The sequence below is a fragment of the Dipodomys merriami genome, unplaced genomic scaffold (genome assembly GCF_024711535.1).
Source record: "Dipodomys merriami isolate MVZ:Mamm:240054 unplaced genomic scaffold, mDipMer1.0.p SCAF_444, whole genome shotgun sequence".
Lineage (NCBI taxonomy): Eukaryota > Metazoa > Chordata > Mammalia > Rodentia > Heteromyidae > Dipodomys > Dipodomys merriami.
The window spans coordinates 432,385-504,473 of NW_027206007.1; positions in this window are offsets into that span (position 1 = coordinate 432,385).

Consider the following 72,089-nt stretch of genomic DNA (forward strand, 5'->3'; position numbering starts at 1 on the left):
GAATGTGGCTAAGAGTTCCCTTATCTGGAGGTATCCCACTGGTGCTGTCCATTTTCCTGTCAGGCCCCATTTTTTCAGTGGTAGCCTGGTGTCCTAAGTGAAGAGACTCTCTATGTGTTGGGAACTCTATGGCAAAGAACCTTTCTCGAATGAGGCAAACCACTAATACTGTACTAATTTGAATTTCTCGGTGCAGTAATCCCATTTTTTCATGAAATATGTTGGTAATAATAAAATGTAAAATGTAGAAACTAATACTAAATGAAGATAAAATAAAGTAGCAACAATGTAACAAGAGAGCAAATAAATATTTAAAAATTGCTATACAAATAAACCCATGCAAAACTGAATCCCCAGTGACTGCTTTTCACCCTGAAAGGAGTTGGAGCTCAGAATAACAATAAAAAACAACACTTAAAGCAGTGGGCACTGTTGTTTTACCAGTAATCCTTGCTACTCAGCAGGCTGAGTTCTGAGGATAATGCATAGCCAGGACGAACACAAAAATCCAAGCGACTCTTATATCCAATTAACCACCAAAGTGGAGCTGTGGTCACGTGGTAGAAGAAAAAAATCCCACAAGAACAGGGCTCATGCCCTAAGTTCAAGCCCCAGGAACAGCTAGAACAAAAAAGCAGTTCTAGTTTCAGTGACACAAATTTCTAGAGCAGCCTTTTTATTAATAGGTCCTGTTATCCATCCTGGGAGGAAAAAAAAGCAAACACCTCTCTCCTAGAGCATAAGGGTGTTTACACTTTCTATTAGATTGGATTCTTTAACTTTCAGTATCATTTCCTAAACAAGGGGGAAAAAACCTATACTCAGAGAAAGAGCTGTTAATAATGGAGAAGACTGAAAATGCATGGTTGAACACTGAAGGCATGTCTTTAAATAGAAGAAGTAAGTCATCTTTTGGGGATCTACAAATGAACAGAATACTATGGTAAGCTAAGAGATTCACAATAATAACTATGGCAAAGCTTAATTTATATATTAGGCATACTGAGAAGTTAACAAGAGCTACCAATTGTAACAATATAACAGGATGCTGTGCAGCTGTGATGGCTCTTTTTGGATACTTAATTGTAGTTCTTTCATCCCCTGTGAAATTATCATATGGAGTTAAAATATGCTTACTTTTGGTGCTGGGAAGGTGGCTTAGTGTTAGAGCATTCCCTTGCATGCATGAGGCCCTGGGTTTGATTCCTCAGCACCACATAAGCAGAAAAAAAGCCATAAGTGGTGCTATGGCTCAAGTGGTAGGTACTAGCCTTGAGCTGAAGAACTGAGGAACAGCACCCAGGCTCAGAGTTCAGGCCCCACGACCGGACCCCCCTCCAAAAAAAAAAGCTTACTTTTTTGTTTCCCTTTCATTCTAGATACTTAATTGTTGTGTGTTCATCCCTTCTGTAATTATCTTATTGATTATTAAAAAAAAAACTATTACCTTGAGATTCAATGATATGTATGTAGTGTTAGACTGCTACTTCCCTGTTGGCAATTCAGATATAGGAGAGTTTGCTTTCAAAGCTCATGGTTCAACAAATAAGAACAGAATATGTTCAAGATCCTGGAATGTGGAAGCTTATGTCATCGATTCTACAGAACTTACTACCCTAAAAATAACATCCTATATAATTTTCTAATGTTTATAGTGAATAGAGTGTTAACAGTGTGCTCTTATAAAACACACACACACACACACACACACACACACACACACACACGAGCATTAGTAGGTTCTCTTATCAGTTTATCATATATATATTAATTTACCATTTCATTTTAATACAAGCTTAGTCATATATGGTGTTTATTAGCCTTTTGATCCAACATAAAACTCAGTTTAAGCCCTTAGTTTAAGCCCCTGGACTATTTCAGGAAAAAAATTAAAATGGGTAAGTCACAATAGAAAATAGACTTGGAGGAAGTAATCTCAGACCCAAGGATCCTTTTCTGACACACAGTTAGGTGATGGACATTCAGGTGATTACTGGGTTCAGACTGGTGAAGGAGATGGGCGTAGGGGGTAGGTTCCCTGTAGACTTAACAATGATCACATCTCATCCAATAGCTAGTCAAGTTGGCATCTGTCTGTCATCTCAGCTATGTACAAAGCTTTGATAGGAAGATCTAAATCCAGGAAAGCTTAAGCATAAACACAAGATCATATTCCAAAAATAAGGTAAAAAATGGTATGTTGTATACAGTTCTGGTACTGTACTGTTGAATTCATACCATTTGCTTAAACTCTGCAAACCAATTTATTTAACACTAAATTAATCTATAACAATGCAATGATGTTGGTCCACTTTTTCAATTTAGCAAACCATAGGCAGGTGTTAATAAACATAAGGTGGTGCTGAGTTTATTAAAATAATGTTTGTGTGGTCATGTTCAGTGCAGTCTTGGTTTATCTTCCCACACGTGATTTTTAGGGTGACTTCACCTTCCTATTATAGGATTAAAATTAGTATTTGTGACTTTGACCACTTTTGGTAGTTTTTGACTGTTGTACTGTGCACTGTTGCTTTTATTTTTCTCTCATTTCCAGAAAAAAAAAAGACAAATCACTTGCTGTAATCATGTTGTAATACCCTGGCTTATACATTTAAATTTCTATTGTTTATTTCTGTGATATCTATGTTACATTCAGACATCATTCTGACATTTTATCTAATCATACAAACATATATTATTCCATCTTTCTTTGCATTATCTTTCTTTGCATCTATCTTTGCATTAGTAATTAGTAATATCCTAGATACTGTGTTGCTCATTTCAGAACTTCATGATTATTTTTACTACTGGCATAATTAATGCCATTGACAAAAGAACTCAATAAATTAGATGTAGTCAAAATTTTCTACCTTATATATCTAGAAGCACCAACAAAATTACTTTATTTTTGTTTGTGCTTTAAATTTCTGGCCTATGGTTTTATAGATCTATAGTTTATTTTTATTGTATTTTATTTATCTATTCATTATTTATTTTTTAATGAATTATTTTTGCTAGTTTTAAAAATATTTTATTTGAATAGTTGAAGAAAGGATTTGCCATTCAATAAAGTAGTTTGTGAATACAATGCATCTTGATCATTTTAATCCCTTTTTAACATTTCTATTCTTCTCTCCCAAACACTTATTCTCTGATTTTTCTTAATTTTGTAGCATATGCATTGATTTTTTTTTTTACTTGCTCTTGCTTTCTACCACTTTGCTATATTATATGTCTACTTTCATGGTAGAACACTTTTGCTGGTTAAAGATTATCTAGAATCACTTTGAAAAATCATTTTATGTGTAATTGGAAAATGTTATATTTGTTAAATTAATTCTATAAAATTTAGGGATTCTTTGAATTCTGAAAGTATATTCAATCTTCAACTTGGAATATTCTCAAATATTCATCATTCACAAAGAAATCTCATACCTGTCTGCAGCTATTCTGAATTCTCCTTAGACTTCCAACCCCAAAGAAACTAATGTTATGCCTGATTTTGATAATTCAAAATTTCATTAAAATCAAATCATTTTATGTGTTATTTTGTGTCTGGCTCTTTCCATCTAGCCTGTTGTCAGTTTTTCCACTAATATCAATTCTCCATTTCTCTTTTTTACTTGATAATGGGCTATTTCATGAGTATAAAATGTTTTGTGATTTGTTTTCCTATTGGTCAGCGTGAATTTTTTTTTCAGTTCTTTGGCTGTCATGGATAATATTGCTGTTTTGAACTTAAGTGTATAAAAATTATAGACAAAGTTTCTAGACTGTACAAAGTTTCTAGGCTGTTTGGTATTTCTGTAATTAACTTTGTGAGGAACTTTTACACTAATTTCCAAGATGAATGTGCTATTTTATAATGTATGAGAGCTTCAATTTCTTTACATCCTTGTCAAACCTTCTAATGCACATCTTTTACCCATTCTAGTGAGTATGAAATGACATTTCTATTTTATAAGTGATTTTACAGGTGCTAATGCTTTTGTCTGTTTACACATTGTTCGATTAAGAAATTTCAAGTCAAATTCTTGGTCCATTAATTGAGTTACTGATCCTTTTTCTTTCCTTTTTTCTCCAATTCTTTTGTTTTGGAATAGGAATGTTTACACCATGTTATTATATATTGAAGATATGGTGCTCCTCATCCTCTCTGTCAACCTCTTCCTCTTCTTCCTTTCTCTTCTTTCTCCTCATTGTTGCTCTTTCTATACTTCCTTTTTCTCCTCTTCCTCTTCTTCCTTCTTCTTACTCCACCTCTTTGTTTCCTCTTCTTCTTCTCTTCCTCTTTTCCTCTTTTTTATTGGACCAAAGTTTCATACTGTCCTAGTAAACACTCTACCACTTAAACCTGGACCATCCTAGTTTTTTTTCACTTAGGATGTAGTGCTTTTACTCAGGCTTCCCTAGAATTGTGATCCTACTGTCTTCACTCTGAGTAGCTTTAATTAAAGGCATGTGCTTTTATACTTGGCATATAATTGGTTTTGCTTTTTAAAAAAATATATTTCCTTTTTTTTGTTGGTCATGGGGCCTGAACTCAGCCTGGGCACAGTCCCTCAGCATTTCAGCTCAAGCTATCACTCTACCACTTGAGCCACAGTGCCCACTTCTAGCTTTTTCTACTTATGTGGGGTTGAGGAATTGAACTCAGGGCCTCATGCATGCAAGTCAAGTACTCTACCACTGAGCCACCTTTCCAGCCCTATTTTGTTTTATTTTCATGGCAACTTTCAGCTAAGAATTTACTTTGAGTCTCTGTGGACATTTTGAAGCTGGAATTTTGAATGGTGTTGGAAGTCAAAGCTACAAAGAGTTTTGGAGAGAGGCAATGAATTCTGTTAGCTCTTCATTTATGCTAGTGTCTGAACATGAATGTAGGTCTTTTGGAGACAAAAGTGGAACATTTTTGTATAAGGAGAAGTGTTTGAGTGCTGCGTTCAAATGAAATGGTTAAGTCATATTGTCACTTTGGTTGGATTGAACAATATGCAGAAGAGCAATAACATACACAACTATGTGTATGGGCGACTGAGTTCCCAGAGAAATTTAGCTAAAGTGGAAAAACACATGCTGATTGTGCACTATCCTAAAGTCTGAGAACTTAGAATCAAAGGAGGGAAAATGAGAAACACACTTGTTCAGGTGTTCTCTCTCTGCTCTGAAATCACCATCATGTGTTACTCTTGGCTATTGTCTCTCAACCAAGATCAACTAAAACTCTGAACCATGAAGCAACATAGCCTTCCCTTCTTTTTTCTTTTTTTATGTGCATTGTTAATTTTTTTTATTATTGTGAAAATACTATGCAGAGGGGTTAAAATTACATGGGCAAGATAATGAGTACATTTCTTATTAAACATGGTAGGCTTCTCCTTAATAGCCCTTTCCATCTCACCCCACCTCCCCCACCGAATCCTCCTTTCCCCCTCCCAAAATGGTAAAGTTCGTTTTTCGACATAAGGACTGTACATCTCGTTGTTGCAATGGTTCCACTCGTATCCCTATTTAAACGTTTGATTTTTTTCCCTTCCCCTCCACAAGTTATACCAACATCAAATACAGTGAAAGCAGGGTTATAGTGTGTGTGTGGGGGTGGAGGGACATACAAAGCAACAAAGAAACCAACACCCCCTTCCTGCAGGCATGCTTCCTTGAAGCTCTTTGGCTAACACGATCTCTCACACAGCCTCCACAGAAGGTGGCGTTGCACCTACTGGCCACAGAAAGATGTCCACTCAGCTGGAGATAGCAGGAACCACTGGAAGTGCAGAAACTTAAGCGTTTGACCTTGTTTCTCTGGCCAGAGACTATTCATTGTATTTGCAACCCCTTATTCTGTTCCTGATGTCAAATCAGAAGCCATCTATCCACCACAGGCAGCTTTATTAGATGTTCAAATTGGTTATGGAAGTGCCCTGCCCACCTGCGCCGGCCTCTCTTTCCTGAACCCAGCTAAGGACTCCTTGCAGACACATCCTAATGGCTGTTTTGCCTGCTGTGATCTCTGCTCCTTTCCAAATGCTTGCTTTGGCAGCTTCCCCTCCATTGTGCCTGTGCTTCTCGGACTGGGTTCCCATGGTGGTTGGATATTGAGCTGCTTCTTAGAGGAGGAAACAAGGGTTGTTGGGTACAATAGCAGGCCTGAACTGGCCTGGAGGCAGGACAGATGCTGTCCCAGTTGGGACTTGTCAGGGCACAGTGCAGGCATCCTGCCACTGGGCCCTGGGTCACTGTGGTGAGCCGCAGTCACACGTAGCACCAACCACCCTGTTTTGCTTTAAAAAGTGCTGATCTTGTCAATAAACGAGTTTTTCTTCCTGCTTGATTTGGCTCCCCGCTGTGTCTGATTTTCTCCCGGGATAAGGGAGGCTAGGGAACAGGTGAGCACTGCACTGACCTTTCTTCGTACCCCGTCCATCTTTCATGGGACAGATGAAGTCCCAACACCTAGGTATATCTTTGACAGTTCTTGGGTTGAGCTCAAGGCCTGGGCACTGTCTATAGCACTCTACTACTTGACCCACAGTCCCAATTCTGGCTTATTCTGTGTATGTGCTACTGAGAAATCGTACCCAGGGCTTCTTGCATGATACACAAGCACTCTCTCAATAATCCACATTCCCAGCCCCCTCATCTTTCTCTTAATGGTAGATTTTTACATCAGTATGCTGCCATTTTACATCCCCAAGTTTAATTTTCTGAATACTGGTTACTTGTAAGAAACCTGATCTTCTCTTCTCCTGCCTGGTTTCTTACTGTTCCTGCATTGGCCTCATAATAAAATCTAAATAAAGGCTGCTGAGAGCGTCAGTGTATCATATAAGTACCCAGGCCTGGAACCCTGAAAGAGAAAAGCCATGGGCCTGAAATGAAGAGAATGATGCAGTATACACAAGGAGCATATCTGAAGAATGAATGAGTAAATAAAAGGAGAAGCATTGCATAAGGTCTTTTGCATTCAGGGAGGTAGTATACAGAATAAGTAAGTAGGGCACTGAAAATTTTTTGTGGCATTCTAGTGCTTAAACTCAGGGCCCGATGCATTCCTCAGCTGTTTTTCCCAAGGCTGAGGATTTACCACTGCCACAGCTCCACTTCCAGCCATCTGGTCATTAATTGGACATAAGCGCCTCCCAAGCTTTCCTTCCTGGTCAGGCCTGTGAATCCTGCTCATCTTTCTCTCTTAAAGCTGGAGTTCTACTCTCTGGACCACTGTTCCACTTCTGGTTTTCTGGTGGTTTATTGGAGATAAGAGTCTCACAGAATTCCTGCTCCAGCTGAATTTGAATGGCAATCTCGTGAACAGGAATCAAGCGGCTTTCTTCAGGAATACACCAAGGAGCCGCTCCACAAAAACCCTTAGTCTAAATCTCAAGAGGCACTAGAGAAAAAGAGATACATGAAGACACATCTAGTTTGTTCTAGATACTTAAGGTTGGAGACACACAACACTCATAATAATTAGATCATTTTATAGAAGCATTGAAGACAGTTTGAGGATTGCTCCAGCTTTTGGGCCTCTCATCTTGAGACAACAAATTCACTGCAGCTCAATGCTAAGTGACAGAACTGGCATGTCCTGTGGACATTTGCCCCCAAATCCTGTGACACTCATTTCTAACTTTTGGCTTCAAACCTGTGACTGAGAGGAGAAGATGAGGAGAGAAAATCCTTCTCAGAGAAAACAGCTATAAAGAACATTGGGTAGTGAATTTATAAATTCAAACCTTTGGAATGACCTGTTAAGAAGTCAGATTGTCCAGATTAAAAAATGAAGAAGAAAAGAAAGGAAGTGCCAGTGGCTTCTCACTGTAATCCCAGCTCCTAAGGAGGCTGAGTTGTAGAGAATCTGAGTTTGAATCCAGCCAGCATAGCAAAATCCATGACACTGTTATTTCTAAGAGATCACAGAAATACCCAAAAGTGGGGCTGTGATTCAAAGTTAATGCACTACCCTTGAGCAAAAGGAGTTCAGGGACAATGCCTAGGCTATTAGTTCAACCCCCTGAACTGCCTCCTCAAAAAAAGCCTGTATCTCCATGTTTTGGGGTATGTATGGATGTATTCCTATAGGTGAAGCTGAAGAGTAGTTATGAGGAACGGCACCAAGCTAGGAAATTTGTATTCAATAAAATGATTAATAACAGACACTGCTTTTATGACAATGCATAATCCAGGGGTCCCCTCACTATTCCCAGTGTAGCCTGAGGGTTTCTCTGCATCCCAGACATGCTGGAAGAAGTCTCTCTCATTGTCTGGACAGGCAGACAAAAGGCCTCACTCCTGTACAGATGAGTAACAACTCCATCTGGGTCAGATAGTGAAGATGATTTTGGGCAGGCTCTGAAGGTAAGGAGAAAAAGGTCTCTTTGTACCCCAAACTATCTCTCTCCCCAGTGCTCTGGTTTGATAGGAAGCCTTGATTTGTGCCACCTCGTGTAGCAGGCCACGTCCTGTGCACTTATCCTTCCTTTGTGAGACTATATTCCAGTGTTCAGATACAGTGCTCAAGAGTCCTGCTGGCAGACAACTACGGTACTGAACTTAATGAAATGTTTCATTGCCTGTGATGATGGGCCTATGATGCCTCTCCTAGGTTTCTGGAAGCTTGGGAAATCCAAGCACATATCTGATATCACAAAGTTTCCTGTCATGTAGGGCTGGTGAATCTCATCAGGTTTTGAAACATTTGACCTCTCCTAGTGGGGCCCTGGGTGGCTAGGTTTGGGGGTTGAACACAGGGCCAGGGTGCTGACCATGAGCTCAGTGCAGAAGCCCGGTGTTTTACCATTTTGGGTAGCAGCATCACTTTTAGTCTATCTCTCTCTCTCTATCTGTGCATGTGTGTGTGTGTGTGTGTGTGTGTTTGTGTGTGTGTGTGTGTGTGCATGCGCACGTGTGTACACACACCGGCACACAGGGGCATGGGCACATACCCCATTTTGGAGGTTCAACTCAGGACCTGAGCACTGTATCTAGTTTCTCTTGAACAATCATAGCCTTCTCCCACTTGAACCACAGAGCTACTTCAGGCCTTTTTTACTGTTGTAGTCCTGAGAAATCAAACCCAGGGTTTCATATTTGCAAAGCATTTTCCCCTTAAGGCACATTCCCAGCCCTAAACTTCAGGTTTGTTAGTTTGTTTCTCTCTTTTCTTATTATTGTAGGAGTTGATGTTTGGGCCTGGCTGCTGTCCTTGAGCTCTTCAGGTCAAGTCTTGTGCTCTACCACTTGAGCCAAACACCATTTCAGCTTTTCTGGTGGCCCATTGGAGCTAAGTGTCTCAAGGACTTTCCTGCCCAGGCTGGCTTTTAACTATGATCCTCAGATCTCATCCTCCAGAATAGCTAGGATGACAGGCATGAGTGACAAGCACCTAGCTTCCACTTCAGGTTTCTTAGTGGTGAATTGGAGATAATAGGCTCATTGGACCTTTTGTGTCTGGGATAATTTGGAACCAAGATCCTCAGATCTCAAGTGCCTGAGAAGACAGGATGAGAGTCCTCAGCTATAGACCTCTAGGCTGTGGCATCTGCTGCAAGGGGGTCCATTGCTCCATGTGGTAGAGTGCTAACCATGAGCCCAAGAGGTAAGGGTCGGAGCGTAGGACCCTATTTCAAGGTTCATGACAGAAAAAAACAAAACAGAACAATTGTCTGAAGTAGACAACTCACTAGTCTTCAGTAATATATAATTTTGTCCCTGGCATGCAGACATATCTGAGCCTCAATATTCTTGTCTGCATAATCATCTCAGTGGGGAGATCTTACAAGGACCCAATTAAAGAATGCACCTGGTGAAGGACACAGCACATGGCACTCTTTGCATGACTCAGCACACAGCATCCTGTGAAAGACTCAGAACCCAGCACCCAATGCAGGACTCAACACACTGCACCTTGTGAAGGATACAGCACATAGTACCATGTGCAGGACTCAGCACAGAGTACCCATTGGAGTACTCAACACATAGCTCTGTCCCACAAGCTGTCATTAGATTTAGGGCGCTCTAATCAATATCACCATTCTTTGAGGAACATTTCACAAACCACATAAGTTCACACCTAACATTTTAGTGGGATTTTTTGGGGGGGGATTAGTAATGGAGCTTGAGCTTAAAGCTTGGGGATATTATTGTTCTAATAACATTTGCAGAAGGCTAGAAGTCTACCACTTTGAGCCATATTTGAAAGAGTCTAGCAGACTTACTGCCAGGTTTTAAGGCCCCAGAGCGGCCAGTATATCGGGGGTTAAGCCAGGGTAAGCCAGGATGATGGGGGTAACCGGTGGAGCTGGGTTGCAGCAGTTTATATCTGGCTAAGTCAGGTTAGGTGGCAGCTGTCAGCACCAGACTCCTACCTTGCTCTGTCATGTGGTATTTGTAGTCTTATCCTTCTATAGTTGCAGTTAGAACATTATACATTTTTTTGGTGGCAGTCCAGGGGCTTGAGTAAGGGTTTTGACACTCTCCCTAAGCATTTGTGCTCAAGGGTAGAACTCAACTGATTGAAAGACAGCAGAACTTCCGGGTTGGTTTTCTGTTTATGTGGCACTGAGGAATGGAACCCAGGGCTTCATGCTCACTAGGTGAGCAGTCAACCACCAAGTCCCAGGAGTGAACGAGGTATAAATAGTGATTGATGTATATAAGCATTATATACACAGAAAGATGTCTGTATATTATTACTTTATAGATATTACTACCAATTATTACTTATTAAATTATGTCTCCATTTAATAATGTGTCCCAGTTAACAATTAATAAAGGATTAACTAAATTACTCAATATTTTGTTATTGTTTATCACATATGTACATACAGCCATGCACATAATTTCATATTTTATAGAATGAGACAGATATTTATATATTATTAAATTATGCATCATGTATTACTACCAATTATTAGGTATTTATGTTTCCATGCAATTTTTATTCTGGTAATACTTAATAAAATATTAAACTTAATGCACATCCTATAGTTTTTGTGTCTAATTTTATCCTAGAATGATTCACTACTAATTCAATCTGCTTTCATTTGTTGTAGTGACACTTCTTCCACCTATGACATTTTTTACATTTATGACATCCTATTACATATAGATTTGCATATATTACTTGTAGATTTGCATCTGAATTATATATGAATGGCTGACTGTCAGCACAGCAGCCTCTAGCCAATTCAGCTGCCAGGCACTTCCCAGGCCCTGAAATCGAACCCTGTATGTTGATCCCATATTGTGCTTAGTATGCTTATTCATTTTCTTTTTGTTTTATTCATTTATTTACCATTTATTTTATTGACTTTTATTAAACATGAAATATTTATTACATTTATTAGCTAGGGTATAGATTTGCCTATGTATGAAATTTCACACCTGAAACCCGGGACTTTCACAGAAAAGGAAAACATGTGTCTCCATGGGCTTCTTACTCCATGATTCAATTTTTGTGAGTCCTGGCATCTAAAGTCACAGCCTACAAGGCACAATTCTTGAATGGATGAGTGTCAATATGCCAGCCTGAGGCATATTGAGCTGACAAGCATTTCCAGAACTTGAGATCCAGCTCCAGGAGTTGACAAAATTAGAACAGATAGACATGCAAATGGTACTACACAAATAAATATTGATTTTTATAGAGTGCCAGAGATGTCTATACATTATTCGGTTACATAGGGTACATTCCTATCAATTCTTTGGTATTTAGTATACCTCCATGTAATTAATATTATTGTTTTCATCATTAATTGTTTGTTAAATCAACCACTGTCCTGAAACTATTGTGTCCATGTATTTAATAGTATTCTTTGAATGTGTCAAAAATATTCATTAAAATCCATTGGCCTCCTAAAATCACTCTATTTATATAGCAATATTCAGAAACAACTAATTCAGCCATGCCATTCATAATCTTCCATCGGTGTTCCTATGAATAGGAAGGAGACTCTTAGGATCTCCCTCTATTGGTAGGCGTCAGGACCTGGCTTCAAACACAGGGCCTATATTGCCATGTTGGCCTATGGCTTTCCTGGTAGCCCACCAGCCTTCAGCAATGCCAAGTTACCAACATTCTTCAACCGTGTCATTCAGACACAGGATGGTCATCTTGCAAAGAAGACAAATGTAAAACCGGTAGCCATATGCAAGTTGCCCGTTTTTTTTTTTCTTTGTCGCATTAATTATTTTTTTTCTTGTCAGCCTTTGAGTCCCAGGAACCCAGGTTCGGCTATGGGTCCAGTGACTGCACCCCAGGCTAGAGTGATCAAAGCTGAGGCAGAATTGCCATGACCTGAGTTCAAGCTCTGTGCCTGACAAAAGAAAAATACATACATGCATACATACATACATACATACATACATACATACATACATACATACATACATACATGAATACATACATACATACGTACATACATTAAAAAAAAATTTAAAAATTATGGGGCTCCTTGGCTTAGAATTCATGCCATTTTTTCTGCCAGGCCTGGGATTTTAACTCAGGGTCTGTGTATATCTGCAGTACTGTGGGGGATGGGAAAGATCACCATTCTGGAAGACAAGAAAATCAGGCCTGTTTCTAGGGCCTGAATTCAAGTCTTGGCACTCAAAAAAATAATATATGTATTTTAAGTACATGATTTTTATTGACCTACACATATTTACTGCATACTAACTGCATATTGCAGTTAGTATATTCATTTTATTTTGTGTTTTATTTGTTTCTTATATATTTTAGTGAATATGATTACACATATAATATTTTTTGTATCCTATTACATACATAGATTTGCCTATGTATTCTACATCATTCCTGAGTCCCAGAAATTTCACCAATAAAGAAACCAAATGGAGCAATTGGCTTTCCCCAGGTTTAAGTTTTTGGCAGTTATGTGACTTGAACTCAGGGGATAGCTGCCCACTTCATGAGTGGGTAACTGTTAGCATGCCAGTCTGATGCAAGTGAAGTTGGCGGGCAAATTTGAGGACCTGAGATCAACCCATAGGAATGGCCAATATATAAACAGACAGATGATTAGACTGCAGTGTGTCTGTGTGTGTGTTTGTGTGTGTGTGTGTGTGTGTGTGTGTGTGTGTGTGTGTGTGTGTGTGTGTGTTGTGAGCTGCTTTTGATCAGGGATAGCCGTTTACCACTGGAGCTACACGGCTCTACTTCTGGCTTTGTTGGCACTGAAGTTGGACAGGGATCTCAAGGACTTTCCTGCCTAGTGTGAATTTGACCATTATCCTCCTACTACAGCCTTGTAAGCATCATTGAGGACTGCTGAGAGCCACTGGTGCCTGCCTAATCATTGGTCTTGCTGTTCTTGGACAGACCAGTGAGTTCCCTATCCTTGAGTTAAAATGGTGGGAGCTGGAGCCCACAGTTGGAATCCTGGTCCTGCCAACTCCAAATGGAAGGAGATCTTTAGAAAGTCATTCCTATCTATATGAATACCAAGGGAATGTGATGTATGTTATGATTGAATGTGCAGCTCTTAAATAATTCTAGGATAAAATTATACACAATTATATTATAGGACACTGATCAATTTTAATCAATATTTCATGAAGCATTTAAACAATCATGTTCATTAAATGGAGGAATAATGAAATACCTAAGAATTGGGTGTCACATAGTATACAGGTACCATTTTTTTCTGCTAGGACTCGGATTGGAACTCATAGTCTGGGTAACTCTGTTGCACTGTGTGGAAATTGAAAGGTAGCCTTCTTGAACTCAAGAAATTCATTTCTGTTCCTTAGGTCTGAAATCGATCCCCAGCACAAGAATATATCCTATTTGTGTACATTTTAAATATATGACTTATATTTACATACATAGGTTGACACCATATTGCATTCAGTGTAGTTATTCATTTTGTTTTTTGTTTTATTCAGGTGTTTTTGGGACACATGGGCAGCTAAGATGGTGCTGAGAGGAAGTTGAGTGGGCACAGCCCAATTGTTTACCTTAAAATCTGATTGGATAAAGCTTAGGCGCATGATAGGGTGTAACCTTTACAGTGATTGGTTGGTTCCTTTCCCTCCCCTTCCATGGCTCCCAGTTTTTCCCTTTAAAAAGTGCTTGCTGTGTAGTAATAAACGAGTTCTTGCTTGATTTGACTCCCCATTGTGTCTGAATGTCTCCCAGGCTAAGGGAGGCTGGGGAACAGACTAGTGGCACACTTACCATTCCCGGGCCCCATCCATCTTTCGGGGGCAAACAAAGACCCAACATGTATTGACTATTTTATTGACTAATATGGCACATAGAACATTGGTTACATTGATTAAATAGGATATAGATCTGCATATGTATTCCACTTATTCCTGACACCCAGGACTTTCACAGAAAAGGAGAACATGTGTCACCATCAGTTTCTTACTTCATGATTCATTGTTTGGGCATGATGGCATCTGAAGTCAAGGGCCATAGGGCCAAATTCATGAATGTGTGTGAGTTAGCATGCCATCGTGGAAAAAATTGAGCTGATAGGCAGTTCCCAGGATCTGAGATCAAGCACCAGGGGTTGACAAAATATGAACAGATTGACACGCAGATCGTAGTACACAAATAAATAAATAAATAAATAAATAAATAAATAAATAAATAAATCTCTTTACAGAGTGCCAGAGATGTCTATCAATTGTTCAGATATATAGACTACATTCCTACCAATTCTTGGGTATTTATTATGCCTCCATGTAATTAATGTTATTATTTTTATCTTCAATAAACTATTAAGTAAATCAGAGTCCTGAAATTATTGAGTCCCTGTGAGAAATAGTATTGTTTTAATGTTTCATAAGATATTAAATAAAATCAATCAGCCGACTGAAATCATGAAGTCTAATTGTGTACAAGTATCATTCATTAGCATGTCATTCAACTGTGACATTGATAACATTCCATCATTATTCCTGTGGATGGGAACGCATTTCTTAGGATCTCCCACCATCTGGAAGTGGCATGACTATATTCAAATTGTATGCTTATGTTGCCGTGCAGGGCAATGGCTTCTCCAATAGCCCTCAATTAAAAAAGTATATTTAGTTCCTTGGTTTGCAATTCATGACATTTTTTCTGACATGCCTGGGATTTGAACTCAAGGTCTGGGTATATATGCAGCACCGTGACGGAAGGGAATCTGAACATGCTTGAAGACAAGAAAGAGAGGCCTGTTCCCAAGGCCTGAATTCAAGCCTAAGAGCTGGAAAACATACTCTTTATATCCATTTTAATGATAGGATTTAAACTTCCATACACATAGTCAGTCCATATTTTGTTAGGTGTGGTAATTCATTTTATTTCTTGTTTATTCATTGATTTACTATTTATTTCATTGACTCTGATGACCCCTCTAACATTTATTACATTGTTTACAACCTATCACAGCATCCAGATTTGTAAAGATGTTCTCCATCATGCCTGACTCCCAGGACTCTCACAGAAAAGGAAACATGTGTCACACTTGGCTTCTTACTGGAAGATTAAATTTTTGGCAGTGCTGGGTTGTGAACTCAGGGTTTAGCAAGCCCAATTCATGAATTGATGAGTGTCAGCATGGCAGCCTTTAAACAATGAAGCTGTGAAGTGGTTCTCAGGTGCTGAGATCCAGCCCCAGGTTTGGCCAAAACAGTGATGCATGTATAGGCAGAGTGTGGTATACAAATAAATATATATTAGTAAGGAGCACCAGAGCCATCTATCTATGATTGAATGGCACCTACTACATTCCTACCAACTCTTAAGCATTTATTATATCGCCATTGAAGGAATATTTTTCTTTTCATGCATAATAACCTATTAAGTTCAATCAGCGTACTAGGATTATTGCATCCAATTTTAGACTAGACCGAAGCATGAACTACTCTTTAAATTGGTATTCCTATGCATAGAAACGAGTCTTTTGTGATCTCTTGCCACTGGTAGGTGTCAGTACTGGGATTTGAACCCGGGGCCTATGTTCACAGGTTGGCCTATGGATTCCCTGATAGCAAGCCATCCTTCAGATATGGCAGTTCAGGTCCACTTTGCAGCCATGTTATTCAGACACAGGATGGTCACTGTGCAAAGAAAACAATGTAAAACCTTCAGCTCTCTGCAGCTTGCCACTTTTTGTGCTATGCTATGTTATTTTTTTTTTTTTTAGTTCCTGAAAGCCCTCTGGGCCTAGGATCCCTGGAATGACTATGAGTCCGAGGGTGCCCCACCCTAGGGCGATTGAAGCTGAGGCAGAGTTGCCATTACCTGAGTTCAAGCCCCGTTTTGGCAAAATAAAGAATAAATAAAAAATAATTAATTATTTAACTAAATTAAAAAAGAAATAAAGCCCTTGTTTTGAATTTCTACCAGTTTTCTTTCCTAACCTGGGATTTGAACTCATGGTCTTGGTAAATATGTAGCAATGTGAGGGAAAGTGCAGATTTGCCACTACTTGAGTTCAAACCTCAGCAAATCCAAAAATAAAAATTAAGTCACTGAGCTCGGCAGGGGGAGTAGTTGTCAAGATGGGAGGGAAGGAATGGTAGGGGGAAAACAAAGGAGGATACAACAATGCTCAATAGAAAATGTACTCATTACCATGCTCATTTAAATGTACCCCCTCTGTACAACACTTTTACAATAAAAAAATGAAAAAAGTAGTGCTCAGACAAGCATTTTGGGGGCAGAAGAAAGGTGTCGGAATCGATGTACAAAATTCTACAGTGTGTTTTTTTTTAAATGTTCATTATGTAACTGAATAAACATTACTGCTTCCATTAAAAAAATTAAGTCACTGTCTTGGAACTGGGGCGAGTATTTCCATCATTGTTGGTATTGATCTCACAATCCAGGTAACTCTTTTGCACCATGGGTGCAAAAGCTCACTGTCCTTGAGGAAAAGAAATTCAGGCTAGAGTTCCCAGCGTCTGAATGAAGGCCCTGAAATGGAAAAACTATTTCTATATATATGTAATATATGATATATATTACATATGCATGTTTATTACATACATTATATTATATATGATATATATTATAATATATGTATGTTACATATATTAAAATTTTTATTATTGATTATGTATTTTATTTTTTACTTTTCATTTACTTATTGTTTATTGTATTTAGTATTATTATACACATAATATTTAGTACATGTTGTATATCTACTATAAATTTATACACAGTAATTTAAGACCTTGACTGGTTTTTCATTAATATTTTATTAAGTGTTGAAACATGATACATAATTAAATGGAAGCATTTGTCACAGTCTTCACATGTTTAGAATCTCTTCCAAGTATGAACTTTGTCTTCTTTATCTTTAGAACCTTCCTATTGGAATTTTTTAGATGATTTATACTCACAAGCCTTTTCTTGGGGATATTCAAGTTGAAGAATAAATTTGTAAGGGTGGGGCTAGAAATGTGGCTTAGTGGTAGAGAGCTGGCTCAGTATGCATGAATGGTAAGGTTTGAATACTCAGTGCCACATACTCAGAAAAAGCCATTAGCTGTGGAGTGGCTCAAGTGGTACAGTGCTAGGCTTGAGAAAAAGGAGCTCAGAGACAGTACCCAGGTCCTTAGTTCAAGACCCAGGTCTGGCAAAAACAAGAGGCCAGATGCCTGTGGCTCACAACAGGAACCTTAGCTTCTCAAGAGGCTGAGATCTGAAGACCACAGTTCAAAGACAGCTTAGGCAAGGAAAACCTGTTAGACTCTTATCTCCAATGAACCACAAAAAGACCACATGTGGTCCTGTGGGACAAGTGGTAGAGTGTTCACCTTGAGCTGAAGGGCTCAAGGACAGTGCTTATGCTTGAGTTTGAGACACAAAACTGGGAAAAAGTGAGGGTTAAGCAAAGTCCTTTTCCTTTTTGCTAATTAGAATATACTCTGGAAAAATTATTGTTCACGTACACCAGAATTGGAGTTAGAGCTCAAGGTTCAAGTGTAGTCCATCCATATGCACAGCCTCTCAGACTCTAGCATTATAACCTTGTGTCCTACGGTTCTGAAAGGTCCAATTTTGAAAGGCCTAATATGCTGCCCAAGCCCTTTGTGATAAGCAGTTGACTTGTAATGCCAAAGTTATTACAGTTCTGAACCTAGGAGAGCACCAGTAGCTCATACCCATCACCCTAGGTCAGCAGGCTGAAGTCTGAGGATCACAAGATGAAGCTAGCCAGTGCTGGAAAGTCTATGACACTCTGACTTCTACTGCTGAAAAGTCAGATGTTCAAGAGCTTCCTGTGTCTCCCTTGGTAATGAGAAGTTGCTTGCTCTCTAAATTTTCTTATAGTTCTTGAGTTATAAAAGCAGGAAATAAACATCATTGATCAATATTGGGTTCAAATGAAGTTCTGAGCTTCCAAGCCCTAGACCTGTTAGCAGGAAGGACTCCAGTGTAACAATATTTGAAGGCAGAAAACAGTTTCAAAAGCCAGACTAGGCAAAGAGACCTAGGCCTACAGGATTAGGAGGCAGAATGTACACACTCAACAGGGAAGTGAGCTGCAAAAACATTCCAGACGTGGCCAGCAATGAGGGGAAACCTGAAACATTTGTCAGTTAAACCAGGGTCAGGATTTTCTCAGCCTCTTCAAAGATGACTAATTAACCTTCCTCCCTCAGGCTATCTTCAGGTTAACAATAGAGAGCCTTGCTCTTTGGTCTTAGGGAGTGGGTTTTTGACTCTCCATCTGTCAGATTTGAAGGCCCTTCTTCAACCTCTGCCAGTCCATTCACCTTCCTTCACTCTCCACATCATTAATGCAAATCCCCAGTCCAAGGAGAGGCAGGGCCCTTTCTTTTCTGACTCCAAATACCTGAGTTATAACCTGGCTCTGCTGTCTTGACTCTGGGCCCCTCGGCTGCCTGAGAAGTGGGAAAGATACAGTCTTCCTGTTCTGTGGTTGTGTGAAGACCATGTTGATGTCCTGGCACACTGCAGAAGGCTTCATGACTGGGGAGTGTTCCCTTCTTTCCTCCTGACATCCAAGACCAATTCTGGCTTTTTCTTGAATGTGCTACTGAGGAATCAAACCCAGGGCTTCTTGCATACTAGACAAGCACTCTCTCACGAATCCACATTCCCAGCCCCCTCGTCCTTTTCTAAATGGTAGTTTTTACATAAGTATGCAACCATTTTATGTCTCCAATTTTAATTTACTGAATACTGGTTACTTATAAGAAACCTGATCTTCTCTTCCCCTGCCTGGTTTGTGACTGTTCCTGCATTGGCCTCATAATAAAATGTAAATAAAGGCTGCTGAGGGTGACCTGTTTTAGGCAGATGGCTGCACAGATTGTTGTGTATGTCTGTTTGTTAACACTCCTGGACCTTGAACTCAATATCTGGGCACAGTCCATGAGATGCTTTACTTAAGGCTAGCCCTCTAACACTGGAGTCATATGGCTATACTTCTAGCTTTGTTACCCTGAAGTTGGACAGGGCTCTCAAGGACTTTTCTGCCTTGGGTGATTTTGACCATGATCCTCCTATCACAACCTTTTAAGTATCAAGGAGGACTTCTGAGAGCCACTGGTGCCTGCCTAATCATTGGTCTTGCTGATGTTCTTGAACGGCCCAGTGAGTTCCCTATCCTCGGGTTAAGTGGTGGGAGCTGGAACCCACAGTTTTAATCCTGGTCCTGCCACCTCGAAATGGCAGGAGATCCTAAGAAACTCATTCCTATACATATGAATACCAATGGAATGTGATGTATGTCATGATTGAATGGGAAGTTCATAAATGATTCTCGGATAAAATTGGAAACAATTAGATTATAATACACTGATCAATTTTAATTAGTACTTTAAGAAACATTTAAACAATCACATTCATTAAATGGAAGCATGATGAAACACGTCAGAATTGGGTGTCACATAGTATAGAGGTGCCATTTTTTTCTGCCAGGACTTTCTTTAGTTAATTGTTATATGCCATTTTCTGAATGTAATTTGGTATATGAAACTAGGATATATTATAAATCAATTATTCAAACAGTTTTTAATCAGAAATGTTTATAGCAAAATATAGAGATAAATCCAAATTTTATATATATATATATATATATATATATATATATATATATATATATATATATATAAAGACGGTGCTTGGTTAGTCCTCTTCTCATATTCCCCATTCCCTTCATGAAAATAATACACATTGTAAGGTAATGCTTAGACTGTTTTGGTGAACTAGGTTGACTTTAAACCAGTGAGTTACTCTATGCTGCATTTTGTTTACTTTATATCCAGAAAATCTAAATTCTTACTTTATCATTTTCCTTAGGCTTTATACTCAGATTTAATCTCTGATGGGTGACTAATAAAGATATAAACATTTTTTAGCAGTGGCTAAATTTAGGCTGTGGAATCTAAGTACAATGCCACTCATGAAGATAGTCCTCATAAGTCATAATACCCCGGTATCAAAATGTTAATCAATGCTTACTGGTGTCATGCTTATGAGATTTTGTGTATTATAAACAGTGGTTATTAGAATGCTTTTGGAATCAACATCATTTCATGGGTTAGGAACAGAAGAGAGACATTATACTCAAAACACAATTTAAGGAGGCATCCAAAATTAGTTACCAGGATATACATCATGTAACACAATGTTTGAAAAATGCAAACTAAAGGAAATAATTTATGAAAAAACATGAACATTTGCAATATATTCAGAATCACTATGACTGATTTTTCTTTTACCCCAGTTGCAATACGGCTTACATAATGACTTTTCTGGTGATATGTTTAATTAGGTCTTGATATTTTGTTGGAGAAGTTATGTTCTTTCATATATTCATTTGTCAGATCAAAGAGGAAATGAATTTCATGCCAGAGTCAACATCCATAATAATGTTACAGATGTATCCTGCTACTTTGCCAAATTTTCAAATCAACTTGAGTAACTGGGGTCTTTTTTTGGATCTAAATAAATAAGTATGCAATTTTGTCAGTACTAGAAAGATTTTGACCACCATTTGTTAAGCTATTATTTTCCAGAAAATACTTCTCTCTTTTCATGAGACTTTTAATTTCATTTATATCATGTGTTGATATTTTCCTTTAGATTACCCACATTCAGTCTTCTACAAAGTGTAATTTGGAGTAGTTTAAAGTTATATACACTCATGTACACTGCTCAGATTCTATCATTTGCATATTTTTTCTTGTTAAATCAGTAGGAATTCGTTCCCAATATGGATAATATTGGACTTATTCATTGCTTTTCTGAATTTGTTAAGTATGTCATGATTTTGTTATTTTATTCTTTAAATATGTGCAGATCTCACTCCACATACAGTCACATTCGTTTTAAACAATTTGATCCATTCAAGAGATTTGCTATATTAGGTTCATCTAGATGAATTTAATTACAAATTAATGCAACCATATTTCTGAGACACAGTTATCTTTATGGCTCTACTCCACGTTAACATGTATTTGAGATTTTTGTGCTTAAAAGAACTGGGCACATGGAAGTGGCACTGTAGCTCAAGTGGTAGAACGCTCACCTTGAGCTGAAGAGCTGAAGGACAGTTCCCAGGCCCAGAGTTCAAGCCCCATGACCGACAAAAAAAAAAAAAAAAAAAAAAAAAAAAAAAAAAAAAAAAAAAAAAAAACTGGGCACAACATGTTTTTGTTCCTGGGGGACTTCTACTTTGTTGGTTGTTTTTCCAGTTGTGGTGACTTCAATATATGTGTGCATTTTATTTTAATTGTTTTGTGTCAATATTTTATTTCATATAACAAAAATTACAAAAATAGTCAGTGATTTAGAATTATTCCAAATAGATTCTAAGAGAGACACTTGAAATTTTGTGACAACTGGGAATGGGCAGGTCTTCATAATGGAGGGGATAGCAGAAAAACAGACATTGTTTGACATGATTTTAATTCTTCCTCCTCTTGCCTCACTATTTCCAATGGTATTCAAAGTCTTTAGTGTAAAGAAAATATTTTTGTCTGTATGAACTCAGAATTTTTTATTCAATTGGGACACATTGTACATTTATATTTCATTTTAACTCAAAAATCTTCTTTCCTTCATTTAAAATAACAGTTGTGAATTTATAGTGCTAAAGTAGCATCTACTAATTTATACAAAATGGTCCAAACTATTTTCACTTCACACTATATGTAATATAGAGTGTAATAATAATAATGAGTAATATAGTATGTAATAATTGCCTTTGGGGAAAGTCAATTACAGTGGGTTTTTTTGAGATACTGAGTAATAGTGAAACACATTTGATTCTATTAAAAAATTCCTAGTTACATCTAAAAATTACTGATAGGTATAAATTAATGCTGAAAAATAACTTTGTTTATTTGAAAAATCCAGAAGTTTCAATAAGCTTGTTTTTTTAAACTTGTCTTGAGTCTGGCTTTTGGTGGTTCATGCCTGAAATCCTAGCTACACAAAAGTCTGAGATCTGAGGATAGTGGTTCAAAGCCAGCATGGGCAGAAAAGTCTGTGAGACTCTTATAGCCAATATATCTCTTGAAAACTAGAAACGGCACTGTTGCTCAACTGGTACAGTGTTATCCTTGAGCTGAAGAGCTCAGGGACAGTGCCCAGACCTAGTGTTCAAGCTCCACGACAGGCAAAAAATGGCATGGATTTTTACTTTATTATTTCATGATATTTAATGTGAAAATATATACAGAGGGTTTAAAATCACATGAACAAACTAATGAGTACATTTCTTATCAAGCATTGTTGCCTCGTCCCTTGTTTCCCCTTCCCATCCCTTCCCATCTCCCTTTCTGCCCCCCACCCCGCCCCCTGTGCCAAAGTTGTAAAGTTCGATTTTCCACATAATGTCTTGTACATGTCATTGTTGCAATGGGTTCACATGTATCCCGATTAGTTTTTTCCTTCCCCTCCCCAAATTATACCAACATCAAATACAGTGAAAAGAGAGGTTATATGGTGGAGGAGGGACATAAAAAGCAACAAAGAAATCATCTTGTAAATGTGCTAGAAACAACAGCAAGAAAGAAAAACCATTTGAGTCCTTACCCTGGTGTTCATTTCACCTAACATCAACTTGTCTGAGAGTCTGTGATTATTACTGACATATACTAGTTATATATATATATATATATATATATATATATATATATATATATACATATATATACATACACACACACACACACACACACACACACACACACACATATATATATATATATATATATATATATATACATCACATTTTTTTATTGTAAAATACCGCACAGAGGAGTTACAATGGGCAAGGTAACGAGTACATTTCTTATCAAGCATTGTTGCCATATTTTAATCAATCCATTCATCTACTGAGAGGCATCTGGTTTGGTTCCATATCTTGGGTATGGTAAATAATACTGCAATAAACATAGTGGTGCTGGTAGCTTTAATATGTGCTTGTTTGTGATCATTTGTAAATGCCCAAAAGTGGGATTGCTGTGTCATAGGGGAGCTCTATATGTAGTCTTTTGAGGAAACTCCATATTACTTTCCAAATGGTTGAACAAGATTACAGTCCCACCGACATCCTGTCCAGTTTCTGTTGTTATTACAGTTCTTCATTATAGCCATTCTTACTTGGGTAAGGTGGTATCTCAGTATAGTTTAGATTTGCATTTCTTTTATGGCTAGGAAGATCGAGCATTTCTTCATGTATCTATTGACTATCCTTCTTTCCTCTTCAGAGAAGTTTCTCTTTAGTATTTAGCCCACTTATTTATTGGGGAGTTGTTTCTTTGAGGATTTGTTGTTGGGGGATTTAATTTTTTGAGTTCCAGGTATATTTTAGATATGAGGCCCTTGTCCGTTGTATGGCTAGTGAAGATCTTCTCCCAATGCGTGGGCTTTCTATTGATCTTGCTAGCTCTGTCCGTTGCCATGCAAAAGCTCTGCAATTTTATGCAATTCCATTTGTCCAACCTTTCTTTGATCTGTTGTGCTTCTGGGTCTCTATTAATAAAATGTCAGCCTGTGCCAACGAAACATAAATTATCTCCTAGTTTGTCCTGCAATGTTTTCAGGGTGTCTGCTTTGACTCTGAGGTCTTTCATTCATTTGGAGTTGATTCATGTGCAGGGTGATATATATGGATCTAGCTTTAGTTTTCTACAAGTGATTAACCAATTTTGTCAGCACCATTTACAGACAAGGCTCTTTCTTCCATTCTATTTTTTAGCTCCCTTATCGAAGACTAGGTGGCTATAGGTCTTTGGCTTCATTTCTGGGTTTTCAATTCTATTCCACTGGTCCTGAGGTCTGTTCTTGTGCGAGTACCAAGCTGTTTTGATTACTATGGCTTTGTATTAGAGTTTGAAATTTGGTGTTGATATTCCTCCACCACTTTTCTTTCTGTTAATGATCTTTTACGCTATTCAGAGTCTTTTATTGTTCCATAATTTTTTGGATTGCCTATTCTATTTTCTTGAGGACTGAGTTTGGAATATTGATAAGCATCACATTGAATTTGTAGATAGCCTAAGGAAGTATTGCCATTTTCAAAATGTTGATTCTACCAATCCAGGAGCATCGGAGGTTTTTCCACTGTCTAAGTTCCATTTTTATTTCCTTTTTCAGGTTTTTCAAGTTTGCATCATAAAGATCCTCTCATAAAATACCTAGGTATTTTATTTTTTATTGGTTATTATGAATTGAGTTGTTTTCCTGATTCCAGCCATGCTTTTCTCATTGTTGGCACACAGAAAAGCCATTGATTTTTGATAGTTAATTTTTCCCCTGCTACTTTGCCAACGTTTTGAATCAGCATGAATAATTTCGGAGTGGAATAGGTGGGATTATTTAAATACAACATCATGTCATCTGCATATAGGGAGAGTTTTACACCATCTTTCCCTATTTGGAGCCCTTTATGTTTGCATCTTGTCTTTTGCTGTAGCTAGGCATTCTATTACTAAATTGAAGAGAAGTGGATAGAGTGGACATCCTTGTCTCGTTCCTGAGTTCAGAGTAAATGGCTTTAGTTTTTCAACATTAACTATAATGCTGGCTGTAGGTTTGTCATATACAGCCTTTATTGTATTGAAGAATGTTGACTGGATTCATAGTTTTTACAGAACTTTCATCACAAAAGGATGTAGGATTTTGTCAGTGCTTTTTCTGCATCTATTGAGATAACCATGTGGTTCTTTTCCTTGCTCTTGTTGATGTAATGAATTTTATTATTTGATTTGTATATATTGAACAAGCTTTGCATCCCTGAAATGAATGCTGTTTGATCATTGTGTATGAGTTTTTGGATGAATTGTTGACATCGATTGGCCCAAATTTTGTTGAGGAGTTTTGCATCAATGTTCATCAAAGAAATGGGTCTACAGTTTTCTTTCTTTGATGAGTCCCTGCCTGGTTTGGGGATAAGGGTTCTGATGGAATCAAAGAATGAATTCTGAAATGAACTTTCTCTTTCAATTTCATTGAAAAGTTGGAGGAGTATTGGTGTGAGCTCTACTTTGAAGGCCTTATACATTTCCGCTGTGAATCCATCTGGTCCTGGGATTTTCTTAGATGGGAAGACTCATTGCTGTTTCTATTTCTATGCTTGATATGGGCATGTTAAGTTGATTTAACTCATCTTGTTTGTTTCGGCATGTTAAGATTTGCTAGGAAAAGCTACATTTCTGCCAGGTTCTCAGTTATTCGCATAATGGTTTGAAAAGTATTCCCTTATAATTTTTTGAATCTTGGTTGTTTTTGTGATGATCTTTCCATTCCCATCTCTGAGTTGATTTTTTTTTTTTTAATTTGGGTGAGTTCTTTTCTTTTTCTGATAAGATTTGCTTAAAGGTCTGTCAATTTTGTTAATTTTTTCGAAGTAATAACTCTTTGTTTTGTTGATTCTTTCTATGATGTTTTTGGTTTCTAATTCATTTAATTCTTATTTAATTTTAATTATTTATTTCCATCTATTGGATTGGGGTTTATCTTACTGCTCTTTTTCAAGGAGGTTCAGATGTCTTATTAAATTGTTGGTTTCAGATCTCTCCAATTTGTTGTTGTTCGACAGCTAAGCTATAAACTTGCCTGTGAGTACTGCCTTTGCTGTGTCCCAAAGGAGTTGGTAATTTGTGTGTTCATTTTTTTAAATATCATGAACATTTGCATTTCCTTTCTAAGCTCTTCCATGACTCATTGGTGATTCAACAGTGTGTTGTTCAACCTCCATGTTGTACAGGACTTTCTTTATTGGCTGTTAGTGTTGAGTTCTAATTTTATTCCCTTGGATGCTGTTTCTTGGCTTTTACTGTGATCTTGTTGGTTTCCTATGTGTAGGACACTTTTGTCTTTTGTAGGGCTGGTTTGGTGGAGATATATTGTTTCAATTTTTCTTTGCTATGGAAGGTTTTTCTTTGACCTCCAGTTATGAAGGAGAGTTTAGCTGGGTACAATATTCTTGGTTGATAGTTGTTTGTCTTATCCCATGTCATACACCATTTCAGGCTCTTCTTGCTTTAATCGGCTCTGCTGAGAAATCTGGGATGATTCTAATTGGTTTCTGTTTATATGTGATTGTTCTTTTCTCCTTGAGATCTTTAAGGCTCCATTCCTTGGTCTGAATTGATACTGTGCAGGTTATAATGTGACAGTTGAATGTCCTGTTTTGATCTGGTCTATTTGCGGTTCCATAATCTTCTTGTATCCGAATAGGCCTATCTTTTTGCATTTTTGGGAAGTTCTTTGCTAGAATTCTGTTAAATAAAATTTCTAGAACATTAACTTCTGTCTCTAGGTGCTCCTCTACACCCATTATCCTCAGATTAGGCCTTCTGATGGTGTCTTCCAAATGTTGAATAGATCTATCATATTTTTTGGACTTGATTTGGAAGGTTGTATGTTCTTTCTCTATAATATCTAGGCTGTCTTCAATCCCCAAGATTCAATCTTCTGCATGGTCTAACTTACTGTCAAGACTTTCTACTTTGTTTTTTATTTCTTTTCCTTTTAATTGGTCGGGTTTGATGGCTTCAAATTCTTTGTTGGATCTTTGTTTTAGATCTTGTATGAACTTCTTTACTTTCTCAATTTGTTGTTCAGTTTCTCAAATCACTTAGTTGATTGGTTATGGTTTCCCTGTCTTGCTCCTTTCAGCATTCCATTTGTGATCTCCCTGACTTCTTTCAGCTGTCTGTTTATGGATTCCTTGAATGCCTCTATTGATCTTTGTCTATTCTCATCCTGCTCTCATAATTCCTGTATTACTCTTTGATTAGTTTAGTCAAGTTCACGCAATTCTAGTAATTCTCTATGTCTGTGCTCAGCCTGCTCAAGCATCTCCTGTATTTCTCTTTGACTCTTCTCAACCTGCTTATGCAATTCCTGCATTAATCTTTAAGTAGCTTCCTAATGCTTAAAAGATTCCTGTATGAATTTTGGTTTGCCTCCTCTCGCTCCCTATCATGCTCACACTGAGTCCTTTGCAAGTTTTCAATCATTTCATTCACCATGTTTACCAGTAGCGTTTGTACAGGTTTTTATGGAACACCTCTGGATTATTCATTAACAATTCTGTGACCTCCTTAATATGAGTGTGAGTTGAGATACCTGGACTTGCCATTTTTATTGTTCTTTTCGGCTTGTTCTGCCCATTTGGTATGAAAGTAACACCAATTTTGTGCTAGAACACTATTTTAAGACAAGCATCAACCAGAGTCCTGTGGTTGCACAAACAAAATGGCTGCAGATACAATCTAATTCAAAAGATACAATCTATTCAACATAAAACAACTATGTATTAATGGGCTACAAACAGCAAAAAAGGATTTGGCAATCCAGAAATTATTAGATTTAGGGAAAAATGTGAGGACAAATAGGACTAGAGGGATGTGGAGGGCTAAAAGGAGAGTAAATTTAACCAAATCCTAATCTCAGAGAGGGAAATGGATTGGACAGAATGACAGGAGAGAAATAAAAAAAAGAAAATTGGAAAAACAAAAATAAAATTTAACAAGTGAAACACTTAAAATTACGTACTTTTAAAGAAATGATATTGACAGAAGAAATGGATAGGATGAGTGGAAGAGAGGGATAGAAAGGAAACATTAAAGCAAAAAAATAAGAAAAATTAAAATTTGTTACTTGATAATTATGTAGGCATAAAGAGTTGATACTGTTCTTAAAGAAGTTAAGCCTAAGAGGTTGTGAATTGAGTAATAAATTTCTGGATTGAGTATGTACACAATGGCGGATAAAGTCTAATAATTGACTACAGGTATATATCAGGATGAGCAGAACAGCAATTAAGTCATGTAAAAAAGAAAAGAGAGAAAAAATGAAAACAATAAAAAAGGCCCAAAAGGTCAAAAGAGATCAAACAAACCCACCCCCCCCACACACACACCAAAAATAAAAATTATGAAAAAAAATTTTAACAGAAAACATTTTTAAAAAATAAAAATTTAAGAAAAGTTTCAAAAAAGAGTTCCTTAATTTTTTTTTTGGGGGGGTATTGAATGGGAAGACCCTGTATCTCCTCTGTGTCTATAACAAGTCTCTTTGTGGAGTCTTGGGTCTGCTTGTGGTGTTTGGTTTTCTTATGGCTTGATTGGTTTCTTAAGTCAGTTTGGGCCGGCAGAAACTGCTCTGTGTTAGGCATGTTTTTTGATCCTCCTCCCAGGCTAGTTCAGTGGGAGGGAGATCTGCTTGGAGTATCACAAAAGAAGAAGATGGCTGTTTCCTCTAGTTTGGAGATGTTGTGATGAGGCTAGGTTCTGTTTAGGGTTGAGGTATTTCAGCAAACAGTAGCTTTTCCCTGAGGGGTTAAATCCTGAGACACTCACAGAGCCCAGCTTGGAGCATTTCTCGGGGTTTATGTTTACTGAATTTCAATTGTTTGTCAAGGCTGTTGTCGGGAGGAGTAGTCTCTGGCTGTGTTTACCTGGTGAAGAAAGTCACTTCTCTGTGGGCAGAGATTTTTCTGCCTGGGAGGGATGACTTTCTCCTGGGCGGAACGGACATCATAACTGACAACATAAACCTATTGTGTGATCATGGTATTTCCCTTGCCAGGTATGTATGGGAAGGGATGGGAAGAGGAAACACAGGAGGAGGCTATAATGCTTGATATGTACACATTATATTGCCCATGTGATTGTAACCCCTCTGTACAGTAATTTCACAATAAAAAAAACTAATGTTACTTATTATAATTTCGTAAACCTATTGTGACCTTATCACCATTATGGCATCACCAACTAAGTATAACATCAAAATATTATTATCACTCAATATTGTGACATCATATTGCCATTGTGATATCATTGTTCCACTGGGTTTTTCAAACCTATTTTGACCTCATAACATTTTACAAAAATCGTGGCCTTTGAGACTATTGACATGTGAACTTGTACACTTATAATGCATGAAACACAAGGCAATCCAATGAGGCACATTGAAGATAATTTTATTTACACTAGAACTGGGCCTTCATTTATCTTGTCCTGTGCTGTACACTCAGTGACAGCCCAACCCCAACCACCAAACCTCAGACGTCCAATAGGCATAGTTAATTGGTTTATAAAACACCAACCCCCCAAATTACCATCTCCACGCTCCAAATTTCAATTGGTAAGGCTTTTGCCTTTTCCCTTATTCCTTCCTTCTTTATAGACCTTTCCTTCATTTCCCTTTTTCCCTTCCATCACTTCCTTCTTCTCTTTAGGCCTCTCCACTACACTTCTCTGACCTTGTGGCCAATTGGCTTCCTTCCCCTCCTGCTCGCCCTCAAATTCCTCTTCTCCCAGGTCTTTCCCCTCCTGCTGTCTCACCATTTCCTTCGTTGCAGGTCTTCCCCTGATTTTCTCCAATTCCATTGCTCTGACCATGCAGCCTATATATAGGTTAAACCCCTCCATCACTCCAGTGGGTTTCCTACCTAAGAGTTTTCAACCATCACTTCACAAACTGCCTGTTCCCCAATCAATTCTTCACAGCTCATCATGTGAGGATTACATCCTACCCCCTCCAGCAGAATGCCCTGCTCACTTGTGTGGCATGCCCCATGCACTCCAGTGGGCCAGGTCATGGGGCAACATTGATTAGTGGGCCCTGCTCATTATTAGGACCATGCTGCTTTATGTATCCCCCACTGTTTTTCATGTCCAATCAAATCCTTGATTCCTTCTTACCAAATCCTAAGTGTCGTTGGTGGGATGGTTTGTCCTAGGTGGTATTCAAGGAGGTTTGAACTAAATTCCTGAGCACTGTCCCTGAGCACTTCTGCTCAAGTCTAGCACTCTACCACTTTGAGTTATAGAAACTCTTGCAGTGTTTTCTGGTTGGAGATAAGAGGATCGAGCCAAGCTTCCAGCCTGGTTCTTTGCAGGTTAGTTGGGAGATAGAGTCTTAGGGAATTTTAGCCCGGGCTGGATTTGAATTGCAACTTTTGTCACGAAAACCCTTAGTTATTTCCAATTAAAGAAACAAGGAGATCAAATAGAATAAGTAGAGCTTACCTGGTCCTTATCAAGAATTGACCAAATATTCTGCAATGACAAAACTTGTTAGATGGGAGAATCTTAACACAGATGTGCCCAATATTTTAGAATCACGTAGTCAGTACTAGCCTAAACAACACAAAACAAAAAAGACAAAACTCAAATCCTAAAATTTTCTACAACAATGTTTAGACATCTTTGCTAACAAAGCACATCAGATGGTTGGGCCTCAGTTACCAGAGTCTGTGAAAAGAGCAACTTGTTAGCAAGGCACATTTGAATAGATGGATGGAGGAGAAGAAAGCTTGGTGGAAGGGTAAGGATTGGAGTGGGCCAAATCCTTCACCCACCATTTGGCCAAGATGGCGAACTCAAGATGACAAATTTCTAAAAAAATGCAAAGAAAAACTGAACAAAAAAATCAAGCCTAGTTTTGCTAGCGTTTTAGAGGGAACCTAGAATGGGTCCCCTGGACCCAGCCCATGTCGTACGCTTCATGGCACAATACAAATAGTTGTAGAAAAGAAAGGGAGAGATATAGAAAGTTGGACATGATTAACAGAGAGCAAAGAGATCCTGAAAGTGAAGAGACTGTTGACCATTTACCATTGCAGAGGCAAAAATTGTCTAAATCTGAGAAAAGCATAAAAAAATTAGGTGCTCTGGCTATCCAGGGAACGCAGGAGGCATTTTAGAGGGGTTTCATGGCTTGGGAATGACTCGTAGCTCCCCGTTAAATGTGTAGGAGAGTAAGTCTGGTGAGTGAAGGAGAGCTGATCAGGCAGAAGCGATGTCCATGCTTCCCCAGAGCTCTAGAGAGAAATGGCCAAGACCCCATAACCAAGCATCCTCGGATTCAGAGGTGACCAGCCTTTCCGCTAATGGCCATAGGAGCTCCCTGGCATGTTGCCACATCTGAACAGAGATTGAGCAACAGAGAGCCGTATAGAGTAGTTTCACTCACCAGAGAAGAGAAGTGGTGTGGACGTGGAAATGAAGGCCAGCAATGGTATTGGTGAAAAGTCTCTCGTGGTGTCTCAAGGTAGTTTAGTTCACAGAAAAGGGGTGGTTAGGAAATGCTAACATTTCCACCTCAAAAACACCATCTGAGTCACAGCATCAAATATAATATTAAATAGTTAAGTTTCATTAGTTGGCCTATGAAGAGAATTCCACACACTATGAAGGCAGGAAAAGAAGTTTATTTACCGAACTGCTGCCCCCACCATACATGGTGGAGAATCAGGGCTAAAAAGGAAAGGGGGAATAGCAATTTGTATTTCTGTAGAAATTCATCCACCTCTGCTAGGTTTTCCTTCCTTTGTGAGTAGAGTCTGGAATTATTTCCTTATGATTGTCTTGGATATTTGTTGTAATTTTTCCTGTGATATCTCTGATAATATCGATTTGGGTCTCCTCTCTTATTTTGTTAGTTACTCTTGCCAGTGTTCTGTCAGTTTTATTGATTTTCTCTTAGAAACAGTTTTTTGTTTTATTAATTTTATTTATAATTTTCTCAATCTCTATCTCATTAATTTCAGCTCTTATTTTGGTTATCTCTTTCTGTCTACCAACTTGAGGTTCAATTTTTTTCTTGTTTCTGTAGCAGTTTTAGTTGTATCATAAGATTGTTTACTTGGTCTCTGTTTTCTTGATTGGTGCACAGAGAGCAATACATTTGTCCCTCAGGACTGCTTTTTCTGGGTCTCATAGGTTTCTTTGTGATGTTTCTTCATTTTCACTGAATTGTAAGAACTTTTTAATTTCTTCTTTAACTTCTTTTGTGACCCAAGTATTGTTCAACTTAGTGCAGTTTAATTTCCATGGTTTAATTTTTTTTCTACTTTATGTCTTGTTATTGAGAATTAGTTTGATTCCACTATGATTAGATAGAATACAGGGTATTATGTCGATCCTCTTGTATTTGCTTAAATTCCTGTATGAACTAAGAAATGATCTATTGTAGAAAAAGTGAAGGGGTTGGCAAGAGTTAGACCCTGCTGGTATAAATGACTGTAATTGTAACTACTCAGGAGGCTCAGATATGTGTATTCAGGTTCAAAGCCAGACCAGGTAGGAAAGTTCATGAGGCTTTTCTGGGGTTGCTCAGCACCATACCCTGCGTCATGTCTGGGGTTGTTCACCACCCTTGCCACCATGGGCTGGGCTGGGATGCTTATGCAAGCCGGTATGGAGAGGCGCTCCACCCTACCACGAGTCAGGGGTTAACCAGTGCTGCTGCCTCAGGCTGGGCTAGGCTGCTTATGTGGGCCAGTATGGAGAGGTACAAACTGGCATGGGTCTGGAGTTGTTCACTGCAGCTGTCCCTGCCACAGTTATCACTGCCACTCCGGGCTGGTATGGGCTGTGGGGTAGTGCCAAGAGTCATTGTGCACAGAAGCTGGGTGGTTTGCCAGTATTGCCAGCTGCTGCTGCTGTTCCAGGTTAGGCTAGGCTGTTTACACCAGCAGGACAGAGGTGCCACAGCTGCTGGGTTGGTCTGACTGGGTTGGTCTGCTTGCACCAGCCAGGCAGACGTGCCATGCCAGGGAGGTTGAGGGGAATCTTCATGCTGATTCTGTCTTCTGAGATTTCAGTTTGTATTTTCTGGGTTGGCACTGGAGTCTTCTGTGAGCCTTGGGATTCTTGTGGGTGTGTGGTCCTCGGAGGGTCCAGAGCCAGGCCACTTAAGCAACCTGGCACAAAATTCCACCACTTAAGCTGCTCAGCGGGAGCCCCATCACCAACAAGGGGTGGGGAAAGGTTCTTCCCACTTTACTGTCTGTGCAGGTTTTTCCCTTTTCTTTTTTCACTTTCTGTATCTCTCTGAGTAATCGCATTTTGTGGGTCACTTTCAGAAACAGAGCATTGAAATCCAAACTCTGTATTTCGTTGGGGAGATCTGTGGTGTTTCCCTGCTGTTCCATTGCCATCTTGGCCCCACCCCTTCAGGTGGAGTTTTTCTTATGTGGCTGGTGGGCCTTGGTTACCAAAAGGATAGGTCCATAAAAGAATATGTTGTAAAGACTGCAGATTGTAGTTAGACATTTCTGTTAACATAGCCTTCCGAAATTTAGGAACCAAAGGGGGTGGTCTACCCTAAAATATTTCAAAGGGATTAAATCCTTTAACATAAGGGCTACATCTTGCTTGAAGATAAGCAAAGTGGAGGAGGCTAACCTAGCCATGGACAGTCTCTGTATTTAATTTAGTTAGTTCCCTTTGAGGGCATAGACATTCTTTCTAATCCCTTGAACTCTGAGTTGTATAAATGGATTGTAACTTCCAATTTATTCCTAGAGTGTTAGTTAATAATTGAGAACTTGGACCATGAATGCAGAGCCATCTTTGGACCCCACAGCTAAGGGTAAGCCAAATCAAGGAATTATTACATGCCTCAGCACAGCCTGAAAAAGTGTCCACTATTACTAATAGATAGCAATACCTATATTTTCCAGGCTTTACCTCTGTGAAGTCCACTTTCCCAAATTCACCATCTGAGGTTCCTCACATATGAATTCTTTCCATAGGTTCCAGCTTTTCAGCATTTACCTGTTGGAAATTACCTACACACCTTACAATGTATTGTCACGCTAAGGACCCACTGGTTTTCAGAACAGTTTTAAGTAGTGGCCTCAGGCAATTTACCAGGGTGCAAATATCTACACGTAAACTGACAGAAAGCTTGAGACTGTATGCTTTTTTGATAAGGTCATTGTCAACATTTGCACACTTATTACAACTGTTTTTGCTTCTTCGTTTAATTTTAATGACTAGTAGCTCTAGAGATCCCACTGGTTTTAGAGTGATCTCCCAAGCCACCTGATCAGCTGAGATGTTTCCCTGTATCTTAAGGTCTCTAGTTTCTTCAACTCTTGTACAGTACTCTGAACCTTGGAGACTTCTTCCCCTTTATTCTCCTCCTTTTCTCTCAAACTTGCTTTCAAAATCCCTCTCTCCTTCTCAATGTTTGCCATAAACTGTAACTGTTTTGGCAGGGTCACAGGAAAGATCCTTTGACTGGCCAAGTGCTGCTCCTTCTCATAACACTTTTGCTTGCTCTTCAGCTCCTCCCTTAAGTTCACAAAGGTCATATTGCAAGGTATTTTTTTCCCACCTCCAACTGTTCCATTGGGACATGACGATTCTGCATTACATTTATGGTGAAGATCTCAGAAGTCTTTCGGGGATTTTACTCTAGTAGTTTCTCTTTCTAGTTTTCCACTTCAGAGTATTTTGTGACAGATATTTCAAATGTTTTTTTTAGCCCTTCTATTTTTTTCCTAATGTTCTTTCCCTTTCCTCAGCATTCTCAATCAGAGCATGTGGCCCTTCAACTCTTTCTGAAGAGTAATAATCTCTTTCTTTAGTCTGATAGTTTCCTGTTCACTTTCCTTGGCCTCATCTATGACAGCAGTTCCCCATCTTCTCTGCTAACTACTCTTTCCTTCTCTCTCTGTTGATTTGAATTTCTGGAGACAACTTTCAAAGCTTATAATCAACATGTAATTCAGCCTAATACATTCTTATATCAGGTCCAGCTCATTTTTATGTCCACATTTCTAAATGCAGCATCAGGATCTCTGCTTGGGCTCATTTGTGGTTAGCAACAATGGCAGTATTTCTGTCTTGTGCTTCTGTCGGTCTATGGTCCCCTAATTTGCGTCATAATCATCCAGGCTAATATGCTCGAATTTCATTTGATTCTAACTGTTTTCTAGGTTCCTTTTGACAATTTTCTTCTCTTTTTTTTCTCATATTTATTTATTTATTTATTTATTTATTTATTTATTTATTTATTGTGAACATACTTTACAGAGGGGTTACAACCACAATGGCAAGATAATGAGTACATTTGTTATCAAGCGCTGCAGCTTCCTCTTTGTTTAGACTACACAACCCTTCACAGCCTCCCCCCGCCACCCCATCCCCATCCCCGCACCACAGTTGTAAAGTTCGTTTTTGACATAACAACTTGCATCAGGTCTACCTGTATCCTTAAATGACTTGTTTTTTCCCATCTCCTCCACAAATTATAACGATATCATATATAGTGAAAGCAGGGGTTATACAGTGGGAGAGGGACATACAAAGCTACAAAGAAATACTCTTGTAAAGGAGTAAGAAACAAATATGCATGAAAGAAAAAAACATTAAAATACATATCTAAGGGTTCATTTTCTTAACATCATATTATCTGATCTTTCCTGCTTGACTCATACATATACTAGATATTGCAAAAAAAGGAAACAATGGGACCTATGTTTCTTTGGGCCTGGCTTACTTCACTTAATATAATTTTTTCCAAGCCTTTCCATTTCCTAACAAATGGGGCAATGTCATTCTTTCTGATGGAGGCATAGAATTCCATTGTGTATATATACCATATTTTCTTGATCCATTCATGTAATGAGGGGCATCTGGGTTGGTTCCATATCTAAGCTATGGTAAATAATGCTGAAATAAATATAGTTGTGCTGGTAGCTTTTGTGTGGTCTTGTTTGTAAACATTTGGGAAAATGACCAAAAGTTGGATTGCTGGGTCATAGGGCAGGTCTATGTGAAGTCTTTTCAGGAACCTCCATACTGCTTTCCAAAGTGGTTGAACAAGTTTTATACTCCCACCAACAATGAAGTAAGGTTCCCTTCTGTCCAAATTCCCTCCAGCATCTGTTGTTAAGAGAGTTGTTGATTTTTGCCATTCTAACTGGAATGAGGGGTTATCTCAATGTTGTTTTGATTTGCATTTCTTTTATGGCTAGGGAGGTTGAGCATTTCTTCATGTATCTATTGGCCATCCTTCTTTCTTCTTCAGAGAAGTTTCTCTTCAAGGCTTTAGCCCACTTATTTATTGGGCAGTTGTTTCTTTGAGGATTTGTTGTTGGGGGATTTAATTTTTTGAGTTCGAAGTATATTTTAGATATGAGACCCTTGTCCGTTGTATGGCTAGTAAAGATCTTCTCCCAATCGGTGGGCTTTCTATTGATCTTACTAGCTATGTCCTTTGCCATGCAGAAGCTCTGCAACTTCATGCAATCCCATTTTTCCAACCTTCGATTTGTTGTGTTTTCGGGACTCTATTAAAAAAATTTCGGCCTGAGCCAAGGAGGCCTAGGGTTTCTCCTATTCCATCCTGTAATATTTTCAGAATGTCTGCTTTGACTGCGAGGTCTTTGATCAATTTGGAGTGGATTCTGGTGCAGGGTGATATAGAAGGATCTAGTTTTAGTTTTCTACAATTAGTTAACCAATTTTCCCAGCACCATTTATTGAAGAGGCTTTCTTTCTTCCATTCTATTATTTTAGCTCCCTTATCGAAGATTAGTTGGCTATAGGTCTGTAGGTTCATTTCTGGGTTTTCAATTCTATTCCATTGGTCCTTAGGTCGGTTCTTGTGCCAGTACCAACCTGTTTTCATTACTATGGCTTTATAGTAGAGTATGAAATTTGGTATTGATATTCCACCAGCAGTGTTCTTTCCATTGACGAGCGTTTTTGCTATTGGGGTCTTTCATTGTTCCATATGAATTTTTGGATTTCCTGTTCTATTTCCTTGCAGAATGAGGTTGGAGTTTTGATAGGTATTGCATTGAATTTGTAGATAGCCTTGGGAAGTATTGCCATTTTCACGATGTTAATCTTCCAATCCAGGTGCATGGGAGGTTTTGCCATTTTCTAAGTTCTGTTTTGATTTCCTTTTTCAAGATTTTAAAGTTTTCATCACAGAGGTCTTTCACTTCTTTGGTTGTAAATTCCTAGGTATTTTATTTTTTGAGGGGCTATTACAAATGGAGTTATTTTCCTAATTTCAGCCAAACTTTTCTCATTGTTGGCATACAGAAAAGCCATTGATTTTTGGGTGTTTATATTATATCCTGTAATTTTGCCAAAGTTTTGAATCAGCTTGAGTAATTTGGGAGTGGAGTCTATGGGATTCTTTAAATACAAGATCATGTCATCTGCAAAGACGGAGAGTTTTATTTCTTCTTTCCCTATTTGGATCCCCTTTATGTTTGCATCTGTCTTATTGCTGTAGCTAAGCATTCTAATAATAGATATAAGAGAAGTCGAGAGAGTGGGCATCCTTGTCTTGTTCCTGAGTTAAGAGGAAATGGCTTTAGTTTTTCACCATTAAGTATAATGCTGGCTGTAGGTTTGTCATATACAGCCTTTATTGTATTGAGAAATGTTCCATGGATTCCTAATTTTTCCAAACCTTCATCATAAAGGGTGTTGGATCTTGTCGAATGCTATTTCTACATCTATTGAGATAACCATGTGGTTCTTATCCCTGCTCCTGTTGATGTGATGAATAATAGTCATTGATTTGCGTATGTTGGACCAGCATTGAATCCCTGAAATGAAACCTGATTGATAATGGTGTCTGATTTTTTTGGATGAATTGTTGAAGTTGATTGGCCAAATTTTTGTTGAGAAGTTTTGCATCAATGTTCATCAAAGAAATGGGTCTATAGTTCTCTTTCATTGATGAGTTTCTGACTGGTTTTGGGATGAGGGTTATGATGGCTTCATAGAATGTGTTCGGTCGTGAACTTTTTCTGTCAATTTCATTGAAGAGTTGGAGGAGTAATTGTGTCAGCTCTGCTTTAAATGCCTTGTAGAATTCCGCTGTAAAACCATCTTGTCCTGGACTTTTCTTAGCTGTGAGGTCTATTTGGGGTTCTAAAAGCTTCTTTTATCTGAATAGGCCTATGTTTTTGCATGTTTGGGAAGTTCTCTGCTAGTTTCCTGTTAACCAAATTTGCTAGACCATTAACTTCTGTTTCTAGGTGCTCCTCTACACCCATTATCCTTAGATTAGGCCTTCTGATGGAGTCTTCCAAGTGTTGGATAGATCTATCATTTTTCTTGGACTTCTCTTGGATGGTTGTATGTTCTTTCTCTATAATATTGAGGCTGTCTTCAATCCCTGAGATCCGATCTTCTGCATGATCTAACCTGCTGTCAAGACTTTCTACTTTGTTTTTTATTTCTTTTCCTTCTAATTGGTCAGCTTTGATGGCTTCAAATTCTTTGTTGAAGCTTTGTTTTAGATCTTGTATGAACTTCTTTACTTCCTTAATTTGGTGTTCAGTGTTTATTCTCAAATCACTTAGTTGATTGGTTATGGTTTTTTTGGACTCCCATTCCTTCTGTTTGGTTCCATTCAGCATTCCCTTTGTGTTCTCCCTAACTTCCTTCAGCTCTTTGTTAATGGATCCCATGAATGAATTTAGGGATCTTTGTGTATTCTCATCCTGCTCTCTCAATTCCTGTATTACAAGTTGCTTAGCTTCCTCCCGTTCATGCCATTCTTGTAGTTCTCATTGAGTGTTCTCATCCTGTTCACGTCATTCCTGCCTTTGTCTTTGAGCATTCTCCAGCTGCTCATGCTATTCACCTTTTCTCTTGCTTTTCTCTTTGAGTATTCTCAAGCTGCTCACCGACAAAGCTTGGCGGAACTGCTAGCTCCAACTCAGGACTTGGAATAAAACTATAGTCATTTAGCAGGTAACAAGAACTTAATGGCGTGACCTGCCAGACTCAGCTCCACCCAGGGAAAAGTCACCCAGTTCGGGCGCCAGGCCTAGGAGTGGCATTTTTTACCGGTTAATCAGAGCCACATGCTGCCCCTCCCTTTAGCAGCCTCGACATCAGTACACAGAAACCCTGCGGGTGGCTCCAGTCTGGGTTCTGTGAGTTTCTCACAAACTAGTCCCCAGCAAAAGCTACTGTTTGCTGAAAGGCCTCAACTCTACCCAGAACCTAGCCTCATCAGAGCATCTCCAAACATGAAGGAAAAGCCATCTCCGTCTTTTGTGATACTCAAAGCACACCCCCTTCCATTGAACTAACTTGGGAGAAGGATTGCAAAATCCTGGGTAAACAGAGCATTTTTCTGCCTTTCCAAACAAACTGACTTAAGAAACCAACCAAGCCACAGGACCACAAGCAGACCAGAGACTCCAATCAGAGGCTGATGACAGACACAAGGGAGATACAGGATTTTTCACAACTCTCCCAAAAAAAATCAAAGAACTTTTTTTTCCCTCTTCTTCTTCTTTTTAAACCTTTCACAAAATTTTTTTTTCTTTTCTAAAACTTTTTTTAATTTTTACCTTTTTAAAAAAAAATTGTTTTCTAGTAACTTTTTTTCCCCTATTATAATGTCTATTTTAGGGATACATGTGTGTGTGCGTTTTTCTTTCTTTTTTTTTCTTTTTTAAAAAATTTTCTTTTGGCTTTTTGCTTTGCTCGACTGAACTTCTGATCTTTTTTTCTTTCTTCCTTGTCCTTCTCACCACTTCCTCTCTTTTCTTCTTCTTTATGGGACTTAATTGTTGTTCTGCACATCCTCAGATAAACCCATAGTTGACTATTAGACCCTATCCCCCATTGTGTACACACTTAATCCACAAATTTATTACTCAATTCAAAACCTCTGAGACTCAAATTCCTTAATAGCAGTACTACCTCTTTATACCTATATAATATTTTAAGTATTTTTATTTTAAAAACTTTCACATCTCCTTTATATCCCTCCCCTTCTCTCATTATATTCACGTTCTTTGAATAGTTTCTTATCGAATCTGCATATTATTAATTTTTATTTTTCTATTTGTTCTGGTCTCTTTTTTTCCTTTCTCTTTCTTCTTATTTTCTCTCTCTCTACTTTCGTCCTATACAACCTATTTCCTGCTTTGAGACTAGGACTTAGTTAAGTTAATTCTCCCTGTACCTTCCTACATCACTCTATTCCTACTTTTTATGCACATCTCTCCCTAACCCTAATAATTTCTGGTTTTCCAAATTCTTCTCTGCGTTTCATAGCACATTAATATATAGTTGTTTGATGTTGAATAGAGGTATCTGTTGAACTAGATTGTATCTGCAGAGTATGGACTGTGCAAATTCAGACTTTGGTTGATGCTTGCCTTAAGTTAGTGTTCTAGCACAAAACTGGTGTTACTTTCATCCCAAATGGGCAGAGTAAGCCGTAAAACCACAAGAAAAATGGTAAGTCCGGGTATCTCCACTCCCACTCATGATAATCAGGGCACAGAATAGATAATGGATAATCCAGAGGAGAGTTCCCAAATAGCTCTACAAACACAGCTGGCAAACATAATAAATGAAAAGATTGAAAACATACAAAGAACTCTGTATGAGCGTGATAGGGAGAGAGAGGAGGCAAACAGGAGGTCAATGCAGGAAAAGATTGAAAACTTACAAAGGACTCTGTATGAGTGTGAGAGGGAGAGAGAGGAGGCAATCCAAAGGTTTATACAGGAATATCATGAGCGTGAGGAAGCTATTCTTCTCTTTTTTGACTCTTACAAGTTTATATCTTCAAATCTTTTCTTCACGTCAAATAATTGTCTCTGTTGTCTCCAATGTGCTGTTCTAGGTGCTTTTAACCTCTTGGTTGTTTTTGACTGGCACATAATGGAGATTCAGTCTTTTATAAGTCTGGGTTTTGAGATAGAAGTGTGTGAATTTTTCTTTGCCACATTTCTTCGTAAGTGCAGAGGGCTGCTTTTTAAATTGAACATAGTTGGAATTCAGAGCCCCAAGCTCCTTTCCATGTTACTCCAGAGATATGAACACATTTTCCAGGTGTTTAATGTGATTACATAACCTGCTATTTCCTATCTTTCTCCTCCTTGGACATTCCTTTTCCCAATGTCCATCTTGCTTTCATTAAGCACATTGATCTAGTCCTAGAGGTTCCCTACTGCCATTTGCAGATGTATTGTACTGTTTTTGCCAAGTGTCTCTTGATCTCTATTGTGGTGCTCCTATCAAAACTCAACCCCCTTTCTTAGAGTCTTTTTTATCCAGGGTATCTCTGTTATCAAACGCCTACTGGGCAACTACTTCCAACTTAGAATATACCTTTCCCTCAATACCTTCTAACTTTTGAAGCTTTTTTCTAATATCTGGGGCTGACTGGGTAACAAAGGCCATATTTAGGGCTCTTTGATTCTCCAGAGCTTCAAGATCTATAGGTCTATATGTCCTATAGGCTTCTGGGAGAAGTTCCAGTAAAGCATTAGTGTACTCACTGGGCAACTATACCATCTCACTCACCTTAGATTGATGACTTGACCTTCTAGCCACTGAGGTATCCCTGCTAATCAAACCTAGCAGTAATAGGTAAGCACTTCCGTACCTCGATCACTGTTAGTCTCAGCTTGGGTAAGTCTGTGGAAAGACTTGCTCCAAATGGTCTGGTTAATAGTGTGGCTACTGTCTGGTCCAAGGACTACTTTCAAGTCACCGAGCAGGATTCACTCCCTTTTCTACCAGGTGAAAAGCACCTGTAAATTTGCTGACACTCATCCCGGATGTGCTTATGTGTGAAAATTACTGTCTCTAATGAAATAATGAGCCCCTGTTTTTTTTCTGAAAAGGATGGAGTTTGCTATTTCTAGTTACACAAGTCACTATTTGTAAAGGGATCATATATTAAAAAGGGGGCCTGCACCCCATCTCCTTCATGTTCCTGTCTCAAGGGTAATAATGGTAACATACCACATTGTACCACCTCAGACTGGTACACTTTTGGTATGGGAGGACTTAACATTACAGGTGTTGATGGCAAAGAATAGGAGAGAGAATACATCAATGAATCTTCCTCTGAGGGACTCCATAAGTCTTGGGGAGAATATTTTTTGGATATAGAAACTTTAGGTCTTGTTCTCCCATCCTGAGAAAAAGAGTTAACAAAGGTGCATATAGGACACAGATAGAACTATCAGAATACACAAACAGACCAAGAGCCACAGACACTTAACTTACATGTCCCATACCTCTCAATGTTGACCTCTACAGGAGGTCTCAGATGACAGAGATAATGTCCCAGATTGCCTCTTGAGGAGGCCACAGGTGACCTCTGGAGAATGTCACATATGTCCTTTCTAGGAGGCCCTAGATAATCTTTCATGGAGGTTCCAAATGTCTCCCTAAGGAAGTGTCAGATGACTTCCAAAGGAGGTCCCAGATGTCCTCTCAATGAGGCTGAGATTACCTCCCGAATAGCTCCCAGATGGACAAAGAGGCCATATATGAACCCCAGAGGAGGGTCCAGATAACCCTCTTGAGAAAGTCACAGATGACCTCCAGAGAAGGTCCTATATGGCTTCTCAAGGAAGTCCCAGATGATGTCTGAAGATGGTCGTACATTTCTCATCAAGGTAACCCAAGCTGACCTCCCAAAGAAGTTCCAGATGACCTAAAGAGGTCGTGCTAGATTGCTTCTTAAGGAAGCCCCAAATACTACTTTTGAAGAGGTCTCAGGTTGCCTCCTGAGGAAGCCCCAGATGACTTCTGGATAAAGTCCAAGATGGCCCCTGGAGAAGGCCCCAGATGACCTCCAGGGTAGGTTTCAGATGGCTTCTCAGGGAAGTCGCAGATGTACTCTTGATGAGGTTCCAGATGGCTTCCCAAGGAAGCCCTACATGACCTCTCAAGGAATTCCCAGAAGCCACAAATGACCTCCAGATGGGGTCCCCAAAACTGGCTGGCAAGCTTTCCCAGACACATCCTTAGAGAAACCTAAATGACTTTTGTAAATGTTGGTCCTCCAGAGACAAACACTCGAGGTAGTCTCTTAACCCTGAGGGTTGACACTTTCACCTATGGGGATTTTTCCCTGGGTCCAAGGCCTGATGCTATCTGTGGAGCACATGGGCAGCAAAGATGGCGCTGAGAGGGGGTTCAGTGGGCAGAACCTAATTTACTATCGAGCACATGCGCAGCAAAGATGGCGCTGGGAGAGAGTAGAGTGGGCAGAGCCCAATTGATCTTCTGATCAATGCCTAACCAGCCCGTGACAGCTCAGGTGGATGATAGGGTGTGACCTTGACAGTGACTGGTTCCTCTTCCTCCCTTGCCATGCCACCTGCCCTTTTTGGCTTTAAAAAGGGCTGCTCTCTGTTAATAAACTAGTTTTCTACCTGCTTGATTTGGCTCCCCGCTGTGTCTGTCTCCCGGTCTGAGGGAGGCTGGAGAATGGGCGAGAGCCGCACTTACCTTTCTCGGACCCCGACTGTCTTTTGTGGGGAGGAAGAAGACCAAACATCTGGCCCCCAACGTGGGGCTCGAAAGGAAAAGGTACCTGCCGATGCTAAGCAGTCTCTCGGGGTAAGGAAACCCTAAATATGGGTAATGCTATATCACAGAAGAAGGAGGAAGAGGTAACATTAGGCCTAGAAGGAGTACAGGAGGAGTTGGGAAGTGAGAAGGAAAAGGAAAGGGTCAAATCCGATCGAGAATGCACTGAAAAGTGCACAGTGGAAATCAAAACGAGGATAAAAATTACCCCCTCTTACCCAGCTTATACTGACAGTCCTAGGCCCCCTCCCTATTCCCCCAATTGGATTGGAGGTACAGTGCCCTACGAGATCTGTGAGAGGGACTTGCAAGACCCAGACCCCTACCAACATTCCATGAAGGGGCCAAGGGCCGGGGAATTAACCTACTCGGAGACCCCCTCTGGAAAGGAAGGGCCACTCAAGAGCCCAGACTCTAGGACAAAGGATTCACTTCCCCAAGCATATCCGGTCAATCTGGCACCAGGAACTAACAGGTCCTTGGAATGGTATCCATGGGAAGCTAAGGATCTTAAAGAGCTCCGTAAGGCGGTGGCGGAGGATGGCCCAAACTCTCCCTGGGCCCAGACCCTATTACAAGACATTGCCTATCACCCGTGTGTCCCTAAGGACTGGATGGATGTGGCTAAAGCCATTCTTACTAGTTCTCAGTTTATTAAATGGTATGCTTTCTTTAAGGATGAATGCAGACTGTGAGCGGAGAGTAACCGGCAGGCTCAACCAGCAATACCTATTATTTATGCCATGCTAGCAGGGACGGGGGAAGGTACTCCATCGGCATTCATTCAGTAACATTGCAAGGCAACAAACTAACTTATAAAAATGAGAAGAATTTTCTCATATAGTAAATGTCAATTCAGAAAATTAAATTAAGGAAAATAAACCTAAGTAAACATTCTATAATGCATAATAGAATAAATTCAGTAACATTGCAAGGCAACAAGCTAACGTATAAAAATCAGAAGAATTTTCTCATATAGTAAATGTCAATTCAGAAAATTAAATTACGAAAAATAAACCTAAGATATGATTTACTGCAACACAGAAAAAAATCCATTGAAGATACAAAGTCTAGATTCAGAAAACTGGAAGACATTAATGAAATAATTGAAGTAATAAATGAATAGAAATAAATATATCAATATCTTAGAATAAATAATATTAAAATGCTTGTCTTTCCATAAAATGCCCTTCCTCCTCAAAGTAATCAACAGAATCAGTAAAATCCTTACTAAAAATCCATTGTTATTTTTTACAGAAATAGAAATAAAATTAAAATTTTTGTAGGCTGTCATAAAGGACTCCAAAATAAAACAAACTAGAGATCACATCATCTGGCTTCAAATTTTTTTTTAATCTATGGCATCCAAACTTACTGTTTTTGGGCAGAAATCCTGACACAAAGACCAAAGTGACAGGACAAATAGCCAAAAGTTAAAAGTTTGGTGAATATCAACAGCTTTTCTTTTTTTGTACAAAGAGAACACACAGAAAAAGAGTATCTTTAATAAATGGTGTTGGGAAAAGTATATGTCCAGATCTACAAAATTTAATACATAATATAGCATACACAAACATTAGTTCAACATGGGTTGAAATTCTTCACAGAGTACCTGAAAATATAAAAATAGAGGAAGAAAAACAGTGAAAACACAATTAAATTGATGCATAACAATAGTTTGGGGGAAAGATTGTTGGGATATGATCTCAAAAACATAAACAACAAAAAACAAACATACCTACATCAAACTAAAAATCTTATGTGCAGCAAAGAAATTCATCAATAGAATAGAAAATCAATTTATAGAGTATGGGATATAGTTGCCAACCATATATCTCATAAAAGAATAATGGTCAAAATATAGAAGGCATTCAAAGAAATAAAATGAACTAAACCTGGAAAAGTTCTAACTAGATATCTCTGGAAAAAAAGCAGCCACTAGCGGTATGAAGTATAGTCATACTTCATAAAAATTTCAATTTTAACATATATTTTATTAAAATGAAATATGAAATACTTTATTTCATTAAACAAATTGTTAAACTTGGGTGAATTTTATTATTATGTCAATTATAACTTAGTAATGGTTTCTTAATAAATGATCAAAATAATTCTCAGGCAGATTGTATATTAAAGAGAAAAGCTGCATTGATTCTAGCATATTGTAACATATCAGAGCCATAAGACAAGGCTAACAGCTAATCATACAGAGGAACCAGGACAGGATGATGATCAAATAATTACAACTACTACTACTACTACTACTACTACTACTACTAAATAAAGCATGAAGTTAATGCAAGCAATCCTAGATACTCAGAAACTAAGATCTTTGTGGGCTGGGTTAGAAATGTGATCCTCAGATCTTTGCATCCTGAGTATTAAGGAATATTGACAGGAAATTCCTTGAGACTCATATCCAATTAACTAGCAAAAATACAGAAGTGGACCTGTAACTCATGTAGTTGAACACCAGTATTTTATTCATTACCTAGAAGGAACTTTACTCATAAATGAATTTGGTGACTATAATCATTTTTGAGCTGATGTAAATATCAGCTCAAACATCCTGAAGGATGTCAATCTGAGAATGAAGAGTTTGAATAAAGTGTTTGAGTAAAATCAAAGTATGATATTGTAATCTGGATTGTCACAATATTGAGGAACCCCTATAAAATCTGTGATTTATTTTTCCTAAAAAGGATTTCACCATATTACATTTAAATATGTGATATTACTTCTTCAACCTTTGTTTCCTGTGTGAAGAGAATTTATTCCTTGAAAACAATCTTAGACTACATTATCCTTTCTCACTTTTTCTTAACATGTGCATTACTTTCTATAGTTAAATTACCAAACAACCTCTGTTCCTGAGGGCTCACATGACAGTTCCACAATCTAAGGCTAATCCATTTGACCTTTTATATGCTCTTCTTCACAGTTTATGTTCTGTAAGTGTTTAATTTAATTCATTTTTTATTTTATTAACTTGTTTATTTTTTGCGAACCCTAGGTCATGACTCAAGGCCTGGGTAAAGTCTCTGAGTTTCTATTTCCTCAAGGCTAGCACTCTACCACTTGACATATAGTGCCACTTCTGTTTTATTTCTGTTTATGTGGTACTGAGGAATCAAACCAAGGGCTTCATGCATGCTAGGCAAGAACTACCACTGAGCCACCTTCCCAACTCCAAAATGTTAGTTTTGAATTCTTCCTCTTTCCATATCTAGATTTATAGGATTCCTTTGTCTTCCTCCTTTCCTTCTGTGACTCTTCATAGGAAAATCTGAAGCCTGAAATACACTTCTCATTTTTCGTGCCCACTTTAGAAAGTCAGTGGAGACTCACGAATCCCTCATTTCTCTGAGCTTTTCTATCTGTTGCAAGATCATTCTTTTTCTAATGATGCATGCTCTGAAACCCAGATGGCTCTTGTCCCTAGCTCACAGATGACATATTTTATTGATGTGAAAAGTTAGTCTATATGTTTATAGATGACGTATAATCCTAGAAAACTAGAATGTTTATGCTAGAGGAAAGTTAAATCATCTGTCCAATTGACTCATTAATGAAGGCACATGTAAGCTTGTCTTTCTTAAAGGAAGAGAGCTACTAAATAGCAATGCTGTTTTCAATTATCCTTCTAGACAATAGTCAAGTACAAAATAACAGGATCTCAGTGGCTTTCTACACAAGTCATTGATTTTATATTCATCCGCAAGTTGGGTGCATTTTGTTTTTGTTGTTGTTCTTGTTGTTTGTTTTTTTGTTTTTTATAATGTAATTTTATTTTATTTGTGAACATACTATACAGAGGAGTTAAAATTACATGGGCATCATAATGCGTACATTTCTTACCAAGCATTGCAGCCTCCTTCTTTGTTTACCCTTCACATCCCTTCCCCGCCTCCCTCCTCCCCCCAATCCCAATCCATCTCCTTCTCCCTGCTTCCCCCCCCCCCCCGCACCGACATTGTAAAGCTCGTTTTGGACATGACAACTTGTACTTCTCATTGTTGCAACAGGTCCACCTGTATCCTTAAACAACTGGTTTTTCCCCATCTCCTCCACAAGTTATACAGACATCAAATATAGTGAAAGCAGGGGTTATACTTGGGGGAGGGACATACAAAGCAACAAAGAGATAATTTTATAAATGCGTTAGAGACACATGCATGAAAGAAAAAATACATTAAAATACATATCTAAGGGTGCATTTTCCTGACATCACATTATCTGACCTTATCCGCTTGACTCATACATCTACTAGATATTAAAATAAGGGAAACCATTTGACCTATGTTTCTTTGGGCCTGGCTTACTTCACTTAATATAATTTTTTCCAAGTTTTTCCATTTCCTAACAAATGGGGCAATGTCATTCTTTCTGAAGGAAGCATAGAATTCCATTGTGTATATATACCATATTTTCTTGATCCATTCATGTAATGAGGGGCATCTGGGTTGGTTCCATATCTTAGCTATGGTAAATAATGCTGCAATAAACATAGTTGTGCTGGTAGCTTTAGTGTGGTCTGGTTTGTAAACATTTTGGTAAATGCCCAAAAGTGAGATTGGTGGGTCATAGGGGAGTTCTATGTGAAGTCTTTTGTGGAACCTCCATACTGCTTTCCAAAGTGGTTGAACAAGTTTACATTCCCACCAACAATGAAGTAAAGTTAAGTTGGGTGCATTTTGATCTGCCTGGCTGAGCTTCTCTGGCCTTATCAGAGCTAGACAGAACTCTTCATTTCAATTGGGTTTTTGTGCCTGTTGTACAGAAGGTAGATTCATAGAATAATTGTTTCTTCAGAAATGTTGATAACATGTCAGAACTGAAAATACAAAACACTAGTAAAAGTTAGTAAACATTCTCAGACCTTGAAGGAAATAGATACATTTTAAATCTACTCACATACTCCATTAGACAAAGCAGTCCACACCAATGAGACAAAGGACATTGGCTCCTACAGGTATAAAAGATGCCTACGACATAATCATAAGCACTATGGAGAAAAAAGAAAAGATAAAGTACAAAACTTAGTCTGTACCAGAAATATCCCAATGTTGTTACTTAAAAAATGAAGACTCATTACACTCACTCTTTCAAAACAGGTTTGGTGAAATGTAATTTGGGTTTTTTATTTTTAAACTGAATAGTATGATTCTTTGGGAAATATCTTAAGCTAAGTCACACAGAAAGCATTAAAGATAATGGAGATACTATTGTGAATATCACAAATATGGAGGCAATAGAACATGAGGTTGCCACATGCCTTGGGCTTTTAAGTAATTAATATTACCCTAAGGAACATTTGGAAACACGTAGAAATATCTTTAATAAATTTTGATAAAGTTTTGAATCATATAGAGACCAGCGGCATTGTGGGACATGGTCCCATGGGTAGAAGAGCTTCCTTAAATAATTATTTAGTCAAACTGTTAGCACTGTTGCAAATTCAAAATTGTACATTATTCTTATGCGAAGGAAAAGGGAGAGAAAGGGGTCATTCTATAAACCCCAGGGTGTCTCTTGCCACTATTCTCTTTTCTATGGCATGTAGTTCTAGTGATTGTACATAGAATACTTCTAGTTTTTAGTAAACTGTAGAAAATGGAAAACAAATCCAAATAAACCACAAACATGGAACATAAACTCATCCTTAATGTTTTTGAAAGTGTTAAGGTGAGTTTACCTTTGTATTAAGTATAATGGAAGAAATCAGATAAATGTCAATAAATCTCTAAGTTCACATTCATTTAGAAATCCTGTTTCCAGAGTTATTGTTGGGGTGCTTGATTATGTGCTTTGAGTTCCAAGAGACTTCCACAGTCCTGTGTCCATCTCAATGTTTAAAAAGATCTTCAAATGTAACACCTCATGAAAATCATGTCATAAAATAATATTTAATTAGACACCAATTGCTGGCAATTGTGATCCTAGCTAACCAGATGGCTGATATTTGAGGATCATTCTTCAAAATTAGCCTGGGCAGAAAAGGCTGTGAGCCTCTGATCTCCCATTCATCACCAAAAAACCTGGGAATAGAGCTGCACCTCAAGTTGTACAGTTCTCATCTTGAGCAAAAAGGAAGCTCAGGCTCAGCACTCAGCCCTGACTAGCTCAGGATTAGCAAGCATACACACACACACACACACACACACACACACACACACACACACACACACACACACACACACACACACACACACACACACCATATTACATTTAAATATGTCATATTACTTCTTCAACCTTTGTTTCCTGTGTGAAGAGAATTTATTCCTTGAAAACAATCTTAGACTACATTATCCTTTCTCACTTTTTCTTAACATGTGCATTACTTTCTGTAGTTAAATTACCAAAAAACCTCTGTTCCTGAGGGCTCCCTTGACAGTTCCACAATCTAAGGCTAATCCATTTGACCTTTTATATGCTCTTCTTCACAGTTTATGTTCTGTAAGTGACTGGCATTGAACTGTGATCCTCCGGTCTCTGCCTGCTAAGTAGATTGGATTAAAGGGATAGGCTAAAAGCACCTGGCTATATTTCCATTTTGGACAAAGGTAATAGGTTTTTTTTTCTTTTAATTTCTGAAAAAATTTTACTGGTGTTAACTGAACACACAGAATCTGTAAGCTGATGGATACTTACTGAGTAGCAGCAGAGGTGGAATTCATTGAGTACATTGATCTATTATTTTAGAATCTATTCTATTAGGCCAGTGAACATTCCTCTAAGCACCTGGACAGAAAGCTGAAAGTATTCTATGACACCTTTGTCATCTGATTTTATGGTGAGAATTGTCATCTGTAAAAGGATGCCATGCACTTTCTTGTGTTTTACATCAGTTTTAGTGACAGTAGGATGCTTTAGTGATGGAGACGGTAGGGCCATAATTCTTCCCTTCTATCCTTATACTTTCTCCATAACTTCAGCTCCACCCAGACATGCCTACCATGGTTCCTGCTCCCAAAAGGCAACAGTGAATCCTTTTGATAGTTCCTAATTACTCCATCTCTCCTTAATGGTAATAGCAGTTGCTTCTAGCTCTTAAGCAGTTCACCTAGGAGAGGTGGTCACTGTTCATGTGGGCTTCTCAAAACAATAATAAGAAGGAAACCTTTCATTTATGGAATTCCTGCTATTCTAAAGAGTAATATTGTATTTTGTGCTTCCAATTACTCAGAAGTACTTCTGAGTAAGGTGGATTAAAGTTGTTTCTCCTGAACTCAAGCATCAAGAATCTAGTTGTGGGTGTTCTTATGAATCCGGTGAGATGGTTCTACTAAGCATTCCAGAGCCTCGGGGCTCTGTGAGATGCTGAGTTGTGAGTGGCAAAGACTGCTGGATCTGGGTCTTCACATATGCCTGTGTTCTCCAGGAGCTGCGTTTTCAAACTCAGAATTTCTAGTACCGTCTATGATTTTAGAAGCCCTTCCCCATTCTGTTGAAACATAATCAAAATAAACAAAAGAATACTCTGTCCAGAGTCGATACAACCTGCATGCTTCAAAATATAAAATTAAGCTTATGTTAAAATCCTACATTTCTATATTAAGTGAAGTAAACCAAGCCCAAAGAAACAGAGGTCCCATGCTTTCCATTATTTGCAATATGTAGTATATGTATGGGTCAAGCAGAAAAGGTCAGATAAGGTGATGTTAAGAAAATGAACCCTAATTGTAGAGAGCTGCGAGAGGCCGCACCTGGAAGATGGCGCCAGCTTCCGCCCTCCGCCTTCCCGATGCCGAGTGCTCTCTGTGGTAAACAACTCCTTAGATGGCTAAGGCAAAGAATCTGGCTTGCTTCCGCGCACCTGAACCTATTGGTGGTTCCCACGTGGCGTATCAGGGTTGGCTACCCAGCGGGTACTTAAGGCTGTGGGGAATTCTTCCCGGGGTTGGGGTCAGAAGATTACAGAAAAGGTCCTGAATAAACTGCAGAGAGAAGAGTTCGGTGTCGCGTCTTCCTTGCTGGTCGAGGCGGTAGCGACACGTGGTGGCCCGTACGGGGAACTCAGCCATAATCCCAACGAGGACTCAGAACTCTCTGCGGTCAGGGTGGTGCACCGGTAAGTTCCCAGGTAAAAGGGGAATCCGCGACAAAAGCGGGGGTAAGTCCCCAGGTAAAAGGGGAATCCGCCACAAGAGCGGGGGGGGGGGGGGATTTTTGCTCTTCTCGGTAGATAAAGAGAGAGTGAGAACCCGGGGCTAGTCAATAGAGTAGCCAAAAGTGAAAGTAAAAGTTTGTTTACCAGCTTTAAATGTTTAAAACATGGGCGCTTCTTTTTCGCGCCCAATTTTTTTGGCTCTCAATGAGCTACTGCACTCAAAAAAGTTAAAAATAAAAAAGAGTACTTTAGAGAGATTTTTGAATGAATGTGACATCGTTGCCCCGTGGTTCGCTGTCTCCGGAAGCCTCACGGTGGCCTCTTGGGAGAAATTAGGGAGGGACCTAGATTTTGCCTCTGAACAAGGAACGCTTAAGAGCGGAGTGAGACCAATATGGAAACTGATAAGAGGCTGTCTCGAGGACCAGCGTTGCAGTGAGGCGGTAGAGAATGGTCAGGCCGCCCTAGAAATGCTGCAGGAAGAAAGATCAGAAAGGGCAGACAGCGAAAAGGAGAGCCGGGGGGGGGGGGTTTATAGCCCGATCTTGACGAACTAGAGACCTCTGAGTCTACAGACTCAGAGGAACTACAATCACTCATAGAACAAATAGAAAAAACAAAGATAAGAAAGAGAAGAAAGAGGAGGAAAGGGAAGGAGAGAGAGGACCCAGATAAAGACGAATGCATGCCCTCCATGCCCCGCCCCACACCTTCGGCCCCTCCGCTCTATGCGGAGGACCTTGGAAGTGGCAGCCCCGGCTGTTCTTTCAGCCCAGGCGTGTGGAAAACGGTCAGAACCGAGTTACATCTAGCCTGTCCAATATTTCAGGATCCACAGGGACAGCGGTATCATGAACCCTTAGATTTTAAGGTTATAAAATCTTTAGCTGAGTCTGTGCGGACATACGGAATCACAGCCTCCTTTACTGTAGCCCAGGTGGAGGCCCTAAACAGACACTGCATGACACCTGGTGATTGGAGTGGGCTCACATGAGCTTGTTTGAGCCCAGGTCAGTATTTAGATTGGAAGGCCTTTTTGATTGAATTTGCTAGTGAAGAGGCTGCGGCCAATCAGGCTGGGGGAAACCCAGCTTGGGACAGAGATATGCTGCGTGGACAGGGGAGATTCGCCAATCAGCAGATAGGCTACCTGTTTCAAGTTTATGAACAAATCAATAAAATTGGCATAAAGGCATGGAAGGCCTTACCAAATAAAGGTGAGGTGAGTGGCAATCTCACCCAAATCCTGCAGGGCTCTATGGAGCCGTTTTCAGACTTTGTTGCTCATATGGTCAAGGCTGCTGGCAGAATTTTTGGTGACCCAGACGCAGCCATGCCATTAATTAAACGGCTTGTTTACGAGCAGTGCACTAAGGAATGCAGAGCCGCCATAACCCCATATAGGAATAGGGGACTAGAAGCATGGATGAAAGTTTGCAGAGAGCTGGGCGGATTACTAACTAATGCTGGATTAGCTGCTGCTGTGGTGCAATTAACCCAGAAGAAAAGGGCTGGGAAGGTGGCTCAGTGGTAGAGCACTTGCCTTGCATGCTAGAGGCCCTGGGTTCGATTCCTCAGCACCATATAAGCAAAATGACTCAAGTGGTAGAGTGCTGGCCTTGAGCTGAAGAGCTGAGGGACAGTGCCCAGGCCCAGAGTTCAGGCCCAGGAAAAAACCTATTCAAAAAACGCTGCAAATTTGTCTAAACAGTTGTCTAGTTATCTTTTAGGTAATTGAACTGGGGAGTTCGACAGCCTGATGGAACAGTTCAGGGTTGCCATCGTCATGGTGAACTCGACCCGAGTGGATGCCGGATGGGCGGAGGGGTTATCTTCATGGATCTCCGCTGCTATGAATCATCTTAAGGAATGGGCGGGTTTGGGAGCCCTGATAGGCCTCCTGGTGTTAGCCTCCTTGGTATGTCTGTGGTGCATTTGCCAAATTAGAGGTTCTCAGCGTCGCAGTGCAGCCATGATTATCCAAGCCTTTACAGTCATTGGAGCAGGTCAGTCCCCTCAAGCGTGGCTTGCCACCCTAAAACAATGAACACAGATTGCAAAGCCAAAGTACTGCAGTCGAGAGGCATGAGTTTTGCCCTCGAGGAGAGCATGTTTGATTGCACACGGGTTCGATTCGCCTTTTCCCATCCTTGTGAAAAATGAATCAATGGACAGGCTGAGTCATCCCTAGAGAAGGTACCCTCTGGGAGAAGGCTTGTATGCAGTCCTTGCATTGCACAACAGGGATCAGACCTCTGTTCTCATCTGTGTTCTTTAAACAAAAAAGGGGGAACTGTAGAGAGCTGCGAGAGGCCGCACCTGGAAGATGGCGCCAGCTTCCGCCCTCCGCCTTCCCGATGCCGAGTGCTCTCTGTGGTAAACAACTCCTTAGATGGCTAAGGCAAAGAATCTGGCTTGCTTCCGCGCACCTGAACCTATTGGTGGTTCCCACGTGGCGTATCAGGGTTGGCTACCCAGCGGGTACTTAAGGCTGTGGGGAATTCTTCCCGGGGTTGGGGTCAGAAGATTACAAAAAAGGTCCTGAATAAACTGCAGAGAGAAGAGTTCGGTGTCGCGTCTTCCTTGCTGGTCGAGGCGGTAGCGACACCTAATATATGTATTTAAATGTTTTTTTTTCTTTCATGCATTTGTTTCTAACACATTTATAAGATTATTTCTTTGTTGCTTTTGTATGTCCCTCCCCCACAGTATAACTCCTGCTTTCACTGTATTTGATGTCGGTATAATTTGTGGAGGGGTAGGGGAAAAACAAGTCACTTAAATAAGGATACAGGTGGACCCGTTGCAACAAAGCGAAGTACAAGTTGTTATGTCGAAAATGAACTTCACAACTTTGGTGGGGGGGGGAGGGTTTTGGTGGGGGGGTAAGGAGGGAGGCTGGAAAGGGATAGAAAGGGGCAACAAAGGAGGAGGCTACAATGCTTGATAAGAAATGTACTCATTATCTTGCTCATGTAATTGTAACTCCTCTGTACAGTATTTTCACAATAAAAATAAATAAATATAAATAAATAAAAAAATAAAAACAAAAACACAGAAAATCCTACATTTCAAGTGATACTTTCTAGATGCTAGGTTGAAAAAAAAACTATACCATTTGTGGGTGGAGACTGGCGGGAGGAGTGGGGGAGAGCAAAGAAAGAGGTGACAATACAAAAAGAAATGTACTCATTACCTGGCTTATGAAATTGTAAACCTTCTGTTCCTCACCTTTAGAATAACAACAACAGGCTGGGAAGGTGGCTCAGTGGTAGAGTGCTTGCCTTGCATGCATGAGGCCCTGGGTTCAATTCCTTAGCACCACATAAAAGAAAAAGCCAGAAGTGGTGCTGTGCCTCAAGTGGTAGAGTGCTACCCTTGAGCTAAAGAGCTCAGGGACAGCGCCCAGACCCAGAGTTCAAGCCCCACGACTGACCAAAAAAAAAAAAAAAAAAAAAGAATAACAACAACAATATTTTTTAACTGGGAAAAAAGTTACATGTTACATGTTACATTACATTCCTAAACATTTTATATTTTTAAACTATATGCACTTTGATTCATAATTCATAAGAGAACTATATTTGAGAGTTTGCTGACTTTATGAAAGTCGTTGTTAGTTAGCCTATTATATATTATTTCCTTTCCTAAGAAAGTTTCTAGCTATTTATAGCCCTCTAAGAGTTTCATAAAGCCTGGATTGATTGAACAAATAAAAGTAAACCCTTACTTGAAAGGCAATTTCTAGTGGTCATGTTGTCATGAATTTAAAATTATATTTTTTAAAAATAACTTTTCTCAAGGGTAGCCAGTAACCTCTAATATGTAACCTATAAGGTTTATGGAGGGTGAAAAATCTAATTTCCTTAGTAAGGATTTTCTCTTGTTATGTGAGTATTTAGAATTAAGATGTTAATGCATATTATTAGAGTTGCATTTGTATTTCAATCAACAAACATTTCTTGTAATCACAGTGGTGTTGCCAGCAGTACTACGTGATCTGGAAACTGAGAGGTCTTGTTGAATGGAATCAATCCATTTTCTTAATGCTAATTGTTACCTGATTCCAGCAGATTACAAATGCTATGGTACATATATTAGTAATCAGAATACATGGATACACAAAGCTACTGTATATTATGAATAAAAATGAGATGTGCAAATCATAAGATTCTATACACACACTCCATATACACACATATCTGTATATGTATATATGTATGCACACATAGACACATACATACATATATATGCAGAGAGGATAATTGAATATGCATTTTGTGCAAACTTAATAATGCAAAGCATACATTGATTCCATATATAGGTGTCACCTGACAATTTCACAAATATTTTAATTTTAATTACTGTTGCAATTAGTAGTATCTTTGAAAATACTTATAATGAGCCGAAGTGATATGTTTTTCTTGTCACCCCAGAGTTTCAATGCACCTGCCATATGTTGTCTTTAGTAATTACAAGGCTTTTTTTCTCTCTGTAGCATAAGTACTTATTAAGTTGCAGGGTTTATACAATATATCCAAGGTTAGATTGCATCATCTTGAAAACTGCCTTAGAATGTTTCTCATTTCACTTAAAAATAACCACCCACCAACACAAAAAAAGACTCCAGTTAAAGAAAGTCATATGGAAAGCAATATAAGTGAATAAACAGAATCGTATTGAAGGGACAAGAACATTTAGTAAGATTTTACGTCTTTAGTTTGTGATTGCACAAATAACATTCAAGCTATTTCATACTGTGTCTTCCCATATCTCAAGCCCATCATAAAGGTTAATTATCCTTATGTGTAACGAAAGCACATCCTGCAGTATAAAAGCAAAGATTAAATAATATCTCTCTAAAATATCTTGTAATATATGAACTGATACAGCAGCTTAAAGGATTTCTTTTTTATTTTTTTTTTCAAGACTGTTCTGCTAACAGAGACATCAATTAGCTAAATACAGGCTACTACCCCTGGGTAAAGGAAATCCCAGGAACTGCATTGTAGGAGAGTTCTAGTAACATTTTAAAAGCATAAAATGAAAACATAATGAAACGTTTCTGGTGGTTCATGACTGTAATTCTAGATACCGAGGAAGTAGAGGTATGAAAGGTATTAGTTCAAAGCCAGGTCAGGCAGAAGAGTCAGAGAGTCTCCCAACTAATTATTAAAAGTTCAGAAGCAGAATTGTGGTACAAATGGCAGAGTGCCAACCTTGAGTAAAAATATAGTAGAGCAAGAGCCATAGCCCCTGAATTCAGGTTCCATACCAGCACCTAAAAGACAAGAAAAAAAGAAATCTTGTTCACTTTCCTTCAAAATTTTATTCCTGTGAAATGGAGAGAGGACACTATTTTCCCAACAACTTGCTTTCTCACTACCTAGTCTCTGGGTGCTAATACACAATAACAGTAAATGGTTAGGGATTCATTTGGTAGACTAGGATCATGTTTAATTTTCCGTATTAGTGATCCTTGTATCTGGGGACTTCCTTTGCTCAAGGTTTAGTTTCCTATAATACTCTGAATTCTCTGGATGTAGAAGTGCCCTCTGCTGTCACTCTGAAAGAAGTGAAGATTAAAAAGAGCAGTAAAGCATGATAACATTTAAAATAATTGGAAACCTATCTAATGCCAGCACCCTCTGCACTTCTACCACCTCCAAGCATTCATAAAACAGAATTTGCTCTTGAAAATGTTATACAATGAGAACCTTTCCAGTAATAAACCTTAAGAGAAGAAATCCTGTCTTCTAATACAGTATTCATCTTCATGAAAGCTCATTTAAAAAGTCCAAATATCTTTCTACTATTTGGATACTCCCTCTCTTATAGATGGAGAAGATGATTCCTAATTACCGAAGAAAACTTTACACTCTTATTTTTGTCATTATGGGCTAGAAACTTCTGGAAGCCCATACATAGTTCATGTTTTATTTTCTTGCTGCTCTAGGTAAATTATTTTGTGGTCTTTTTTATAATAAGGTGCTTCTAGACCAGCCACAAGCATACATAGGGAATTTGTTCCTCCTAAAGGCAAAAATCAAGGCTCAGGGAGCCAAAGTATGCATCTGTTTTTTTAAAGCAAAGTTACACAATGTATGACTGATTACTACTACACAATTAAAATAAATTAGGAGTCATAATCTTGTTCAATATTGCATTAATTTATTGATTTTTCGCAATAGCAGATTGAAGTTTACTTTAATGTGAACATACTAGGAAAGCAAATGTATTCAGTGACCCCAAGGTTGCCTTCAAAGTGCTTTTGAATTTTTTTGTTGTTTATGTATTATCTTAAATTATGTTTTATTATTCTTAAGTAGTTTAATGAAACAGTTATCATTCAGTTGATAAGATGATGCTTTATTCTTTTTGGTTCATTTCTAGGTTTTCTTTTGTTTTCATTGTATGTTAAATCTGCAGCTGTCAGGTGCTGGTGGTTCGTTCCTGTAATCCTTGCTACTCAGGATGTTAAGCTCTGTGGATTGCAGCTCAAAGCCAGCCTGAACAGTTAAGTACATAAGACTATTATCTCCAATTAACAATCAGTAAAAAAAAACTGGAAATGGAGTTGGGCTCAAAGTGCTAGAACACTAGCCTTAATCAACAAAGCTCAGAGTGAGCACCAGGTTCCTAGTTCAAGCCCTGCAAATAAGAAATACCTACAAATTGATTTCTCCCTGTTTTGTTTTACCAAAAAAATCAATAATCCAATAACCTTAAACTCACAATGATATTTTGAAAATACTCAAAGATTTGAGAAAATTTAAATTCTTTGTAACCTTTGAGAAAGCCAGTTGTATGATAGCTTTTATTTCAATTTCTTGATCATCACTTGATTATAATTTATCATTTTTGTAACTCAGAAATCAATTATTTAGCTTTTATAATAATCATCACATTTCACTTAAAAACAAATCTTTAAAGAGAATATCTTAAAATAATAAAATATTATTTATTCTAAATTTTTCACACCTTTAGCCTGATGAGTTATGTTTCAAGAAGTTATATGGCCAGGGCGCTGATGGCTCACACCTGTAATCCTAGCTACTCAGGAGGCTGAGAAGGGAGGATCGTGGTTCAAACCCAGCCCGGGCAGGAAATTCCGTGAGGATACATTTCTTTTGTTTCTGAATCCCCTAGTCTAAGATACTTTGTTACAGCTATTCAGGGTAAGATGCTGCACTGTTTCCATTTAAAGAATGTTTGTTTAACTTATTCTGGTTCATTCTCTCTGTATATTTTTCATACAGTTTAAGATTAAGTTGTTTATAGGAAGAAGAAGAAGAAATATAATATACATCTCCAAATGCATTTATTCCAAATTAAAAATTTAGGTTGGAATTATCTTCACTGATATAAATGAAAACAGATTTCCTCACAAAGTGGCTTCAATATCCCACAATGAAGGAAGGGAATTACTTTTTTTTTCTGTTCTTTTCCTTTTCCTTTCTTTTTTTTTCCTTCCTTTCATTTCTTTTTCTTTTCCTTACTCACCTTTTCTCTTCCTTCCTCTCCTTTTCTTTCCTTCTTTCTTTCCTTCCCTTCTCTCTCTTCTCTTGCTCTCTTACTCTCTTCCACTTTCCTCTCCCCCTCTGCCCCCATCTCTCTCTCTCTGTCCTCTTTCTATCCTACTCTCTAGTCCAAGACTGGGACTCTAAGTAGCTGATGCTTTCACTCTGAATAGAGCTCTACCAACTGATCTTTGCTCTTTCCTTCTGCTGAGATAGCAGATTATTAAATTATTACTTCTTCCTTCTTCCTACTTCAAATTTCAAACCTTAAATGTACCCTAGTTTTTGCCTATAAATTCGCATTACCATTGGGCCGGTGATTTCTGGGCATCTGCAATCCTCTGGACTTCTCATCTGACTTTGGGAATCTGAAAATTTGCCTTGGAAAACTTTTATCTTGGTTTCTTTTATGAAAGGAGTACTGTAAGTGAATCTCTCTCTTATACTCCTCAAAATAAATTAATGTACATTGCTCATGATTCATTTCTAGGTTTGTTGCTGTTTTCAGTTTCCCCTTTTTGTTTATTAAAAAACAAACTTCAATTTTCCTATTCTCACTTTTATGTAAGAATTATATCTACTATAAGCAGATAAATATTTTGATTAGATGTTGTACATCTCTGAGAAATGGTTTCAAATTCAGTACTGTTTTTATGTGTCCAAAAATTCTTTAAAATATACAGCGATGTTCAATAGACTATTTCTTTAGAAAAACAGATGTCAGTACATATGTGAAGGCAGTCTAAGGAATCTCAGGGAAACCTGTTGATTGAGAGAGTGGGGAAAGAAAGTGAAATGGAGAGATATATTCTGGGCAAAATATAATATATGCACATCTAAATTACCATAGTGAAATCCCTTAGTGGACTTAATATGCACTAGAGAAAAAAAGAGAAAGAAAAGAGAGAGAATGACAGGAAAGTAAAACTAGTTCCAGTGTGAGTGGAGGGATTACTGGGAGAGCAGAGAATTCCAAATAAAATTCCACAGTGATTCTAAATCAAGCACCAACATTTCTTTTGTTGAGCTGAAACCCCATTGTACAATTACTTGAAGATAATTCAGAAAAAAGTAAAAACGAAAAGAATCAGCTTTCACACATGCAAAAATTGCCTAATATTTCATAGCTTTTATGTTTTTATTGTCAGAATGGTATTTACCAGGGACCTTGTGTTTTACGCAATCTAAGTCCATTTCAACTGAAAAAATCCAAAGAAATGAATATCCTATCTGACTCTTTGTATATACACATGTGTATTAGCTAGGGGGAAAAAGCTCACATTTTATTGAAGAATACAATTTTTTTATCTTCTTTACACTTTGATGGATATAAATTATTCTCGTCTATGATCATGAGAAACATTCCAGCTCCCCACACTTTGACACCTTGCTCTTTGCAAACCTTTGTCCAATGTTTTTATTAACTCAATTTAATAGAACATTTTTATGGAGACCTTAAAAATTTAATAACTCCTCCATGCAAGGACAATACCACCTGCAGGCTCCACTGGGATTAAACTGTACTGATTCAATATGTCTGTTGGAACACATGAAAAAAGGAAGGGGGTAGGAGGGAGGGAACAGCAGCTACACTAATCAGTCTTTTCCCTCTCACCAACAAGTACTGCAGTTGCTTAGGACAGTCAATCCAAGCCATTTGCAGAGAATTTCGGTGGTTGCTAAGGTAATATGTAGCTCGCTCAAAACTTCTTAATAATATTAATCTAACTTTGATCATGTCAGAGGCTAGCAATCTTCAATTCAAAAATGTCTCCTCCTGACAGACATTCTGCATATTTTATAGATCTGATCAATATGTTATTAGTCAATAACCTGACGCTGGCTCATGAATTAATCCTTTTCTGTCAACCCAGCAGTTTATAGTCTTCTGTAACCTCATTCCCTCATTGAAGATGTTACCTGGCTTAATCCAATTAAGATAAAATTAACTTTCCCCCCTCGTGGTACTCTCCTTCTATGTTAATTTAAATCTCCAAGGACAGCTACTCCAGGCAAATAATTTTATGCTTGACCTTTTATGTGCAACATTAAAGTGGTATGGATATATGCATGGGAAGTCAATGAGCTGTCTCTCCATTTTCATCCTTCTTTAACAGTGCTGGAAAAATTCCATGTGAATGCAGAGGATTACTAAATGACAGTGATATATTTATTTAGGTTGTGAAAATAACTCTGTCACTTCAGCTTCGTATTTAGTATCTGTAGTGTCTTTGTCTTTTTTGAAAGGTAAATTAATAATAGGTGGTGGCAGCACTATCAGAGTTATTGTAGATATGGCACACCCAGGATGTTTTTAACAGTTTGCAATATGCAAAAGAAATCATCTATGCTCCTGCAACTCATGTGGCATATGACATTACCTGCTAAGAAAAAGAAAAAGGTGGGAAATATTATTTAACTTTGCATATGATCATTAATAGACTGCCTGTACTTCTGGCCAAATACAAAGATTCCACTTGGATAACAGAACAAGATTCCTTCGTAAATATCTAGCATACATTTCTTTGAGGTTCAGTTTTAAAGTCTAGTCATCTGCAGGCCAATATTTGAAAAGAATTTGTCTTTCAGGCAAAATGGTTTCTATTTCCTCTCCCTTCCTACCTAATCTCATCCACCTCCTCCACCCACCTGTCCACACATGCCTCCATACACACCCTTAGATGCCATTTTGGTATCTAACTTCTTTGAAGTCATTTAGGGGAGCTTATTTTTTCCTTTCCAAGTAACACCTAAGTCTGAAAAAATACATAAATGGCAAATCATTGCCACTGAATTGAAATGTAAAGAAATATATTGCCTACTCATAGACTTGTAAGTGTAAAATTCTTTGCCTATATAAGAGAGGAATGAAATGTCTATTAGAACACAATTATCATTTTATTTCTGTAAACATTAACTCTATAGGCTTTTGGTTGTATTTGATTAAGTATAATAAGCAATGTTTATTTTTGTTTTTGGTTTTTTGTCCGTCAAGAGGCTTGAACTCTGGGCCTGGGTGCTATCCCTCAGTATTTCAGCTCAAGGTGAGTGCTCTACCACTTGAGCCACAGCACCACTTCCAGTTTTCTGAGTGGTTTAGGGGAGATAAGAGTCTCACAGAATTTACTGCCCAGGCTGGTTTTGAACTGCAATCCTCAGATTTCAGCCTCCTGAGTAGCTAGGATGCAGGCGTGAGCCACCAACGCCGTCAATAAGCAACATTTTTACATTGTAATAGAGAAAAGAAATAATGTTCAGCAAAAACCCAAGAACGCTATTATATTTTTGATTGACTGACACATCACAATATATATTCTCTCTATGTTTCTACATGTTTTTTGTGTGTTTTGTTTTGGAGTTTGTGTGTGTGTGTGTGTGTGTGTGTGTGTGTGTGTGCATGCACACACACACCGCACCAATCCTGGGGCTTGAACTCAAGGCCTCAAACTCTCACTTGACATTTATGCACATGGGTGGCTCACTACCATTTGAACTTCACCTCCACTTCTGACATTTGTGGGTTAATTGTGCCCATTCTGTCTTCAGAACCGTGATCTCCAGTTCTCAATCTCCAGAGTAGCTAGGATTATAGCTTTATGCTATAAGTTTATTGTGAAATCTTTTGATCAAAGAGCAAAAATTTCTATATCCTCCATCCAGAGCTCATTAACAAGACAAAGGACTCTGTGAAATCCCTGAAACTGATTTCAAGTTTCCTCCACTTAAAAATACATTATTACTCTGTATTTTACCTCAATCAGTTATTTAATACTAAATATGATAAATATATTTGAATGAACTCATATACATTTTTATCTTCAATAATCATTCTTATATTTCAACCTTTGTAAGACTCACTTTTCTCTGTCTTCTTTAGTATTTCTATTTAAAAAACCTATTGTCAGGGTGATGTATAAAGGGGTTACAGTTACATAAGTAAGGTAGTGAGTACATTTCTTATTGAACTTTTTACCCCCTCCCTCATTTTTCTCCCACTTTTCTACACCTCTACTCACTCCCCCGACCTTGTACTAATCATTTCCAGCATATTGTCTTGGAGTATTGCCGTTGTATTATTTCCTTCCTTGTCCTTTGTCTTATGCAGAGCTTCCATCTAAATCTCAACATTTGACATCTTTCTTCAAAGATAGATTTGTTGTTAGACACCCTAATTAGGTGTTTTTTTTTCTTGGTCTATTAATTTCTTTCTAGGGTTATTTTGGTTTCCACTATGGTTATGACGCATTGAATATTAGGGCTGGGATCTGAAATATCTCCCCAACTCTCAGATGCAGCAGGTATTTCTTTCAATGAAGTAGTGTTTGAAGATGAAAACGTTAGGCGGTGGAATGATTGTGATGACTCTGACTCCATCTCTGGATATTTTTTCATTGATAGTTTCATAAGTTAATGGGATATTAGAGTTGGGGTTCATAGAGCTGTATTAGAGAATTTTGGAGGTGATGGAGAATTTCAGAGGTGGTGGAGACTTTTCAAAGTGGTGATGTTTTCAAGAGAGACCTAGCCAGAGGAAATGCGTAAATGACAGACATACCTTTGAAGTGTAATCTTTTCTATTTTAGCAGATCTTGTCAGGTGTTTTGGTTACAGCAAAGGCAAACTACCCAATCCATTGTCTTTCCTAACCCTCACAGTCAATATTTTCTCCCTAATATGTTACAAAACCTTTGTCATAATTTGCCTACAATTTCTTTTATTTTATTTTATTTTATTTTATTTGAGAACATACTGAACAGAGGGGTTACAATTACATGGGCAGGATAATGCATACATTTCTTACCAAGCATTGCAGCCACCTCCTTTGTTTACCCTTCACTTCCCTTCCCAGCCTGCCCCCTCCCCCCCCACCCAATCATACCCCCCTTTCCCCCCCACACATACAATGTAAAGCTTGCTTTGACATGACATTTTGTACTTCTCATTGTTGCAACAGGTCCACCTGAATACTTAAAGGACTTGTTTGTCCCCATCTCCTCCACATGTTATACTGATATCAAATATAGTGAAAGCGGGGGTTACACTGTGGGGGAGGGACATACAAAGCAACAAAGAAATAATCTTATAAATGCGTTAGAAACACATGCATGAAAGAAACGAAAACATTAAAATACATATTTAAGGGTTCGTTTTCCTAACATCACATTATCTGACCTTTTCCGCTTGACTCATACCTATACTAGATATTGCAAATAAGGGAAACCATGGGACCTATGTTTCTTTAGGCCTGGCTTACTTCACTTAATATAATTTTTTCCAAGCCTTTCCATTTCCTAACAAATGGGGAAATGTCATTCTTTCTGATGGAGGCATAGAATTCCATTGTGAATATATGCCACAATTTCTTGATCTATTCATCTACTGAGGGGCATCTGGGTTGGTTCCATATCTTAGCTATGGTAAATAATGCTGCAATAAACATAGTTGTGCTGGTAGCTTTAGTGTGGTCTTGTTTGTATACATTTGGGTAAATGCCCAAAAGTGGGATTGCTGGATCATAGGGGAGAAGTATGTGAACGCTTTTGAGGAACCTCCATACTGCTTTCCAAAGTGGTTGAACAAGTTTACATTCCCACCAACAATGAAGTAAGGTTCCTTTCTGTCCACATCCCCTCCAGCATCTGTTGTTGTTAGAGTTCTTGATTTTTGCTGTTCTAACTGGAGTGAGGTGATATCTCAATGTTGTTTTGATTTGCATTTCTTTTATGGCTAGGGATGTTGAACATTTCTTCATGTGTCTATTGGCCATCCTTCTTTCTTCTTCAGAGAAGCTTCTCTTTAAGTCTTTCGCCCACTTATTTATTGGGCAGTTGTTTGTTTGAGGATTTTTTGTTGGATGGTTTAATTTTTTGAGTTCCAGGTATATTTTAGATATGAGAACCTTGTCCGTTGTATGGCTAGTAAAGATCTTCTCCCAATCGGTGGGCTTTCTATTGATCTTGCTAGCTATGTCATTTGCCCTGCAGAATCTCTGCAAACTTTTGAAATCCCATTTGTCCAACCTTTCTTTGATTTGTTGTGTTTCCGGGTCTCTATTCAGAAAATTTCGGCCTGAGCCAAGGAGACCTAAGCTTTCTCCTATTCCATCCTATAAAGTTTTCAGAGTGTTTGCTTTGACTTCAAGGTCTTTGATTCATTTGGAGTTGATTCTGGTGCAGGGTGATATATAAGGATCTAGCTTTAGTTTTCTACATGTAGTTAACCAATTTTTTTTATTTAATTTTATTTGAGAACATACTGAACAGAGGGGCTACAATTACATGGGCAGGATAATGCATACATTTCTTACCAAGCATTGCAGCCTCCTCCTTTGTTTACCTTTCACCTCCCTTCCCAGCCTCCCCCCTCCCCCCACCCAATTATACCCCCCTTCCCCCCCCACACCGACATTGTAAAGCTGGTTTTGACATGACATTTTGTACTTCTCATTGTTGAAACAGGTCAACCTGAATCCTTAAACGACTTGTTTTTCCCCATCTCCTCCACATGTTATACTGACATCAAATATAGTGAAAGCAGGGGTTACACTGTTGGGGAGGGACATACAAAGCAACAAAGAAATAATCTTATAAATGCGTTAGAAACACATGCATGAAAGAAACGAAAACATTAAAATACATATTTAAGGGTTCATATTCCTAACATCACATTATCTGACCTTTTCTGCTTGACTAATACCTATACTAGATATTGCAAATAAGGGAAACCATGGGACCTATGCTTCTTTGGGCCTGGCTTACTTCACTTAATATAATTTTTTCCAAACCTTTCCATTTCCTAACAAATGGGGAAATGTCATTCTTTCTGATGTAGGCAAAGAATTCCATTGTGTATATATACCACATTTTTTTGATCCATTCATCTACTGAGGGGCATCTGGGTTGGTTCCATATCTTAGCTATGGTAAATAATGCTGCAATAAACATAGTTGTGCTGGTAGCTTTAGTGTGGTCTTTTTTGTAAACATTTGGGTAAATGCCCAAAAGTGGGATTGCTGGATCATAGGGGAGATCTATGTGAAGTCTTTTGAGGAACCTCCATACTGCTTTCCAAAGTGGTTGACCAAGTTTACATTCCCACCAAAAATGAAGTAAGGTTCCTTTCTGTCCACATCCCCTCCAGCATCTGTTGTTGTTAGAGTTCTTGATTTTTGCTGTTCTAACTGGAGTGAGGTGATATCTCAATGTTGTTTTGATTTGCATTTCTTTTATGGCTAGGGATGTTGAACATTTCTTCATGTGTCTATTGGCCATCCTTCTTTCTTCTTCAGAGAAGCTTCTCTTTAAGTCTTTCGCCCACTTATTTATTGGGCAGTTGTTTCTTTGAGGATTTGTTGTTGGGTGGTTTAATTTTTTGAGTTCCAAGTATATTTTAGATATGAGACCCTTGTCCGTTGTATGGCTAGTAAAGATCTTCTCCCAATTGGTGGGCTTTCTATTGATCTTGCCAGCTATGTCATTTGCCCTGAGAAGCTCTGCAATCTTATGCAATCCCATTGGTCCAACCTTTCTTTGATTTGTTGTGCTTCCGGGTCTCTATTCAGAAAATTCCGACCTGAGCCAAGGAGACCTAGGGTTTCTCCTATTCCATCCTGTAATGTTTTCAGAGTGTCTGCTTTGAGTTCAAGGTCTTTGATCCATTTGGAGTTGATTCTGGTGCAGGGTGATATATAAGGATGTAGCTTTAGTTTTCTACATGTAGTTAACCAATTTTGCCAGCACCATTTACTGAAGAGGCTGTCTTTCTTCCATTCTATTGTTTTAGATTCCTTATCAAAGATTAGATGGCTATAGGTCTGTAGGTTCATTTCTGGGATTTCAATTCTATTCCATTGGTCCTGAGGTCTGTTCTTATGCCAATACCAAGCTGTTTTGATTACTATGGCTTTATAGTAGAGTTTGAAATTTGGTATTGATATTCCTCCAACAGTGTTCTTTCCATTGAGGAGCGTTTTTGCTATTCGGGGTCTTTTATTGTTCCATATGAATTTTTGGATTGCCTCTTCTATTTCCTTGAAGAATGAGGGTGGAATTTTGATAGGTATCGCGTTGAATTTGTAGATAGCCTTGGGAAGTATTGCCATTTTCACAATGTTAATCTTGCCAGTCCAGGAGCATGGGAGGTTTTGCCATTTTCTAAGTTCTGTGTTGATTTCCTATTTCAAGATTTTAAAATTTTCATCATAGAGGTCCTTCACTTCTTTGGTTATGTTAATTCCTATGTATTTTATTTTTTGTGGGGCTATTAAATATGGAGTTGCTTTCCTAATTTCAGCCACACTTTTCTCATTGTTGGCATATAGAAAAGCCATTGATTTTGGGGGGGTTAATTTTATAACCTGCTACTTTGCCAAAGTTTTGAATCAGCTTGAGTAATTTGAGAGTTGAGTCTATGGGATTCTTTAAATACAAGATCATGTCATCTGCAAAGAGGGAGAGTTTTATTTCTTCTTTCCCTATTTTGATCCCCTTTTTGTCTGCATCTTGTCTTATTGCTGTAGCTAGGCATTCTAATACTAGATTGAAGAGAAGTGGAGAGAGTGGGCATCGTTGTCTTGTTCCTGAGTTAAGAGGACATGGCTTTAATTTTTCAACATTGAGTATAATGCTGGCTGTAGGTTTGTCATATACAGCCTTTATTGTATTGAGGAAGGTTCCATGGATTCCTAATTTTTCCAGAACCTTCATCGTAAAGGGGTGTTGGATCTTGTCGAAAGTTTTTCTGCGTCTATTGAGATAACCATGTGGTTCTTATTCTTGCTCCTGTTCATGTGATGAATAATATTAATTGATTTGCATATATTGAACCAGCTTTGCATCCCTGAAATGAATCCTGTTTGATAGTGGTGTATGATTTTTTGGATGAATTGTTGAAGTCGATTGGCCGAAATTTTGTTGAGAAGTTTTGCATCAATGTTCATCAAAGAAATGGGTCTATAGTTCTCTTTCTTTGATGAGTCCCTGCCCGGTTTTTGGATGAGGGTTATGATGGCTTCATAGAATGTGTTCGATAGTGAGCTTTCTCTTTCAATTTCATTGAAGATTTGGAGGAGAATTGGTGTGAGCTGTGCTTTGAAGGCCTTGTAAAATTCTGCTGTAAAACCATCTGGTCCTGGACTTCTCTTAGCTGAGAGGTCTCTTATTGCAGTTTCTATTTCAATGCTTGATATGGGCCTGTTAAGCTGGTTTAACTCATCGTGGTTTAGTTTTGGCATGTCAATATTTGCTAGGAAAAGGTCCATTTCTGTCACGTTCTCAAACTTATTAGCATAAAGGCTTGAGAAGTATTCCCTTATAATGTTCTGAATCTTGGTTGTTTCCGTGGTGATGTTTCCATTCTCATCTCTGAGTTTATTATTTGGGTGTGTTCTCTTATTTTTCTGATAAGATTTGCTAAGGGTATGTCAATTTTGTTAAGTTTTTCAAAGAACCAACTCTTTGTTTTGTTGATTCTTTCTGTAGATTTTTGGATTCTAATTCATTTAATTCTGATTTAATTTTGATTATTTCTTTCCGTCTACTGGATTGGGGTTTATCTTGCTGCTCTTTTTCAAGGAGGTTTAGATGTGTCATTAAATTGCTAGTTTCAGATCTCTCCAATTTGTTGATGTAGGAGCTCAGAGCTGTAAACTTGCCTATGAGTACTGCCTTTACTGTGTCCCAGAGGAGCTGGTAATTTGTGTGTTCATTTTTGTTGAATAGCATGAACATTTGAATTTCCTTTCTAATCTCTTCCATGACCCACTCATGATTCAACAGTGTGTTGTTCAGCCTCCATGTGATACCGGACTTTCTTTGGTGGCTTTTGGTGTTGAGTTCTAATTTTATTCCCTTGTGGTCAGAGAGAATGCAAGGTATAACTTCAATGTTTCTGAATTTAGACAAGTTTGCTTTGTGGCCTAAAATGTGGTCTATTTTAGAAAATGTTCCATGTGCTGCTGAGAAGAACATGTATTCTGATGCTGCTGAGTGAAATGTTCGGTAAATGTCTGTTAAGTCAAGTTGATCTATGCAGCTGTTTAGATCTGCAGTTTCTCTGTTGAGTTTTTGCCGAGTTGATCTATCTAGTGGGGAGAGTGGTGTGTTAAAATCCCCAACAATTAATGTCTTTGGATCTATATGGAATTTGTGGCAAAGTAGTGTTTCTTTGATAAATTTGGGTGCTCCATTGTTTGGCGAATAGATATGTAGAATTGTAATAATCTCCTGAAGGAGAGATCCTTTAATTAGTATGTAGCGACCTTCTTTATCTCTTCTCACGAATTTTAATTTGAAGTCTATTTTATGTGATATTAGGATTGCAACTCCCGCCTGTTTATGAGGGCTGTTTGCTTGGTAGATTTTGTTCCAGCCTTTAACATTGAAAATGTGTTTGTTTTTACGGGCAAGATGTGACTCCTGCAGGCAGCAGATAGATGGGTCTTGTTTTTTAATCCAACTAGAGAGTCTATGTCGCTTAATTGGAGTGTTAAGTCCGTTAACATCAAGAGATAGGACTTACAGGTATTTGGGAGTTCCTGCCATGTTATATACCTTCTTGGGGGCTGCGAAAACTGGTTTCTTCCTATGGTTCTTGGATTCTCAGTTTGGGTGCAGTTTGTTGGCCTTTATTGTGTTCTTGTTGGCTTTCTATGTGTAGGACATCTTTAAGAATCTTTTGTAGGGCTGGTTTGGTGGAGATGTATTGTTTCAATTTTTCTTTGCTATGAAAGGTTTTTATTTGGCCTTCAGTTATGAAGGAGAGTTTAGCTGGGTACAGTATTCTGGGTTGATAGTTGTTTTTTTTAGGGCATGGCATACATCATTCCAGGCTCTTCTTGCTTTGATTGTCTCTGCTGAGAACTCTGAGGTGATTCTAATTGGTTTCCCTTTATAGGTGATTCCCCTTTTCTCCCTGACAGCTTTAAGGATCTTTTCCTTGTTCTGAGTTGATCCTGTGTGGATTATAATGTGATGGTGGGATGTCCTATTCTGATCTGGTCTATTTGGGGTTCTAAAGGCTTCTTGTATCTGAATAGGCCTATCTTTTTGCATGTTTGGGAAGTTCTCTGCTTGGATCCTGTTAAACAAATTTCCTAGACCATTAACTTCTGTTTCTAGGTGCTCCTCTACACATATTATCCTTAAGTTAGGACTTCTGATGGTGTCTTCCAGGTGTTGAATAGATCTATCATATTTCTTGGACTTTTCTTGGATGGTTGTATGTTCTTTCTCTATAATATCTAGGCTGTCTTCAATCCCTGAGATTCGATCTTCTGCATGGTCTAACCTGCTGTCAAGACTCTCTACTTTGTTTTTTATCTCTTTTCCTTCTAATTGGTCAGCTTTGATGGCTTCAAGTTCTTTGTTGAAGCTCTGGTTTAGGTCTTGTATGAATCTCTTTACTTCCTTAATTTGGTGTTCAGTGTTTGTCCTCAAATCACTTAGTTGATTGGATATGGTTTCTTTGGACTCCCATTCCTTCTGTTGGGTTCCATTCAGCTTTCCCTTTGTGGTCTCCCTGACTTCCTTCAGCTCCTTGTTAATGGATTCTATGGATGCCTTTACTGATCTTTATGTGTTCTCTACCTGGTCTCTCAATTCCTGTATTACTCTTTGTTTACCTTCCTCACGTTCATGGGATTCCTGCAGTTCTCTTTGAGTGTTCTCAGCTTGCTCACGCCATTCCTCCCTTTCCCTTTGAGTATTCTCAAGTTGTTCACGCAAATCCTGTATCAGTTTTTGAGTAGCTTCCTCACGCTTATGATATTCCTGTATAAACTTCTGGGATGCCTCCTCTCTCTCCCTGTCACGCTCATACAGAGTCATTTGTAAGTTTTCAAACTTCTCATTTATCATGTTTGCCACCAGTGTTTGTAGAGCTATTTGGGAACTCTCCTCTGGATTGTTCATTATCTGATCTGACCCCTGATTATCAAGATTGGGAATTGAGATACCCGAATTTGCCATTTTTCTTGTGTTTTTCCGGCTTATTCTGGCATTTGAGATGAAGATAGCACCAGTTTTGTGCTAGAACACTATCTTAAGGCAACCATCAACACCACTTCCAGCTTTTTGGGGTGTTTAATTGGAGATAAAGAGTTCTCACGGGCTTTGCTGCAAAGTGGCATCCAATTGCATCCTCAGATTTCAGTCTCCTGAAGGGAGAGGATGACAGGAATCGAAAAGTTTGTTTGGCTGGGTGCCAATAGCTCATGGCTCTTATCCCAGCTACTCAGGAGGTGAGATCTGAGGATCACGGGTCAAAGCCAGCCTGGTCAGGAAAGACCCTGACACTCTTACCCAAAGGAAAGGCTAGAAAACCAGAAGCTGTGGTGTGGCTCAAGCAATTGAGTGCTTGCCTTAAGCTGAAGAGCTCAGGGACAGCACCCAGGCCCAGAGTTCAAGTCCCACAACATAAAAAAAAAGAAAGTAAGACATCTTTGCCTTCAAATGGTGGTGGAGGTGTGGGGTTGTGGGGAGGATGCTGTGTTTGGGAGACTAAGTGCTGGCCTCACTGTACAGATATTTGTAAGAATTCCCCATGTTTGCCCCAGTTTAAAGCCACAGCTTCAAGAGGACATGTCCTGTGACAGGCAGGGAGTGGGCGAAGGGGTGCAGGTGTGAGATTGTTGTGTCTTTATTTTCTCCTTTGAAGGATAGATTTGGATGCTGGGTATCAAAATCTGAAGTGAAGGGTTGCAAAAAGTTTGGGGCCTGACGATATGGATTTCCTCTCTGTATATGAAGGTGGCTGAAGCCGGAAGCCACCCGTAGCTCACAACTCTCATCCTAGCTACTCAGAAGGCTGAGATGTGAGGACCGTGGTTACAAGTCAGCTTGGGCAGAAAAGTCTGTGAGAATTGATGATAGACC